The sequence below is a fragment of the Pristis pectinata genome, chromosome 2 (genome assembly GCF_009764475.1).
Source record: "Pristis pectinata isolate sPriPec2 chromosome 2, sPriPec2.1.pri, whole genome shotgun sequence".
Lineage (NCBI taxonomy): Eukaryota > Metazoa > Chordata > Chondrichthyes > Rhinopristiformes > Pristidae > Pristis > Pristis pectinata.
In genome coordinates, this window is record NC_067406.1 from 33,533,601 (window position 1) to 33,605,689 (window position 72,089).

The 72,089-nt window shown below is 40.8% G+C and overlaps 1 protein-coding gene across 1 annotated transcript; it reads right to left on the reverse strand.

Annotated features, from left to right (window-relative positions):
- Positions 1-9,141: 9,141 nt before the first annotated feature.
- LOC127580561 (complement C1q tumor necrosis factor-related protein 3-like) lies at positions 9,142-40,348 on the reverse strand. Its single transcript, XM_052034150.1, has 6 exons — positions 40,049-40,348; positions 34,106-34,220; positions 26,118-26,272; positions 24,890-25,019; positions 18,441-18,540; positions 9,142-9,301 (listed from the first exon to the last, which is right to left on the reverse strand). The coding sequence occupies exons 1-6, from the start codon at positions 40,346-40,348 to the stop codon at positions 9,142-9,144; spliced, it is 960 nt and encodes a 319-aa protein (XP_051890110.1).
- Positions 40,349-72,089: the final 31,741 nt, after the last annotated feature.

Consider the following 72,089-nt stretch of genomic DNA (forward strand, 5'->3'; position numbering starts at 1 on the left):
CTTTGATTATATTAGTTCTGATCACTTTAAGCCTCTATTCTCATCTGTATCCCACTCACCTCTTCCCCAGTGCTAATTTGAATGTTGTGATTAGGGACAGATTAAAATGTAGTGTGATCCTGGGCTAAAAGATGTCTTGAGGCCCTTCATACCCCATTAAAACATGAATGTATCAAAACACATTCATATATATAACCATTAAATGTTTTACATGTTGCATTAATGAATAAAGTGCAACTTACAATGTTGAAATTAGCCACACACAATCCAACTGAATAAAACAATTGTCTTCGTTCAATGATTCTGAAGCTTTGCCCTGGCCATGCAAATTGTCAAAGATGGATCATATTGACCACTTACTCCAAAGTCCCCCAGTAGATTCCATTATATAGTTATCCTAACTGCTCAAATGCTTCTGATATTCTAGGTTCCTATGCCTTCAGAGTATTTTCAGTTTTCAAATTCATCAATAAATTCATGTCCTATGTGGAAAAGAATTTGGAGGGAAGGTTATCAACACTTTTCATAGATGGTGAATAATTAAGCCAGTCCTGGAAAACAGATTCATCATTATGTAGCCAACAAGAAAACAAATCTTCAGACACCTAATGCATCTTCCCTCCAATCACCCAAGCAGAATGGAATATTTTGACCCATTTATTTTGACAAGTAGTTTAAAAAGTCCTCAAATTGTCATCAATGTTATTTAACAACTTAGTATTACTGCCAAATTGGCTTGCTTCAGTCATGTTTATTTCACCTGTATAACTTGGTCTCGGTATATTGGTTTCTCATTGTTTGTGGTCTGCTGCTTTGTTCTCATATTGAAGACTTAAATTGTCAGAAGCTGGACAAGCATGTAATCTTTTGGGCTTGCAACTTCTCATTAATATGTTGGAGATCTGTTGGTATCTTTTGAAGCAAGGAGGAGCCTTTATCATTCTTTATTCACTTATGCTTTCATTTCACACTCAGACTTCAATAACACTGCTCTATTTTGGGTGAAATTTGCACAAATATTAATAACTGTACAGATAGAATAGCATGTGCAATGAATATATATCATTAGCTAACCAAGTAGAGGGTTTCCAAAGATTAAAACTACTGGTGGAATGAAGCTGGATCAATTTGAGGATGCACAATTGCTCAAATCCTCAAGAGGTTTTACACAAGTGTTGCCCATGCCTGAGGTTCTGGAAGGCCAACTGCCAAATTTGCCTATTGTTTGTGATCCAGTTGCTCTTCTCCAATTTGCTGAGGCAGTGTGATGTAGGATGGTCCACGGTCAGTGGTGGATGCGCTCAGGTAAAGGCCTGGGGTGAGGCCATCCCCTCAGCAGCTCTGGTGTTGGATTTCTTTCCCTTCGGATGCTTCTTAACTAAATCTACTTCTCCTACAGTTTCCTCATTGGCCTGAGGATTCTGGGCTACGTGCAGTTATGTGTTCCTGTTATGTGTTCCTGCCAGCATTGTGTGGAAAACTGCCTTGGATAAAGATGTAAACTGGTCCCTCGGTAGCTGCCCTTTTGCAAGGTCCTCCTCATACTTCAGATGATGTGGCATTTTCCACTCACCAGGTTGTCACCTTGGTCAATTTGGGAATGTTGAGTCTGCTTTTCCCTAATTCTGAGTTGCCTTTGTCTTGTCAAGCTGAATCATGGGTGTGCTAAAAGTCACCACAACACAGCAGCCAATCAGGTATTGCCTTACACTTCTTCAATTTTTCATTGCCAATATATCTTTATACATCATCTTCGGCTTCCAAATTTCCTTTCAAATTTCAACCCAGGCTGTCTGCCCTCTTGAACTTTCAGAATCTGTTTTTTTTTCACTTCATCTTGCCCTGTATGTTAGAGTTAAGTTACAGATAAAACATGTTTTAAGGTGCGGAGAAAGAGGGAGGGTTGGAGAGAACACAAAGAGGTGTCTGAGATAGGGTAGAGGAGAAAGTAAATGACGAAAGGGTTGAACATGAACAGCAGCGTGAAAGTGGTATCAGAATCAAATTTATTATCACTGACTTATATGATGCGAAATTTGTTGTTTTGCAGCAGCAGAACAGTGCAAAGACATAAAATTACGATAGATTACAAAAATAAATAAATAACTAGTGCAAAAAAAGGAATAATGAGGTAGTGTTCATGGGTTCATGGACCATTCAGAAATCTGATGGCGGAGGGGAAGAAGCTGTTCCTGAATCATTGAGTGTGGGTCTTCAGGCTCCTGTACCTCCTCCCTGATGGTAATAATGAGAAGAGGGGATGTCCCGAATGGTGAGGGTCCTTAATGATGAATGCCGCCTTCTTGAGGCACCGCCTCTTGAAGATGTCCTCGATGGTGGGGAGAGTTGTGCCCGTGATGGAGCTGGCTGAGTCTACAAACCTCTGTAGTCTCTTGCAACCCTGTGCATTGGAGCCTCCATACCAGGCTGTGACACAACCAGTCAGAATGCTCTCCACCGTACATCTGTAGAAATTTGCAAGAGTTTTTGGTGACATACCTGTGCCAAATCTCTTCAAACTCCTAACAAAGTAGAGCCGCTGGTGTGCCTTCTTCATGATTATGTCAATGTGTTGGGCCCAGGATAGATCCTCTGAGATGTTGACGCCCAGGAAATTGAAGCTTCTCAGCCTTTCCACCGCTGACCCCTCAATGAGGACTGATGTATGTCCTCCTGACTTCCCCTTCCTGAACTCCACAACCAATTCCTTGGGCTTGCTGACATTGAGTACGAGGTTGTTTTTGCAACACCATTCAACTGGCTGATCTATCTCAACCCTGTACGGCTCCTCGTCACCATCTGAGATTCTATCTGAGATTGTCATCAGCAAGTTTAAAGATGGCATTTGAGCTGTGTTTAGCCACGCAGTCATGCCTAGCCATGCAGGATAAGGGAATAACAAAAGATAGATCTGGTGATGGTATAAATGGGAGAAGAAGAAAAAAATCTGCAAGCTGGAAATACGAGAAACAAAGGCTGGAAAAGGCTGGAAGTACTCAGCGAGTCGTGCAGAGTCTGTGGGGAGTGCAACAGAGTTAATGTTTCAAGCCAATGAACTTTTTTCTGAAAAACATCCGCTGTGTATTGCTTCCCGATTGCCAATTATCAAAGTATGTTGAATTTGTTGTCCAGATACCTATAATGTGCCTAGTCAAACTAGGAGGCGTCATTGCAATGATGCAGGAGGTTGGACAAAGAGTGGATGGAGATTTAAATTGACAGGCAACTGGAAACTTGGGATCACCCTTGTGGAATAAATGGAGGTGTTCTGCATTTCTGATTTCAATCTGCATGTGATTTCTCCAGAGAAGACCACATCATTAGCAGCAATGCAATATACCAATGTGGAAGAAGTACAAGTAAGCCATTGCTTCATCCGGAAAGAGTGCTTGGAGCCTTGGACAGAGGGAGGAGAGGAGGTAAAAAGACTTGTGTGGCATTTCCCACAGGGTTATCCCTGCTACCCTTCATGTTTAGGGGGGAGGGCCTCCCTGTCTTAGTTTGGGCCTGTTCTTGAAGGAATTTTGCATTTAGTTGGTGCCCAACTGCATTGAATAATCATTTATCTGCCATCATTCTATTGCACAAGTGCACATAAACATTGAAATAGAATTCCTAGGTCATAGTATAATACGTAGTAATGTATCTCTCTGTGCCCCTGAACATGGTTATTTTATCTTGCAATCGTTTCAATTCCTACTTCTGGCAGCTACACAATAATAGAAGTTCCAGAAAGTTTAGACAATACGTGAAAGAGAAAAAACAATTCATAAAAGCTCACATGGGAAACAAACATTTAGCAAACTTTCTCTTACAATCACAGATACACCTGCTTTGAATGTTAAATACATTTTATTTAATTTGCATGTCTTCAAACAAAGAAAGGGTTACATTTGATAACACTTGGTACATCCCTGAATTGTCTCAAACCACTTCTCATATATACTTTGAAGTGTAGTGTCATTATGCAGGCATGACATATAATGCACTTCAGCCCAGAGATCTATGAACGTTATTTTTTATCTGTTTCTTTCTTATGCCATGATGAATCAGCGAAGTTATAGTTTAAGACACTGATCCTTTCTAATGCATTCAGCATTCGTCTATCATTTCCTCAATGGATTGAGCAATGGCAGAGAAAATGTTCGATATCCACAATATTTCACAGGCACACTTAAGCATGTCTTTGATAGGTCAGCAACTGACTGACCACATCAACCCTTCTCAAATCTAATCTGGTAGATTGAATATCTTGTATAATTTCCCCTTTAGTCTGAGTTAATGATAAAAGAGTCAAAGGGGGAGTTGATGGGCACATGTGAGAAAAACAAGGGAGTGAGATCAATGGGCTTGTTTCCCTGGGAGCTGGCATGAGCCCAATGGGCCAAATTGCCTCCTAATGTGTCATTTTAAGGATACGGAGATAAAATAATCCGACTCAATTCCAAACATTCCTTTGCTTGATGTCAAAGCCTGGCAGTTCAAATGTAGGGCTGTGGATAAGGATGATGTACTGAGTCACATTGATCCAGGTACGTTCCCAATAATCAGAAGGTGTGTTTGGGGGAGTTAGAAGATTTTCAAGTAATTAATAAATGGGATTGCATAATCTTATCATGACTTCAGTGAATCTATTTATTCCTCAGTGAGTTACAGGCCAAGATTATCTGTAATCTTTTCCATGGTGAATTTAGTTTGGATATTTTAGGAGGAAGCAATGCGGCTCCAAACTGGAGCATTCAAAAGGATTTGTTTAAGTAACCTGGTGAAAAACCTTATGACTGAATTTGATTGCAGATCAAAGATTTCTGTTTGGTGGTTGGTAGCAGGGTGAATCAAGGCCAATATCTCCTTGGGCAAGACTTGGGCATACATAACGTAAAATAATTAAATAATAAAGAATCAGACCACATCTTCACAGTTGCTAGCAGTTTAATTCAGGTTAGGTAATTTTTCTTGGCATTTTTCTTGATTCTGTTCTGCTTCCTTTCATCAAATTGGAATTATGCTCTTCAGTCCGTAAATTTAGACTAATAAATAAATGAAATGTGTAACAGACTCTCAGAAAGGTTTGATATGTTGTTCTAAGCTCTAATCAAGGCTTCCTCTTCTCAGGTTTTACATAAAATTGAAAAAATTTGATCTCCCAAATAGAACATAGAACAGTACAGCACAGGAACAGACCCTTCAGCCCATGATGTTGTGCCAAACTAGTCAAGCCAATGTCACCTAATTAAACTAATCTCTTCTGCTTGTACATGGTCCATATCCATCCATTCTCTGCACATTCATGTGCCTTTCTAAGAGCTTTTTTAGCGCCTCTGTCATATCTGCCTCCACCACCACCCCTGGCAGTGCATTCCAGGTACTCACCACTCCCTGTGTTAAAAAACTTGCCCTGCACATCTCCTTTGAACTTTTCCCCTCTCACCTTAAATGCATGCCCTCTGGTATCAGACATTTCGACCCTGGGAAAAAGATGCAGGTTTTCTACTCTATCTATACCTCTCATAATCTTATAAACTTCTATCAGGTCCTCCCTCAGCCTCCGCCGCTCCAGAGAAAACAACCCAAGTTTGTCCGATCTCTCCTTATAGCACATGCCCTCTAATCCAGACAGCATCTTGGTAAACCTTTTCTGCACCTCTCCAAAGCCGCCATCTCATTCCTATAATGGGGCAACCAGAATTGAATGCAGTACTCCAGATCTGCCAAATGAGAGTTTTATAAAGCTGCAAATAACTTCCTGACTGTTGAATTTAATGCCTTGACTAATAAAGGCAAACATGCCATACACCTTCTTTACTGAATACTGAAAAAAAATCCCAGGATACAGAAGATTCGGTCACTATAATCCAGTGGCAGGTGCAGGTGCTGTTGTCTTCATGGTGTGAGCTCCACCATCAAGTTTCAGCATCTCACTGACTCCTCTGCAGAATTAACAAACACCTTATGATTATCCGGCTCACTCTGACATGGAACCAACAAACAACAGTCATCAGTGCATATGCCCCAGTACTGGAAATTACAGATGAGTCCAATGAGGAACTTCTACACTGACCTTGAAATAATTCCTAGTCTGCATAGTACAGGGATCCTCCTGTGTGACTTTAACACCAGAGTGGGAGATGACACCAGCCATTGTCAAAGTGTGATCAAGTGGGAAGGCTAACTCCAACAAGGTCCATCTCCTGACAAAACGCTTGGACTGGAGCCTCATTATAGTGAACAACTTCTATCATCAGAGAAAAACAAGCAAAGGATGTCATAGCAACACCCCTGGTCCAAGCACTGGTACCTGCTAGATTATATAATTGAACCAATCTCAGTGTCCTTTCCCAGGCCAATATCCTCAGCATGGATGTCCTAGTTACTCTACATTGACTACACTCTGGAGCCCATGTTGATTACATGCCTGACACCAGACTTCAGAAATGAGCACTCTATTCCAAGCCGTGCCATTAGAAGTGACAACCAGGTGGAGGGAAGAAACGTTTCAAGGATGCACTCACAGCCTCCTTGAAAAATACAACATCCACATTGATCTTTGGAATTTCTGGCCAGTGACCTCTCAAAGTGGAGAAGAAGCATTTGGAAAGATATTGAGAACTTTGGGATGATCGATGGAGAGAGTGCACCTCCTCACAAAATACCCAACCCCGCCCCTCCACCTCATTACCAACTGTGGAAGAGACTATGGTTTTGATATTCACCCTGTTAACCAATTCAGAAACCAACATGAAGAAGATGATAAGGAGGAGGAAGAGGAGAAGACAATGACGATTCCCTACTTGACAACAGTGTGACACAATGAAGAGCACAATTTTAATGTAAGTCTTTCTTTTCTCTTTAATAGAACTTTATGCTTTCAGTCACCAGTAAGAGAAGAAAGATTTGCATTTATATAGAGTCATATATAGAGCTTTTCATTATTTTGGAATGTCTGCAAATGCTTTGTATCCCCAGGAGTAATTTTGATGATTGGTCATTATTGTGAAATGGGAAATGCTGAAACCAATCATCTGTAGCAAGATCCCACTGTGATACAACAGGACACCTGCTTTATTATCATTATATAAAAGATTAATATGTGCTAAAACATTGGGGGAAATGTTCTGCTCTTCTTTGAAAATGTACCTTTTTTTGTTCCTCCCCTGAGGATAATCAAGGACTCAATTTTGAAACTTCATCCAAAAAATGTAAGCTCCAACATTGGAGGCATCCTTAGTACTGCACTGGACTGTCAGCCTAAACTTAGTCCCAAGACCCTGGACCCCCGGACCAACCTGAATATGGGATATATATATATATACTTGCATATATTGAAAGATTTATGAAAATAATCAAACAACTCCTAACAAAAAAAGATTTTTGTGTATTTATGAGGCAACTTTGCAAAGCAAAATTTTTTGCAGGCCCTCAATCCCAAACAGTATTTTGCTCCAATGTCAGGATTCCATGAACATATTATCACAAGTGATGAGTGAGTTTTCACTTGTGATTCTTCACACAGCAGAGTTGATATTAGGATAATGAAATCAGTGTTGAAGAGGTAGTAATGATTCAAAATGGACACAGTAGACTTACTAATCCTCCTACATGCTTAATGGGGCCTACACCTGGACAGCTAGATCTTTGACTGGTTCAAGTGGTAGGTCCCTTTTAATGCACAATTTAGGGTCATATGTCATCTACTCCCTGAAATTTGGCACATAATTCTGCCAATCACACCTCAGAACTTAATTTAAATAAGGTCTTCACCTCATAAAGGCCTGTTCTGGACCTCAGGTACTCACAGCTTACAGTCTAATCAAATGGATGCTTAACTCTTCTTCAAAGAAGGCAAAATACACAGGTTAATAAGTCATATCTAAACATATTATAACAATCCTGGAGTAATGGAATTTCTAAACAATGTTCTTTGCTGATTGGCAAAAGCAAGATATGTAAAAAAGCCATTTTATCCTGGCTGACACCTTGGCTGGAACTCCATGAATATAAACCCAAAACCACATGTCGGGCGCAAGTCTAACAGGCCAAGAGCATCAAGGAAAGCAGATTGTAATGTCACCAGATCATATAAGGGACAAGAAAGAATAAATAGAATATAACAAAACAACTAAATAAAAAAATGTCACTTGATAGAGGATAAAGAATACTACAAAATCAATGACAATGGTATAACACATCTGATAATTAATCAAAAGCCAATGGCATCTTGTCTATAGATTTATTGGCTGGCATGGTACAATACCTGTCTCAAAAGATGCAAAACTAAATGGACACTAGGATGTCACCAGCAGGTGTGCTTATCACTTGTTAGTTAAACCGCATTATGATGTTTTGATTCTTTTTTAATGTTGCCTCTGAAATAATCAAATCTCCAGACAAATCTTGGTATGAAGTAGCTAAATGGGCAATAACAATTTAACCTCAATTAAAATGTATATATTTTCTTTAATGCCAAATCTTAATAATCTGTCATTCTTAATTCAGGATTATCATTTTAGAAATGAAATATTCTAGGTCCCAACTCTTAATTTTTTAGAGACAGCACAGTAATAGACATGTTTCTGGATATACCCAACTTGTAGCCATGTTTAAAATAGCGGTGCTCTTGTTTGTTGCTAGGAATCACGACATTAATATGCAAATTTGTTGTAATATATTCCCTCAATATTTTGGTTGACCATGAAGGGACAATGGGAGCAGAAGGCAGCTGAGGAATAGATGTTTTCTTTTAGATATTACTTACTTTTTAACGTACAAATCATTGCAAAAAACAGCTCACAGACTGAGCTATTATGTAAGGCCACCTTCAAGCATGCCTTAACTGCACATATTCTTTTAAATTGCTTCTTGTCTGCTCCAGAAGGGAAAATTTTGAATCGAAATGTAAAAGAAAATTTTTGCCAGCATGAAGTAAGTAGACCAGACACAAATTTTCTAGTACCAGTGCCCACGGGATAAGAGAGGATTTGAACAAAAATACTAAAAACACTTGCTGCAAGGCCAAACACAGAAGGAAGAAATGAAGCAACTCTTCCCTCTCTGAGTGGGCCATAGCATAGCAACAGGTTCAGAATTTCTTTATTATATTCTGAGTATATTATTAAGGAACAACATTAATAATCAAGGTTTTTAGATACTCTCAAAGAGGAGGAAACCAGAAAATGTGCAGTATCTTTGGTGGTCTCCATGCAGTGCTCCATTCCCCATTCGTAGCCACACTTCATCTCCTGTATCGAGCTTAAGAACTCCACTGTTTCCTGCAGTATCATGTTTGCCTTTGGATTCAGAACTGAAAGGAACAAATAATGTATCAACAACGTTATAATTTACTTAAGAAGACCACCTTGCCAACCTTATCATCTGTTCAAATGACAAAGCCATTTGAATAATCCTGAACAAAAACTCCTTTAGTTGACTGACTTGGAAATGTTAGGCATGCATGGATTTGAGACCACAATGTTATACCAAAATTAGGAGATACCGTTCCATTTCAAAAGCTGTGGGAGGTCAAGACAAATTAAACGGAAGACGGTATCAGGGTCACCAAATCTGTACCATGAATTCGCAATAGCATATTCAAGCAGTTTGGAGGTGAACAGGAGTCTGGTAATGGAGCAAAATTTACAATATACAGAAGAAATAATGTACTATCAGAGCATCCCTCATGACCTCCTAAAATACTTTACCACCTTTGTTAATGTAAAGCTCTTTCTGTACTGTCTGGTTCTAAGTACAGAAGTGTGAAAATGACCAGGTAACTTGACATAGTGATGTGTTTGAAGCATAAATATTTGCTGGGACATGAGGGAGAATTCCACTACTCACCTTGGATATAGTGGAATCAGAGCTTTGACACCCATCTGAAAGGGGCCCTGCTATGGACAGCTCCTCCACTAACACAGAATTCCATCATTACTGCACTGGAATGTCAGCCTAGATTTTGGTTGTAGGCTAACGTTCCTCAGAACAGGAAGTGGATTGCATAGGTAAAGCAAGATTTTGGACTAAATGAAGGGAGAAAGGAAAAGTAATGGAGCCCCAACAGTAAAAAATCATTCCCATGGAAAGGCTTGTTGTAATTGGCAGTGTGGTGAAGCTCTCTCTCTCCTTGGTCCAAGCAATTCAAAGCAGACAACATTTCTGACAGCCGTTAGTTTAACTAGCCTTGTTTGACCAGTATCTGGAATAACTCTTTTCAAAGTGCACTGACTACAGGAGTGTCATGTAAACAGAAAAAAAGCATAATACAGCAGGTTGCAAAATAGAAAGAAAGAGAAAATGGTGGGGCTTTTAAAATTAGAAAACAAATCAAACAATCTTTTTTTTAAAATCTGGAAGTGCGAAAAGAAGCTTGAGGATCTTCTCAAATTATGGGAATAGTATTACTTAAGTGTGCCAGGATTTAAGGAAGTTAAATATAGTGCATGGAAAAAGATTAGTTAAATCCTTCTGCAATGCTAGAGCTCCTCAAACCACAGGGTTTTTTTTTCTGTTTACTGAATATTTTATTAACCTTGAATATAAAAGTATTAGTTTTCAGATAGTGCTTCTGCAACTGGAAATTGTTAATTAAATTAACATTCAAAAATCAATAAAAAGGGCATATGTGTGCCATTTAGCTGAAGTCGTATTGATATAAAATGGAACATGAAACAATTTTCAAAAGATCTGAGGTTGTTAGAAAATAGGGTAAGAAAATCTGAAGTTCAGAATGTGTACCTAAATTTACACTTTACTAAATCACCATTGAAAGAGAAGGAATATGCTATGTTCAGACTATTGTACAAATACAGTTATGATCTGAATGATGGACAAAGGCAATTATGATACACATTGAGAGCCTGTATATTCTGCAAAATATTTCAATGTAATAATTCTCTGTGATTATTGGAAGCCTTGATTAAATGCTTTCCTCAATTAAGTATTGTTCTAATGCAATTTGATATATTTAAACAGAGGGCTAAATAAATAAAATGAGCAGATCGTGGCATTACCTGTGTGGTTAATTAGGGGCCTTGTTGTCTCTAAACAATGCCATGTATATATCTATTATTTTGTAATTATTCTAGAATTATTATTCATATTTCTTCTGACAGGTCAACAGAAGCCTGTACCAGGTTGTTTCAGCGAACTTCGGACTTTGGAGTAGCTACGTTTCTTTTCTAATTGGGAATAGTGGGGCAAGACTGCGCAGGCATGTGACTTAAACGGATAGCACGAGAGCAGTTTGAAAAGAAGACCGACGTAACCGGCGGGCAGCTTTCGGAGCAGGCAGCGGAGTGAGAAGGAGCAGAGTGATTGGGTGTTGGCTCAATGGGCTTAGATGGTAACAGGGCGATGTGAGATCCAATTATCTATTATTCTCTTCGGCAGCAAGAGGCAGAGGCCATCTGCAACAGCACTGGTGAGTAGCTGGTAAGTAAGGGTAAGGTTTAACTGTTATTGTTCTAACTTTTAAGTAGACTACAGCTAGGTAGGGAAAAAGTAGTTTAGATGGAGGACATGGTGATGTGCTGCAGCTGCATGATGTGGGAGCTAGTGGACCCTGCTGTGGTGCACGGTGAACACATCTGCAGTAAGTGCTTGAGGCTGGAGGAACTTTGGTTCAGAATTAATGAGCTGGAGTCACAGCTTCAAACACTGAGGAGCATCAGGGAGGGAGAGAGATGTGTAGATGCTGTGCATCAGGAGGCAGTCACCCCCATTAGAGCAGGTACTTCTAGGGTCCAGGAGGCAGATACATGGGTGACTTTCAGGGGAGAGAAGAAGAAAGGGAACAGGCAGACAGTGCAGAGGACCCCAGAGTCTGTTCCCCTCAATAACAGGTTTTCCCCTTTGGATACTGTTGAGGGGGATGACCTACAGGGATCAAGCGGCAGCAGCCAGGTCTCTGGCACTGGGACTGGTCCTGCTGCTCAGAGGGGAAGGGAGATGAAGAGGAGTGCAATAGTGATAGGGGACTCGATTGTCAGGGGAACAGACAGGAGGTTCTGTGGACATGAGCGAGAATCCCAGATGGTATGTTGCCTTGCAGGTGCCAGGGTCCAGGACGTCTCTGATCAGGTCCACAGCATTCTTGAGCGGGAGGGGAAGCAGCCAGAAGTCGTGGTACATGTTGGTACCAACGACATAGGTAGAAAGGGGGATGAGGTCCTGCAGAGCGAGTTTAGGGAGCTAGGCAGAAGGCTGAAGAACAGGACCCCAAGGGTAGCAATCTCAGGATTTGCTACCAGTGCCCCTTGATAAGGAAGGTAAGAATAGGAGGAGATGGCAGATGAATGCATGGCAGAGGAGTTGGTGCAGGGGGCAAGGTTTTAGATTTTTGGATCATTGGGATCTCTTCTGGGGAAGGTGGGACCTGTACAGAGTGGATGGGTTACACCTGAACCCGAGAGGGGCCAATATCCTTGCAGGCAGGTTTGCTATGTGGTTCGGGAGGGTTTAAACTAGTTTGTGAGGGGGATGGGAACCGGAGGGGTAGGTCAGTGGAAGAAGTGCACGGGGTAAAGTCAGATCTAACATATAGAGAAGCTTTGAGGAAGGAGAAGCAGAGTATAGGGTATAAAAGTAGAAAGGTGGATGGACTAAAGTGCATTTACTTAAATGCAAGAAGTATCAGGAATAAGGGTGATGAACTGAGAGCTTGGATAAGTACATGGGACTATGATATTGTGGCTTTTGCAGGGACTTGGCTGTCACCAGGGCAGGAATGGATATTGAATATTCCTGGATTTCAGTGTTTTAAAAGGGATGGGGGGGGGGGGGGAAGAAGAGGAGGAGGGGTGTGGCTTTACTGGTCAGGGATACTATTACAGCTGCAGAAAGGGTGGATAATGTAGAAGGATCCTCTCTAGAGTCAGTATGGGTGCAAGTTAGGAACAAGAAAGGCACTGTTACTCTACTGGGAGTATTCTATAGGCCCCCCGGTAGCAGCAGGGATACTGAGAAGCAGATTGGGAGGCAGATTTTGGAAAGGTGCAAAAGTAACAGGTTTGTTATCAAGGGAGACTTCAACTTCCCAAATATTGATTGGCACCTGCTTAGTAACAAAGGTTTAGATGGGCAGAGTTTGTTAAGAGTGTCCAGGACGGATTCCTGTCACAGTATGTTGACAGGCCGACTGGAGGGAAGACCATATTAGATCTAGTATTAGGTAATGAACCAGGTCAGGTGACAGATCTCACAACAGGTGAGCATATGGGGGACAGTGACCAACGCTCCCTAACCTTTAGCATTGCCATGGACAAGGATTGGAGCAAAGAGGACAGGAAGGTATTTAATTGGGGAAGGGCAAATTATGAGGCTATAAGGCTAGAATTTGCGAGTGTAAATTGGGATGACATTTTTGAAGGGAAATGTACTATGGAGATGTGGTCGTTGTTCAGGGATCTCTTGCAGGATGTTCGGGATAAATTTGTCCCGGTGAGGCAGAGAAAGAATGGCAGGGTGAAGGAACCATGGGTGACAAGAGAGGTGGAACAACTAGTTAGGAGGAAGAAGGCAGCATACATAAGGTGTAGGCAGCAAGGATCAGATAGGGCTCATGAAGAATATAGGGTAGCAAGGAAGGAACTTAAGAAGGGGCTGAGGAGAGCAAGAAGGGGACATGAAATGGCCCTAGCAAGTAGGGTTAAGGTAAATTCCAAGGCTTTTTTCACTCATGTGAAGAGCAGAAGGATGACGAGAGTAAAGGTAGGACCGATGAGAGACAAGGTGGGGAGATGTGCCTGGAAGCTGTGGAAGTGGGTGAGGTTCTCAATGAATACTTCTCTTCAGTATTCACCAAGGAGAGGGGCCTTGATGACGCTGAGGACAGTGTTGGTAAGGTTAATGTTCTAGAGCATGTAGATATCAAGAGAGAGGATGTGTTGGAGCTGATAGAAAATATTAGGACAGATAAGTCCCCGGGGCCTGACAGAATATTCCCCAGGCTGCTCTGCAAAGTGAGGGAGGAGATTGTTGAGCCTTTGGCTAGGATCTTTGAGTCCTTGTTGTCCACGGGAATAGTACCGGAGGATTGGAGGGTGGCAAATGTTGTCCCCTTATTCAATAAAGGTAGTAGGGATAGTCCAGTGATTTGTCGACCAGAGAGCCTTACATTTGTGGTGGGCAAGGATTCTTAAAGATAGGATCTATGGGCATTTAGAGAATCATGGTCTGATCGGGGACAGTCAGCATGGCTTTGTGAAGGGCAGATCATGTCTCACAAGCCTGATAGGATTCTTTGAGGAGATTGATGAGGGTTGTGCAGTAAATGTGGTCTTCATGGATTTTAGTAAGGCATTTGACAAGGTTCCACATGGTAGGCTTCTTCAGAAGGTCAGAGGGTATGGGATCAAGGGAAGCTTGGCCGTATGGATTCAAAATTGGCTTGCATGTCGAAAGCAGAGGGTAGTGGTAGAGGGAGTGCATTCGGATTGGAGGGCTGTGACTAGCGGTGTCCCACAAGGATCATTTCTAGGACATCTACTTTTCGTGATTTTTATTAATGACTTGGATGAGGGGGTAGAAGGGTGGGTTAGCAAGTTTGCAGATGACACAAAGGTCAGTGGTGTTGTGGATAGTGTGGAGGGCTGTCGAAGCTTACAGAGGGATATTGATAGGATGCAGAGCTGGGCTGAGAAGTGGCAGATGGAGTTCAATCCAGAGAAGTGTAAAGTGGTACACTTTGGAAGGACAAACTCCGAGGCGGAGTACAAAGTTAATGGCAGGATTCTGGGTAGTGTGGAGGAACAGAGGGATCTGGGGGTTCATATCCACAGATTACTGAAAGTTGTCTCACAGGTGGATAGGGTAGTTAAGAAAGCTTATGGGATGCTAACTTTCATAAGTCGTGGGATCGAGTTTAAGAGCCGTGAGGTAATGATGTAGCTCTGCCAAACTCTGGTTAGATACTGTGTCCAGTTCTGGTCGCCTCATTATAGAAAGGATGTGGAAGCGTTGGAAAGGGTGCAGAGGAGATTTACCAGGATGCTGCCTGGTTTAGAGAGTATGCATTATGAGGAGAGACTAAGGAAGCTAGAGTTTTATTCTTTGGAGAGAAAGAGGATGAGGGGAGACATGATAGAAGTATACAAAATATTAAGAGGAATAGATAGGGTAGACAGCCAGCGCCTCTTTCCCAGGGCACCAATGCTCAATACAAGAGGGTATGGCCTTAAAGTAATGGGTGGGAAGTTCAAGGGAGATATCAGAGGAAGGTTTTTTACCCAGAGAGTGGTTGGTGCATGAAATGCACTGTCTGGGGCGGTGGTGGAGGCAGGTACATTGGTCAAATTCAAGAGATTGTTAGATAACATATGGAGGAATTTAAAATAGGGGGATATGTGGGAGGAAGGGGTTAGATAGTCTTAGGCGAGATTTAAAGGTCGGCACAACATTGTGGGCTGAAGGGCCTGTATTGTGCTGTACTGTTCTATGATTCTATGATAATAAGTGTTATTCAATATATTTCCTAAAGAAGCTGAGACCTATGGACTCTCATAGATAAACCTGAATGTTTCAATTCTATCAAGTTCACTCAAGGCAGATCTGAAACTCAGCAATGTCAGAGAATATCTACACTCATCTTATTTATTCTGAGCAGTGGATTTTGAGCACTATTGGCAGGATGGAACAGTTATGGACATACAGAATTGACCATTCTAGAAATGTATATTTGTAATTCTGACCATACACATTCCACAATGTCAATAAATGTTCCAAGTATGACAACAAGGCAAAATAATCTATTGCTAAGCTGTATGGATAGGGTAATGAATCATGTTTAAAATGCAATAAACACACTTAATTTTTATATAGAAAGTTACATTTTATATTTGCACAAGAGCATTAAATATGAAGGCAAATGTGAAGCAGTTTGTTCCTTTTGATTTCAATTCCTTTTAAGTTTACTAAATTTACTTTTGATCTGCCATCAAGAGAGTGATCTTTAAATGTCACATTATCATACGTATCCTATTTCGATTCCCATTACTTCCTACACGGACATTGACAGTCACTCTGACACACCTGTAAGAAGGATCATGATATAATGCATTACTCAAGGCAATGCATGGGGATAAAGGATAAAGTCTATGCTCGCAAATATCAAATAGAGTTTAATGTTAAGGAAGAAAAAAAATTCAGATGCCCCAACTATTTGAAATGTGTATCTAAGATAATATTTGTATCTGGATATTCACCTGATATCAGTGATTGTTGGCTTGCTGATCATATCGCATGCCATTTCTTAACTTATTCCAACTTCAGTAGCCGATTGAATTTCCATTTTTCAAGTGTGTTTTATAATAAACCAAACAAAACTGACATAATAAAGGGTAGGTTGAATGAGCTAGGGCTTTTCCCTTTGGAGAGAAGGAGGATGAGAGGTGACTTGATCGTGGTGTACAAGATGATAAGAGGCATAGATCGAGTGGACAGTCAGAGACTTTTTCCCAGGGTGAAAATTGCTCACACGAGGGGGTTTAATTTTAAGGAGATTGGAGGAAGGTATAAGGGGGATTTCAGAAGTTAGTTCCTTACACAGAGAGTAGTGGGTGTGTGGAACGCACTGCTGGCAGAGGTTGTGGGGGCAGATACATCAGGGACATCTAACAGACTCTTAGATAGTCACATGAATGACAGAAAAATGGAAGGCTATGTGCGAGGGAAGGGTTAGATAGATCTCAGAGCAGGATAACATGTTGGCACAACATTGTGGGCCGAAGGGCTTGTACTGTGCTGTAATGTTCTATGTTCTAAAACTGATGTTATGTGCTGTATACTGTAGATCTAGATATTACAGAACTGTCTAAAGATAGAAAAAATAAACAAAAGCATTTGCAATGCTAAGCAGATGTGAATATTGCATTCTAAATATTATGTAGCCTTTCCTCATGATGATCTATGGATGTTTTCTGCACTATTTACAATGGTAACATCAAAGAGATTACTGAATTCCAGTAAGATGGAATGAGAGATACTTAATAGCACGTAAGTGGGAAAATAAAATTTTAATGAGATATTTCAATTTAAGGAAAGCAGCAAACATGTACAAAAGAAAAAAAACAATGTGACACTTATTTAGAATAGTTTAGCCCTCCCCCACTGCAGATTTCTGAATATTCTGGGGGAATGCAATGACCTATTTTCTCCAGGTAAGCATTACTTTTAGCCCTACAGAATAAAGATGCAGTTATACATTTATCTACAATTTGTGGGGTTCAATTTATCAGCAATCACAAGATCACAAGATCACAAGATAAGGGAGCAGAAGCAGGCCATTCGGCCCATCGAGTCTGCTCCAAGGAAAAGGGAAAAAGAAATGGGGTGGGAAAAAAAGAAAAAAATATATATTCTAATCCCATTTGCCAGCCTTATCCCCATATCCCTTGATACCCTGACTATTTAGATATCTGTCTATCTCCTCCTTGAATACCCCCACTGATCTGGCCTCCACTGCTGTGCGTGGCAAGGAGTTCCACAATTTCACCACCCTCTGGGTAAAGAAACTTCTCCTCATCTCTGTCTTGAAACTGTACCCTCTAATTCTAAGATTGTGCCCTCTGGTCCTGGACACGCCCACCAAGGGAAACAGCCTAGCCACATCTACTCTATCCTTACCTGTCAACATTTTAAATGTCGCTACGAGGTCCCCTCTCATCCTTCTGTACTCCAGCGAGTACAGTCCAAGAGCCGACAAACGCTCATCGTACTTAAGCCCTTTCATTCCTGGAATCATTCTCGTAAATCTCCTCTGAACCCTCTCCAACGTCAGCACATCCTTCCTAAGATGCGGGGCCCAAAACTGCGCACAGTATTCCAAATGAGGCCTCACTAGCGCCCCGTAGAGCCTCATCAACACTTCCTTACTTTTATACACTATACCTCTCGAGATGAATGCCAACATAGCATTTTCTTTCTTAACCACCGATCCAACCTGGTGGTTAACTTTTAAGGTATCTTGTATGAGTACCCCCAAGTCCCTTTGTACTACCGCACTATCAATCTTCTCTCCTTCTAGATAATAATCTACCCACTTATTTCTACTTCCAAAGTGTACAACTGCACATTTCTCAACATTGAATCTCATCTGCCATTTCCTTGCCCATTCTCCTAAACTGTCTAGGTCCCTCTGCATTCTTTCTATTTCCTCTATGCTCCCTACTCCTCCACTTATCTTGGTGTCATCCGCAAACTTAGCCACACAACCATTTATTCCATCATCCAAATCATTGATGTACAAGGTAAAAAGGAGAGGCCCCAACACCGACCCCTGCGGCACACCACTAGTAACCGGTAACCAACCAGAACGAGATCCTTTTATTTCCACCCTTTGCTTCCTTACCTCATACAGATAGTCCCACAGATGACCTGGAATATGTACAAAATTTGGTTTAAAAATAGATTATTAAAATTAATTGGAATGGTGAGGTTTGGTTTCATACCTGTACATGGTAATGATGGCATTTCCATTGTGCATTAGGTAAACTGTTGTCTCTTCTACATCTTCATGCTTCATCATGTTGAATATAAAGAAATAAACTCCTGTAAAACAAATTGGTCTGCTTATATACTTCCATTTTTAATCATTTCTATTTGTTTGTCATTTTTGCAATTCTTTTTTTATTAAATGAAGAAATTCCAAATTTTAAATGATGATCTTTCTTAATTCTGGCTGTTTATTTTTATGTGTCAAGTTATCTTAACTAAACGGTAATGCAAGACTGAGTGATAGCCCACCAAATGGTGAAGAGTCCCATTATCTTCTAAATAATCATACTCAGTTACACTATCCCAGGAGCAGCTGCTCAGGTATCTAGATGAGACTGAAGCCCAAAGCTTTACTATTTTTTCTGTTAATAGATATCTCATCACTTCTCCTGATGAAGATAAATAAGTTCTGCATTGTTACACACTGCTTCAATCTGATCTCCAAAATGGTCTCCAGTTTATGAACTAGTTTGTGGTCATTTTAACTTTTAGCATTAGCCTTGAATAAATACTGCGGTAACTTCAGGCAGCAGGCAATTGTGCATTCAAATGCAATACTTAAACATTCCTATCTGAATTGTGTTGATTTGCCATTAGCTTCAAGGAAGTGGCACTTTGCTTCTTGGCGCCCCACCTTCCTCTTTCATTCTACAAGCCCGATGACTCTCAGCAAGCATGATCAAACAAACTTCTTCAGCCCCTTGAGCTACATTAATCCCGGTGCAAGAAATGTATTGACATGAACTCTACTGCACGTACTGTGAAATCAAAAGTTGCAAAGAGTTCATTAAATACATCACAAATAAGCATTTTTGAAGATTCAGGTAAAAATGATACACTTCGAGGACAAATAATAGAGATTGATAGAATAAGTAAAGGTGGGGACTCTGGATAGATCTACTGATAGATTGTTCAAATAACAGACAGGAGAGAATGAGGGAGACAAAAGTATCAATTAGTTATAGAAATAGACTGGATGCTCAGCAGCTTAGAAAGACTTGCAGTTTTCTAGCACCTCTTACAACTTCAGAACAACATATACCTTTACAGCCAATGAAGTATTTCTGGCATAGTTACTCATTCATGCAGAACAAGATCCCACAAACAGCAATGTGTTGATGACCAAAACACTATACATATTTTTTTCAGATGTTGATTAAGGGATAAATATTGGCCAGGATAAAATAGTGCCATGGGCTCTTTCATCATCTGAGCAACTAGCTAGGGCCTTGCTTTAAAGTTTCACATGAAGATGACACCTTCAAAAGTATATCATTCTTCTGGTATGGTGTTGCAGTATCTGTATTTTTTGTGGCTTGAACTGACAACCTTGGTGTTTCCAACTGAGACCCAGTTGACAACTTTGTCTTTTCCCAGATAATAAAAACATTTGGAATATAGCTCAAACTTGTGTGGTGGGTGCAGACACTCTGCATGCCGTTAAGAATGAGCTGGAGCAATTCCTAACTGAAGTTGTTACTGCATCATACAGTGGGTAAATATTTTTTTAGATAACAGTTGGTCAATATCTAGGCTGATTCTGATCACTTGAGGAAGTCAGTCCGAGCTTACAGGATCTTCTGTAGTTAAATTTGATTCATGTTACCATTGAACTGGAAAAATCAGAAGATTAAATGAGTTGGATGAAATGCATGAAAGGGCACATCTGAAAACCCAAATGCTAATTTCTTAGTTTATAATTACTGATCTCATTTTATAATTATGAATGTTAGTTCTCTTCTTCCTGTATTTTCAGATTTCTTTCTGTCACTTAATTCCAAGTCATTTGTTTCAATGGAATTTTAGTTAATAGATTTTGCATATTAGTTTCATGAACTTACTGACAGTCTGTGCCTAAAAATCTGATTATATCTGTTCTTTTTAACACACAGCATCATTGACTCCTCTCACATAATGGTTGGTTACTTATTTGTAATTTAACATGATCTTCATTGATGTTGAAAATGTGTCATTGCTAAACGCAAACAGACATCAAGGTAAATGAACCAAGTGTGAAAATTTCATCAACCTATTCACAATTTTAATTGGTAATGAAAAAAATGATTATTTGTTACATTGAAAAATTGATCTGCTAATCATTCAACAAAGAGGTATGGGATGCAAAAATTTCATAGCCAGGTGTGGCTCTTCAGAATGTGAAGTAAAAACTAAAGCATTTCTTTCTTTTGCAATTCATGATCAACTAAAAGAATCTTTGGAATTGTTTTGATTTCATTCACAACAATGAATAATAACAGTAAGGTATTTTTGATAATAATGCTATTAACCTCTCTCCAGCAGTCCATGTGACGTGTAATCAATAGAAATGTTATCGTTCGTTAACTCACCACTGGAGAGCACAATTATGAAGAACAATGCAACACAAATAAAAAAAATCTCTTTTAGATATATATGAGGAACGTGACAGATGTTTTGTAGACGAGATTACTTCCTAAGTATAAAGATGAGACATCAAACATCACTGGAAAATAAATATAGTGTGAATAATGTAGATGATGAGGCAAAAGGTTGAGAAGCTACATGACTTACTGAAGAGAACCAAATTAAAGCATGAAAAATGCAGAAACATGAAGGAAGCACAAGGATTTATACAAAAAAAGACATTATATTACACAGAGTGGACCTCACTCACAGTGGATTATCAGCAGGCAAATTAATTTCCAAGCAGAGAATGGGGTCATGGCAATTTAACTCCAAGTTTTATTAACATTACACTGCTTGCCTTCCCGTCTCCGAATCTGATACAACTCATTACAGCCAGTCAATTTCCAAACTGCCTTGGCTGAAATCAAATTCATCCCCCAAAATTTCTCAGACCAAAAAGTATTCAGTAGTTTGGAGATATGTCTGGGTCAAGTAAAGATTGAATGATAGTGCAAAGAATGTGGTATGAATCATTTTATTTAGCAATTCTATGATTTTCACATACATTCACCACTCCTCAGATCAAGGAGAAGCAAACACTAATTTGCAAGATTCTAATGGGATGATTCATTGGAGTACAGTTGTCATTACCCAACTCAAACAAGACAGCAATAAAGATGTATATTTTATATTGTTGGGAAGCCTGAGGAAGAAACATGGGGCACAGTTTCACACAGCAGAAGAGTCAGATAAAAGCAATATGTGAGAAGGGGTCAGCTGGTAGAGGAGAGCGATCCTTTATGTAAGTACAATCCAACCTCGATATAATGCAGCTGTCGGGGACAACATCAACACCCACATTATAAGCTAACCGTGTTGTAAATTAAACCAACTACTTCTGTAACACTCCTTTCTTAAGGTAATTCTTCTTACTCCTTCTTGTATTGCACACACAAAGTTTGAACAGGTTTCCGCAATGCCCACCTTCATTCTCTCCAGTCAATCTCCATTGTGCTCCCCACAGCTACAATTTACAAAACAGATCGCCAGCGCTTGATAGCCAATCCTTTTCCAGAATTTGTTGCTCCTTCCTGAGTACTGCCATCATCAGAGGCATTTTCACATGCAAAGACCTATTACATTCTGCTGGGAATATCACTACTTTCCTGTGACCTGAATATGGATCCCATGAGCAGTGACTCTCCCCGGGTATGGTTCCCATACACATTGACTCTCCCTGGGTATGGCTCCCATGCACATTGTCTCTCCCCATGTTACAGTTTCACAGACATTGACTCTCATTGGGTAACAGATCTGCAGATATTGACTCACTGGGGTATGGGCCCCACAGGCATTGATTCTCATAATTCCACATTATGTATGAATCATTTCACCATCACTCTGCCTAGTCATTTAATTCATTCATTTCTCTATGAATCCAACAAAAAACCTGTCTTGGAGAATGTAAAAATTCCTGTGGTATATCCTAAATACTGATATAATGAAGCATATTATCTGAGGCTTATTGATATCTGAATACTGACCTTTGTGAACCAGCTTTCCATGAAGGGTTGGTACAGCAGCATGGTAGCCCTTCTGAATGACTTCCAGACCCTTGTGAGTCTAGTCACCAGAAATCTCCTGCATATTTCCCACAGGAGTGATATTGTGCAGCATTCACCATCAAAAAATACACTTTGGCTTTGACAATTGCTAGAGCTTTATATAGAGACCAGTTGAACAATTTGAATATCTTTCATGACAGCTTCTTCGGGAATCTATAAATTATTAGTTCCAAGATCAAGTCATACAAGTGGCTTGGAGGATATTTATAATGAATCATGAGGGAGCACTCAGACAACCAATAATCACCCATCATTTATTCAGGACAAGCTGACAGGAATTATCTAGAGATGTTGTAAAGCAATAGATTGCTGTCACTCATGTCTGCAACAGTCTTTTGCCTTCAAACATTAATGCCCAAGTGACAGTAAGCAGTATCTCTGAAAATAAGCAATGCACAATAAATCAAAGTCCTTGGGACTCCTCCATGTGTGTCATGCTAAATTTTAGAAGTGATCTAGAAGCAAAAAAACTCTCCCAGGAATCTGGGCTACATTCTCAGATCCAACGAATTGCATCTGAGAACTCTCTTCTGTACCACTTTAGGGCCAGTTAGTCACCGATCTTGATGGGTTTCACTAAGGGTTCTTAGATCAGACATTGCAACACTTAATAGGGTTGATACGCAGCTAGAGGCACAAGAGACAGCAGATGCTGTAGTCTGGAGAAAAAAGCAAACTGTTGGAGGAACTCAGCAGGTCAAGCAGCTTCTGTGGAGGTAAAGGGATAGTTGATATTTCGGTCTAATGCAGGATCCCAACCCAATCTGTAATGTCGACTATCCCTTTGCCTCCACAGATGCTGCTTGACCCACTGTGTTACTCCAGCAGTTGGTATTTGATATGTAGCTGAGTGGGTAAGCTGCCAACAGATGATAACATTATTCCTTTAATTGGGATTTTCTACCTGGAATAGATGCCTGACATTTAGCCAGGAAATGCTATTAAAATGGTGGAGGGTTTGAGGAAAATGGTGGTGGTGGTAGTGGTGGGAATGATGCAGCATATATGCACAGCAAATTTACAAAGTGATTTCTAACCTCTGCCCATCTCTTTCCAGTCAGACTGCCTAGGGTTAAAACGGATCCTCAATTTTTAGGTTGAAGTTTTGCACAATACTAAAAGTGCCAAAGGTTTTAAAATCAGTACATGGAAAATGCCTGAAAGAACTGTCAGTGAAAATCAGTTGTCAACTGTTTGATGCTTTGGGTCTGAAGACTGTCTGAGCTAGCAGGAGATGTGCAGGGATAGACTCCAAAACCTGAATGACAACTGTCTGACATGTCCACCACCAAAAACCCTTGACCTGCTGAAGATTATCACCAGGCTTTTCTCCGCTTTCATTTTTAAATTTAGTGTTTGAATCCATTGTGATAATTAGCAATTTCTTGGGATTGGCTTTGGAAATAAACTTCAGCAGAGTTGGCCTAGCCCCTGAAATGGTGTCAGGGAAGGAGAGGAAGAGAAGGAAAGAATCAGTGATGGAGTATATGAAGATGAGGGCAGGGTAGAAATTAGCAGTAAGATTGATTAATCTTACTACTTCAAGTATTTAGTTAGGAAATTATTGCCTCTATAGGATTAAACATTGTTGACTGTCTGTGATATTTACAACATACTTGTTAAGAAATGAGTTAAATAATGCTGATAACTGCACAAACACATGCTTATTTACCAACGGCTGAGAGATCAATGTCGCTTCTTAATCTGAAAGGGAGCCCGAGAGGTTATTGGATCACAAGGTTCCAGCTTAGATTTTCCTGAAACAATAGCCCTTCATTCTTCCAGAACCTCAACCATCTTCCCATTAGATTTCCAGTCATTTTATGAATGTGGCCTGGCACAGTTGTGCAGTTCCTCAGCTAGGGCATATTACTGACAGAAAGTAGCAGTGTACACTTAACAATGTGGTATCTGCCAGAAGAGTATTTGATGAATTCACTGCCTTCCTGCAATGAACAGATCCCCATTTCACGGCTTTACTGTTAAGCATCTTCATGAACAGATACAAAGTTAATAGATATAGCTTCCTCAACAATATATGTGTCATTACACCATGTTCCATCATTCCATTGCCAATCAAAAATCTCCCCCAGACATAAAAACTGCAATTGTCTAAATATCTGCAGCTTTTTAGGGAAGGTGGTTCATTTGAAAAAGTAAAACTACATATTCAATTTCAAATCAATCAGTAAGGATTGAGGTAGTGGTGAAGGCAGGTATTCTCGCAACATCTAAGAATTCTCTCAATGACCATTCGAATTGCCAAGGCATAGAAGGCTACAGATTAAGTGCTGCTAAATGGGATTGATATAGATGCGTAGCTGATGATCAGCATGGACATTTTGTGCATTAGATCCTGTTTCTGTGTTGTATGACTCTATACTTCAACTTACCTGCTATAGGTGCACTAAATCTTCCAGTCATAACATCAAAATAGCTCCCAACATTGGTCTCCACGCTGCTGAAAATGATACCACTGTTCTGGTTTGTGAAATGAGTTGCCATAGAAGCCATAAAAGCAACCTATGAAAACTCAAAGGAATTAGTTAAAGTGAGAAAGGCATATCAACTAAGATTGCACTGAGTTTTATAAAACAGCTAAGGCTGAGGGTTGCCAGTTACTCTCAGCCCAGTGATAACGAATCTCCAAGCATGAACGGGTAGAGCTCTATAAGCAAGGACATAAAAACTCTTGTTTATATTATAATAGAACAGTGAAACATTGTGAATGCCAGAATAAAAACAGAAAATGCTGGAAAAACTCAGCAGGTCAACAGTGAGAAGAAAAGAAAACGTTACTGTTTCATTTCAATGATTCTTCATCAGAATTGGGACTAGTTAGGGGTAACCAAGTTTTAAGATGCAGAGAAAAGAGGAAGGGAGGAGAGAACAAAAGAGAAAGTATCTAATAGGGTGAGTCTCACTGTGGCAGTGAAAGAAGCTACAGACAGACAGCTCAGAATGGTGATGGGATTAAGAAGTAAAGTGTCATGCAACAGAAAGCTCAAGATCCTTGCAAACTGAGCCCAGGTGCACTGCAAAGCAATCACCCAATCTGCACTTGGTTTCTCCAGCGTAGGGAAGGCCATATTGAAACACCAAAAACAGTACACCAGATTGAAAGAAGTGCAAGTAATCTCTGCTTCACCTGGATGGACTGTTTGTGCCCCTGGATGGTGGGAAGGGAAGAGGTGAATAGACAGGTGTTACATCTCCTCTGGTTGCAGAGGAAAGTGCTGTGGGAGGGGGAGTGGTAGTTTGGGGATGAAAGTGCTGCCCGGGGAGTTATGAAGTGAGCATTCCCTGAGAAATGCAATGAGGGGATATGACTGATGGTGGGATCATATTGAAGAATATAACAAGTAACGTAATAAATGTGGCTATGTAAAAGAGATATAACAAATTAATGTGGCAATTACACATATGGGCTAATTGCATATTAGCACAGTAATACACAAAAACATACTGAAGAAAAGCTTAATTGTTATTGTTTGTCATTGTTATGTCATTGTTTGACCTCTAAATTTGTAATTTTTGTATATGGACATTTACTCTGCATTTGTTTTACTCTACACACTGTAAAATAGTGTGCTATTGCAAACAGAATATTATTATTCTTACCTTGAGTTCTGAAGGAATTCCAGCTTGCCCCTTTTCTCCTTTAATTCCTTGAATTCCACGCTCTCCCCGGGGTCCCATGTCACCTTTATTTCCTTGGTCACCTTTTATCCCCTCGCGTCCTGGGAGCCCATTATTTCCATTGTTTCCATGGTTTCCTATTAATTCAGAAATCTGTATTCCAGTAATCAAATTTTACTTGATTTTAACAAGTGCATTTACAGAATAATAAAGAAAAATGATATTTGGACAAATAACCCTCAAGGATAGAAATACAAAACTGAATGTGATTTAATTGATAATGGCACAAGTTGTGGAAATGAGCCATTAGAACCAAGAAAAGTTAGTCAGCATGACTTGGTGTATGGGAAATCGTGTCTCATGAATTTGACTGAGTTTTTTGAAGAGGTGACCAAGAGGTGCATTTTGGGAAGTTAGACCTGAGTAGGATGTTGTCTACATGGACTTTCGCAAGGCCTTTGACCTTGCTTCATGGTAGACTGGTCCAGAAGGTTAGATCACATGGGATCGAGGGTGACCTAGCCAATTGGATGCAAGATTGCCTTGGTGGGAGGAGTCAGAAGGTAATAGTGGAGGGTTGATTTCCGTTTGGAAGCTTATGACCAATGGTGTGCCATGGGGACAAACACAGGGATTAGTGCTGGGTTCCCTGCTGCTTGTCATATACATTGATTTGGATAAGGATGTAGTTAGCATGATTAGTAAGTATGCAGATGACACCAGTGGTGTGGTGGACAGCGAAGTAGGCTATCTAAGGTTACAGCAGGATATCGATCAACTGTGAAAGTGGGCAAAGGAGTGACAGATGGAATTTAATTTAGACAAATGCAAAGTGATGCAATTTAGAAGGTTAAACCTGGGTAGGACATACATAGTAAATGGTGGGGCCCAGGGAAGTGTTGTAGAACAGGAAGGTCTTGGGGTACAAGTACGTAGTTTCCTGAAAATGGCGACACAGATAGGGTGGTGAAGAAGGAGTATGACATTCTTGCCTTTATTGTAAGGGGCATTAAGTACAAAAGTTGGAACGTCATGTTACAGTTGTACAAGATGTTGGTGAGACCACACCTTAAGTATTTTGTGCAGTTCTGGTCGCCATCCTGTAGGAAGGATATGATTAAGCTACAGACAGTTCACAAAGATGTTGCCCGGACTGGAGGGCTTGAGTTATAAGGGAAAATTGGATAGGCTGGGACTTTTTTCCTTGGAACAAAGGAGGTTGAGGGGTGAACTTAGAGGTTTACAAAATCATGAGGGGCACAGATAGGGTAGATAGTCACAGTTTCTTGTTTCCCGGGTAGGGGAGTCTAAAACTGTAGGGCATGGGTTGATGTTGAGAGCAGAAAGATTGAAAGGGGAACTGTAAGGAAAGTTTTTTTCACACAGTGGGAGGTGGGTATATGGAATGAGCTGTTGGAGGAAGTGTGTTACGGACTCAGTGAAAGTCCCTTTAAGATAGAGAGTGTGTGTGTATGTGTGTGTGGGACGTGCTTACGTCAATAGAAGATAAAGGATGTAATGACGTGGTTGAAGAAGCAGAAGAAGAAGAGGAAAGAGGGAGAGAGAGAGAGAGAAGGGAGAGAGACACCAGCCTGCTAGTTTTCTCTATCGATGGATGAGAAACTATAACTGTGTCTGCCACTGAAATCCATGTATGGAAGTTGGAAGTAATCCGGTGGAGTTCACTTTGTTGCTGACCTGTAGAAGGAAACAGGTATATTTGTGTGGACGACCACGATTCGGATGCTTTTCGGGGTGAGGAAGTCACTACCGAGTAAACACTGGAGTGTCGTTTGGGTTCCATTGTGGAACATTTGGATTTCGTATTTACTCTCTCTATGTTTCTCTACGTCTACGTCTTATCTTCAGACAACGGTGGTTGTTGAAGAAGCCCTTGCTCATGTTTCACCTTATGGCTTGCGGAACTGAACTTTAAGAACCATTCCGGAACTGGGAGTTTTGGACTTTGTCACACACACACACGACGAGTTTAGTTTTGGGGTTAACGTTCAAGGTTTAACATTTTTGAATTCTAACATACTAACATTTTTACTTTTATTTTACGTATTATCATAAGTAGTGATTAATAAAATAGTTTTTAACACTGAATCATGCTCAGTGTGGTTCTTTTGTTGCTGGTTCGTGACAAGTGGTAGAGGCAGATACAATTGCAAAGTTTAACAGACATTTGAACATGTATGTGTACAGGAAAGGTTTCAAGGTATATGAGCCAAATGCAAGCAAACGTAGACACCTTTGTTGGCATGGACGAGTTGGGCTGAAGGTTCTGTTTCTGTGCTGTATAATGCAATGACTCTATGAATCTATTAATTGAAAGGACACTGCCACTGGATTCACTACCTCCTTGTGTTTTTTTATGTTGTATATAACTTAATAAAATACTGGTTAAGTCACAGCTCGCATATTGCCTACAGCTCTGGTCATCACACTTTAAAGCTATAGTCAGAAAGAAAAATAGAAAATTCATTAGCAAGTGTCCATGGATGAGAGATTTCAGCTTTTAGCTTAGACTGGAATATGTGTGGTTGTCCTCCTTGGAGAAGATTTGACAGGAGAGTACAGGATCATGATGAGCTTAGATGGGGAGATAGAGAGCAGTGACTTTTATCAGCAGATGTGGACCATAGGACCAAATTTAAACCAACAAAAGGCTCAGGGGGTATTTGAGGAAAAGCATTTTTATCCATAGAGTTCTGTAAGAACATAAGAAATAAAAGTAGGACTAGTTCATTGGTTCCCTAAGTCTGCTCTGCCATTCGATAGGATTATGGTTGGTCTTTTAACTCAGCACCAATTTCCCCCATTATCTTATATCACTTGGTATCTAAAAAAATCACATTTTATTTGGGGTGAGGGGAGGGAAATAATGATTGAGAATTGTTTAACAGACAGTAATCAGAGAATAGGAATAAAAAGACCATTTTCAGGTTGTGAGGCTGTGACTTGTGGGTGCCACAGGGATTGTTGCTGGTGATTTTAACATCTAAAGCTCTGTTCATCTCTTTCTTGGGTGGATGGCCTCATAATTTTCTGTATTATATTCCATTTGGTATATCCGTACCATTCACTTTGTCTAATTATATTCCTCTAGAGCCTCTGTACATCCACCACATGGCCCACATGGCTTTGTATCATCAGCAAACTTGGATATATTATACTTGATCAGAATGCTGCAGCACTAAACAGAAATGCTGAGTAATTTGTTAAATAGTGAGAGATTGGGAGATGTTGATGTTTAAAGGGACATAAGTCAGTGCAAGCTAACAAACAGATGCTGCACTCTATTAGGAAGATAAATAGTACTGTACGTTGCCAGAGGATTTGAGTACAGGCACCTTTCCACCCTTATCTAGGGTCTAGATGAGACCATATCTGAAGTATTATGTACAATTTTGGTCACCATCCCAAACAGTGATTTGCTTGCTATAGAAGTGAAGCAAAGATTCTTTTCCACCTGGAAATTTAAAAAAAACAAACTAAGATGCTGGAAATCAGAAAGAAAAACAGAAAAGGTTAGGAAAAACTCAGCAAGTCAGGCAGCATCAAAGGCAAGAGAATCAGTGATCATTTTGGATCAGTGACCCCCTCAGTGACTATTGACTGTTACACCTTCCAGGGATGCTGCCTGACTTGCTGAATTTTTCCTGTTTTTATTTCTTTTCCTCCTGCTTTGCACATTGTTTTCCCTCAAGTGCTCAACTAAATCATTTTTGGACAGTGGTTTACAGATCATGCCTCAAAATGCCGGAATCTATAATTAAGGAATTGTGAATAGAAAACTGCAAAGTAATTTCTTGATCAGTAGTCTTTAAAATTGCTTTTAAAATGTGCCTTGGGGTTCCAGCTCTGCTTCTGTCAGATCTTCCTCAAAACCTTCCTGTTCACTGTAACTTACTCCAGAGCATCTGTGTCTGGGTAATCACAAACAAAGGAGAATATATGGGAGGCTGTAAATGGCTCTTCCTATGTTATTAATTTAGTTTATTCATTACAGCATGCAGAAATCACTGGCCATTTCAGCTTTTATTATCTATCCCTAATAGGTCCCAGAACAAAGTGGCTTTCCAGGCCATTTCACAGGTCAATTAAGAGTGAGTCTGTGAGTCACATTCAGGCCAGACAAGAAGCGGATTGCAGGTTTCCTTCTCAGACCTCTAGCCACACTTTGTGCTGACTCTGCATCAGCTCCCAACCCAACACTGGCTGCTAAAGGGTCTTTTCACTGCTTCCAATGTTTTGGTAGATTAGAATACTTAAAACCATTAAAAAAATACTTAATGTTAAAATCAATTTTTTACATTATATATTTACTTAAAATCACACAAAACTGATGGTAATTAAATCAAGTCATAACTCACATTGAAATGAAAACTTTCATGTTTATCTTTTAATTAAAGATTGGCCACCCTTTTCAAATTAATGGGGCCTTGTTTAGACATGCCAGCTGTGGCTGGTGTAAAGCTGAAGAGGTCCACGGCTCAGTAAACTGCTGAATGTGTTTGGACCCAGTGGTAAGTCCAGGAGAAGAGCAAGTGGTCAGACTTATACACATCTCCAGTGTGTTCCTGACTTCTGTGTTGCAGTATACAGGCACAGAAGCCCAGAGCATGCTGCTCTTAGTTCTCTGCAGGTAGCTGAATTCTTGTAACAATCTGGTAGCTTCTTGGCCATCTTCAATGCCCTTTCATTAGAACTTAACTTACCTGAAACAATTACCTCTGTTTTTCTCTCTCTACTGATGCTGCCTGTCATGCTGAGTATTTCTAGCACATTTCCTATTTACTACATGTTTCTAGCCTTTATAGGATTTTGCTTCTGTGTCGTGATCATCTTTACTATCACTTTACTTCAATTGCTTGAATTTAAGTTCCTAAGTTTCAGTGGGGGGATTCAGACTCAATTTTTAAATCTTTTTTTAGGATCTAGGTATCACCAGCAAGGTCCACTTTTAGTCCCCATCCCTACAAGCCTTGAGAAAGTGGTAGTGACCGACCTTCTTGTAGTGTTTCTAGTGAAGGTCCTCCCACAGTGCTGTTGAGCAAGAAGTTCCCACATATACAGGGATGATGAGTGAATGCCTCCCCTCCTTGGACTCTCGTTGTCTTGGTGCTGCACCCAGCATAATCAAAGACCCCACCCACCCGGGACATTCTCTCTTCTCTCCTCTTCCATCGGGTAGAAGATACAGGAGCCTGAGGGCACGAACCACCAGACTTAAGGACAGCTTCTACCCCACTGTGATAAGACTATGGAACAGTTCCCTTATACAATGAGATGGACTATGACCTCACGATCTACCTTGTTGTGACCTTGCACCTTATTGCACTGCACTTTCTCTGTAGCTGTGACACTTTAATCTGTACTGTTATTGTTTTTACCTGTACTACATCAATGTACTCTGTACTAACTCAATGTAACTGCACTGTGTAATGAATTGACCTGTATGATAGGTTTGTAAGACAAGCTTTTCACTGTACCTCAGTGCAAGTGACAATAATAAACCAATACCAATAATAAACTAATACCAGAATGACAATCTACTTTCAAGTCAGGAAGGCACGTGACCGAGCGGCAGTGTTCCCATGCTCCTCTTGCCCATGACTTTCTTGGTGGTAGAGGTTGCAGGTTTGGCTGGTGCAGTCCGAGAAGCTCTGATGAGCAACTGCAGGGCAATTTTCTAGGCACTCACCCCAAACGTTATGTGTTGACTCCGGATCAATAGCTTAGATCTCTATACTAGTTCAGATACCATTCATTATCCTTCCTCACATCCCACCCATTCCCAAAGGAATTTTACTTTTACATGGAGTAACTTCTTCTCGGTATTATCCTTGGCAGATTCAGCTCTTCCTCACTCCAGACCTGCACAGAAGATTGGAATGCGATATTGTAGCTATCCAACCCTTTTTCTCGAGTTTTGCACCAGAGTATGCAATATTTCTCAAAACATCCCAGTGTTTTGAAGTATTGAAGAAGAACACATACTGTAAGTTTTCCTTGTGCAATATGACACGCAAAATGCAGAAACATTGACCTCTAGTATCTGTTAAAAGGCCATACAATTATTGAACTGTGTATTCTTTTGGTTAAGAAAACAGACCATTCCAATCAGTTTTGATAATCAGAGACCAGATTACTTGAGATTACTGCTGTCAAGCACTTTCAGCTTGTACATTTTAAGATAAAAGTTGATTCGAACAGGATATGTTGGTGATAATTAAAGTAGAAATTCAATTCTTGGACCAATGTTGCTGACAGGGCTGGGATTTCATACCCATCCATGGTTGAGAACATTTTCCTTCTGCATCTAATGGACCTACTAAGCCATTTCAGAAGGCAGTTAAAACTCAGCCAGATTTGGTATGTAAGTGGCTTCACATACAATACAGAGTGGATAAAGCTGGCAGGTTACCTTCCTAATTAATTTTGGTAATCCAATAGGATTTCACAAACTATTTGACAGCTTTGTAGTTACTTTTACTTGTACTAGCTTTTCTTCCAGGTTTTGTAAATTAAATTCAACTCCTCAATTTGCCATTGCAAACACTGCAAGATTCAATTTCATGTTATATCAAGACTATTAGCCCAGGCTCTTGGATTGCCTGTCTAGTCACATAACTACTACACTGCTCAAGATACAGTCTCTGCTTTTTATAACTGTCAGAGGAGCTTGTGCATGTTTTCTATACTTTTTCCATTCTGTAAGTGAAATGAATCTGTCAATATTGTTAAAAATATATGGTTAACTGCAGTGCCACTGCTCTGTTTCTTTAACTTGCTCAAAAACACTATCAGAATGAATATTGCCTTGGAAACGTTTGTTAAAATAATTTGCAGATATTATAATAAAAATAGAAAATGCTGGAAATCCTCAATGGGTCAGATAGCATATGTATGTTGGAGAAACACTTAACCTCATAGGTCAATGACAGTTCGTCAAAGGACCTTTCTAATGACCTGAAACATTAACTTTGTTTCTCTCTCCACAGATGCTGCCTGACCTGCTGAGGATTTCCAGCATTTTCTGTTTTATTTCAGATTTCCAATGCTCCAGTATTTTTTTTTGTTTTTCAGCTTCGGGTGTTGTAGTGAAAAGGCACAATGGCCAACTGGACTACTTCAGTGATGTGTAATCTTATAATATGAAATATAAGGAAGTGTGGAAAAGAGAAAACAAGAATGTCAGACTCTCCATGTTGTCAAAAGAAAGAAATGAAGTACGATTCTTACTTCACATTATTGAACTTCCCACAAGATAAAAAATGCAATCAAATTCTCACAGTCAAATATTGTACTGATAATGTGGAGCTTCATTTTTAAAAAATTTCTCTCTGAGGTTGTGGGCATTGCTGGGAAGACCAGTGTTTGTTGTCCATTCCTAAATGCCTATGAGAATATGATGGTGAACCACCTTCTTAAACCACTGCAGGCTTTCAACATAGAACATAGAATAAAATAGAAGAGCATAGGAAAAGGCTCTTCAGTCCATGATGTTGTACCAAACTAATTAAACTAGTAATTAAAAACCTAACTAAACTAGTCCCTTCTGCCTACACGTCCAGGTTCCTCCATTCTCTGCATATTCTTGTGCCTATCTAAGAGCCTCTTAACCACCTCTATTGTATTTCCCTCCACTACCACCCCGGCAGCTAATTCCAGACACTCACCACTCACTGTGTAAAAATTAGCTTTCTGGTGAAGGTACTCCATAAGTGCTATTGGGGAGGGAGTTTCAGTATTTGGATCCAGTAATGATGAAAGAACAATGATGTATTTCCAAGTCTGACTGGTGTTTAACCTAAAGAATGATCACTTAGTTTAAAACTGCAGGTCAATTGTCTCCAGTGTGATGATGCCCAACCCATACCCCCAAGAATAACTAACTTCAAAAGAAAAGTAAATCATAGAACTGGAAGTAAACATTGAACAAATCAGAATGAATAACTCACCTGGAATACCAGATTGTCCAGGGGGTCCAGGCCAACCCCGAGGACCAGGCTCTCCTCTGTAACAGCAATGGCTACAATCCAAATGAGAAGGCCTATCCACAACCTCGTGTTGTTCCTCAAAGAAAAGAAAATTCATTCTTAATTTGCAAGTTTACTTCAGCAACAATTTAAATTAACCTGATACAAAGTCACTTAAGGCAACTGATCTGATTTTAGGATAACAAGTTTCTTCATTATGATTTTTTCCCTTTGTTTCTCAAGAAGAGAATGGAGCATATCTCTTGGTAACTGATTTATTGTGGTGAGTTACATCAACGTTATATTACACTGACAATGATCAAGTCGAGAATTAGATGTCACAGTTCAAAATACAGGGTGGCTCTTTTAAGACAGATGAGGAGAATTGTTTTCTCTCAGAAGACTGTGACTTTTGGAACTCTCTTCATCAAAGGGCAGTGGAAGCAGTCTTTGAATATTTTTAGGGCAAAGCTGACAAATTCTTGACAAGCAAAGGGGAAAAAGATTATTGGGAGTAGGCAGGAATGCAGAGCTGAGGTTTCACGCAGATCAGCCATAGTTTTGGTAAATGGTACAGCAAGCTTGAGTGGCCTCGTCCTGCTCCTAGTTTGTATGTATGTTGGTACGTAAATAACTAATGCCAGAATTTGCTGCAGAAACTAACAGTTTTTCTGAACAATACATACTGCTGTGAATGAATAAATTGGCCAGCAACGTAACAAGTAAAAGGTGCCCTTCCTGCTGATGAAAAAGTTGTATTGCTTTGTTGTTGGTGTTACAGTAATGACAAGTTGCCCTTATACCTTCCCATGAGTTTCAAAGGTCATTGACATGAAACATCGACTCTATTTCTCTAAGAAGCTGTCTGATCTCCTTAGTGGTTCCATTGTTTGCTGATTTTATTTATGTTTCAGGAAGTTGCTATGTTTACACTGTAAACTTACCACAAAAAAGTAATTCTGTAAGTGCTCTTTCAATATTGTGTCAATGTTCAATCAACCATAATGTCCCAGAAAGCAGACAATTCAAAGTGTGGATTCTCATTCATGTTGTGAACTTCCTTTCCCTCTGTTTCCCTTTCTGTACTTGATTTGACATTTAATTCATCCACACTACCTCATTTCCCTTCACAATCCTTAATATGCTTGTTTCTTAATTTTTTAACTTTATCAGTGATTTACTATTGGCAGTTGCCCAGAACTAATGGTCAGCAAGCTCCCGATGATGCACTGTTCTCTGGGCACAGTCAGCAATTCACATTTACAAAACATAAATTTTAAAACTTATTTTTCTAATCATTCCCAGGATGTGGAGCTGATTAGCAAGGCCAACACTTATTATTCATCCCTAATTGCCCTCTCGACAGAACAACTCACTTGGCCATTTCAGAGTGCAGTGAAGACTCAAGATCTTTGCAGGGTCTGGAGTCACATATATGACATCCAGGTAAGAATCGTGGGTTTCCTTCCCTGAAAAACATTAATGAACCTGATGAGGTTTAAAACACTCCAGTATTTTTATGAGCACCATTCGTGATTTTGTTTTATTTTAAAGTCAAACTTAAATCACCAGCTAAATAGATTAGGCCTTGCTATTCTGTATACAAGTCCAGTAACTCAAACACAAAGCTACTGTAATCCTTTTAGTAGAAGGGCTTCAGGAAGAAAAAAAAAACTGGACAAGATATCAACATATCAACTCCAGCAAATTCTGGTCCATTATTACAAAAATTTGAATGAAGAACAACTTGCTGACACCTGTCAAAAATCACCTCCCCATAAACCTCCTCACAAATTCGCTTCTCAAATAATATAACATGCTGGGAATACAAAGTAGATCAGGTAGAGTTTGTGGGGCAAGGAACAGAGTTAAGTTTTGAATCAATGATCTTTCATGAAAACAAGAGTCAGTACTTCAGGTTCTTATTTATTTGTAAATTTGAAAATTATTCCTTTTTTCTTACATTTAATTGCTTAGTTTCTGCTATTTTAGAACATAGAACAGTACAGCACAATACAGGTCCTTCAGTGCACAGTGTTGTGCCAACCTTTAAACCTTTTCGTTTTCATTGCATGACCTTTTCATTGCATGATTCAATGTTTATCAGAATGTGCTTATATCATGAAGAGGGAGGTAATAGCAAACAGATTAGAGAAATAACCAATGAATTTCAGTGCATCATAATTCAGTTTTTAAAATATGTAAGATTAATTATCTATCAAAATGGACATATCATGACTGATGTATAAAATAATATTTAAAGAATAATCAAAATATTAAAGTAATAGATTTCAAAGTATAGATTCAATACAATCAGAGCATTATAGAGCAAGAGACGATCAAGAGGAGTGACAAGGGCAGGGCGGTAGGTATTGACTACATGGATTTTCGCAAAGCCTTTGACAAGGTCTAACATGGTAGGCTGGTCCAGATGGGATCCAGGGTGAGTTAACAAACTGGATACAAAATAGGCATGGTGGTAGGAGGCAGAGGGTGGTAGTGGAGGGTTGTTCCTCAGATTATGAGGCCTGTGGTCAGTGGTGTGCCACAGGGATCTGTTCTGGGCCCTCTATTGTTTGTCATATATATTAATGATTTGGATGGGAATGCAGGTGACTTGATTAGTAAAACTAAGGTGACACTAAAATTGGTGGCATAGTGGACATTGAAGAAGGTTGTTTAAGGTTACCACAAGGTATAGATCAACTGGGAAAGTGGGCAAGGGAATAGCAGATGGAATTTTACTCAGACAAGTACAGCAGTTCTGGGACCTCTGCTTTTTGTGATTTTTATTAATGACTTGGATGAAGGGGTAGAAGGGTGGGTTGGCAAGTTTGCGGATGACACAAAGGTTGGTGGTGTTGTGGATAGTGTAGAGGATTGTTGAAGGTTGCAGAGGGACATTGATAGGATGCAGAGCTGGGCTGAGAAGTGGCAGATGGAGTTCAATCCGGAGAAGTGTGAGGTGGTACACTTTGGAAGAACAAACTCCAAAGCAGAGTACAAAGTTAATGGCAGGATTCTGGGTATTGTGGAGGAGCAGAGGGATCTGGGGGTTCATATCCAGAGAGCCCTGAAAGTTACCTCACATGTGGATAGGGTAGTTAAGAAAGCTTATAGGATGTTAACATTCATAAGTCATGGGATCGAGTTTAAGAGCCGCGAGGTAATGATGCAGCTCTACAAAACTCTGGTTAGACCACATTTTGAGTACTGTGTCCAGTTCTGGTCACCTCATTATAGGAAGGATGTGGAAGCATTGGAAAGGGTGCAGAGGAGATTTACCAGTATACTGCCTGGTTTAGAGAGTATGGATTATGAGGAGAGACTAAGGGAGCTAGAGCTTTACTCTTTGTAGAGAAGGAGGATGAGAGGAGACATGATAGAGGTGTAAAAAATATTAAGAGGAATAGATAGAGTGGACAGCCAGCGCCTCTTTCCCAGGGCACCAATGCTCAATACAAGAGGGCATGACTTTAAAGTAATGGGTGGGAAGTTCAAGGGAGATATCAGAGGAAGGTTTTTTACCCAAAGAGTGGTTCGAGCATGGAATGCGCTGCCTGGGGTGGTGGAGGCAGGTACATTGGTCGAATTCAAGAGATTACTAGATAAACATATGGAGGAATTTAAAATAGAGGGATATGTGGGAGGAAGGGGTTAGATAGTCTTAGGCGAGGTTTAAAGGTCGGCACAACATGGTGGGCCGAAGGGCCTTTATTGTGTTGTACTGTTCTATGTTCTATGTTCTAAGTGTTAAGTGATGCATTTTGGGAAGTTAAACCAGAGCAGGACATGCACAGGCAATGACAAGGTTCTGGGGAGTGTTGTTGAACGGATAGATCTTGGGATATGAGTACATAGTTCCCTGAAAATAGGAACACAGGCAGACTGGGTGGTGAAGAAAGTATCTGGCATGCTTGCCTTCATTGACTGAGGCATTGAGTATAAGAATTGGGACGTCATGCTACAGTAGTATAAAACATTGGTTAGGCCGCACTTGGGGTATTGTGTGTAATTCTGGTCACCACACTAAAGAAGTGACATGAAGAAGCTAGAGAGGGTACAGAAAAGATTTACAAGGATGTTGCCTGGATTGGAGGGCTTGACTTATCAAGAGAGATGGATAGGCTAGTTCTGTTTTCCCTTGAGGAAAGGAGGCTGAGAGATGACATGATAGAGGTATATAAAACTATGAGTTGCATAGATTGGGTAGATAGCCAGATTCTGATTCCCACGATAGGGGTGTCTAAAACTACAGGGCATAGGTTTAAGGTGAGAGGAAGATGATTTAAAGGGGATCAGAGGGGTAAATATTTCACACAAAGTGTAGTTAGTATCTGGAATGAGCTGCCAGAAGGGGTGGTGGAGGCAGGAATGGTAAAAACATTTAAGAGGTATATGGATCGGTACTTAAATGAGCAGGGCATAGAGGGATATAGAATTAATGTAGGCAAGTGGGATTACTATAGTTAGGCGTGGTGGTCAGCAACTTCGTGATGGGCCAAAATGGCCTGATTTTGTGCCGTACAACTCTATGACTCTATAAATATATTTATAAGTGTAATAGACATCTGAAAAATCAACTGCATTGCATAAAGGTTTCCTAATTATATCAGTTTCTCTTCACTACAACTTCATGTTGGACAAGCTTACGGCAGATTTTTGACCCAACTTTTATTTACAAATAAGACAACACTAGGGAGATCACATTTACTGTTATCCTCATTGCATTGAGGGAGTAGTTACTAACTGAACTCTGCAGTCATTGTGACAATAGTACTCAAAGGCAAAATATTGCCCTGGTTAATTGATACAGCCAATTGAATTACAACATCTAAAAGGGAATTATATTGACCTTCAAGAAGATGAAGGTTAAAGAATGCAAGGTAAGACTGGGAAGTTACATTGTAATAGATGGTTCTGAAACAGAACTAACTTCAATTAGTTAGAATGTGGTAGAAGAACAAGTGGCAGAATGACCTTTCTCAGCAATTTTTGACATGCTTGAGCAAAACAAGTCATTGTATTCTAATCAATGTTTTATTTATGGGATCATGTTTAAAACTGGGATTTATATAATATTCTATTTAATGAGGTACAATCATATTTTAATAATATTGGCTAATGGGAGTATATCTGTATAATACAAATTGCATGAGATATTTTACTTTTTAACGGTTAAGCATAGTTTGCAGGAATAACTGCATTTACATCAAAGCTCAACAGAGATCTTTGCGTGCTAAAACATAGTAGTACTATCATTTAAAAGTGCCATTAAAATAACTTAAGCAGAGAAAAAATTAGACTGCAGCATAGCTGAAACCTTTGAGAATTGATACAGTACCCTTTGAAGTCTTTATCATTTTTTCTCAATATTCATTGTCTGATTTTTTGATTTGATATAACAAATGTTGCACCTCATCATATTACCAATAAATCTTTTCAAACTGAGGTTAAGAATAGACAATCATTTTTAATTCAAACATTTAGCAAAATTTCAGCAACTGACATCATTAGCAAGCGTAATAAATTTAACAGGATAATTAAGAGGAAAAATAACATTAAAATCTTCCTGCCCCAAATAGAAAAGGTATGTACTCAAATTGTGCTTCTATAATGAATTCATGAAAATTCATTAAACATTTAATTGACTCTTCAATTTGATCAGTGTTTTTATTTCATTAATTGGTTTCATTTGATTTTACAAGCAATCTGCCAATTCAAGAAGCCAGCTTGCAATATAGAAAGATGATGCTTCTCAGCAAAAGCCTTCTCGGAATTTCAGGATACAAGAATTGCAAGCGTTAACAAAATTTGGACTAAAATTTGTTATCCTAAAATTCAATTTGTTTCAGTTTAAGCCAGGCAAAGCCAAACTGCCTCAGGATTAATACTATCTTTGCATATAAAATTAGTTCTGAGTACCTGGATGCTAATAGAAGTTGGCTGTTCTATCACCTTAGTTTCAATTTTTTTTCTTTTCGGCTTTTTTTGTACTTTTTCTGTCTTGTCAGCTGCGGTTGGTCTGGAATTTACCCCACTTGTATGGTTTGCAGCTTCAGTCTGTCCGCTCTTTAAATACCTGGAAGCTTCATGGTTTTCAACTACTTTTGTCAAGTTTGCAATAACGTTCACGCTCACCTCCGAGTATTCTTCCTGACAGAGGCAAAATGGAAGGAAGAGGAAAAAGAACAGGGACCAGCATTCAAAAGACTTCAGCGCCATATTCTATGGGTTGGAGCCAGCAGCAAGATGCCAGTCCTATCCTCCAGACAAATACAATCCCTATGAGTTCTGCAGCAGGCATACAGCTTTATAGTACTGTCAGCTCCTGGTACAGGAAGCTGAGACAGGCTAGTGATATAATCTTTCAGCTGTGATCAGTCAAAACTATGAAGAAAAATGGTTCACATTACTTAAATGAAGTGTGACTTCTTCATTAGTTTAACAGATTCAAACAAGGAGGTGGATTTTCATGGATTATGTCTACCCATAATTGATAGCTCCCTTGTCTCCTTTTTTTTGGTATTAGTTTTTCATATAACACTTGGAATAGGTCTGTTTCTGTTCAAGTATGAAAAACTCAGTTAAGAGTGAGAAGTTGTGACTAATGCAAAACTTTCCTAAATGGAACCATGTGGTAATCTCATTATACAATTCCCAAAGTGGGTAAGTGCATGGTTGATATTTTAGCAGGTATTAAATGTAGAGAAAATTTATCAACCAAAATATTTCAAAGGTAAGAGATGAAGTTTATAATAGCATAATATATAATTCTGTTAATAGTTGTTTGAGATCTTGACTTTTCTTAAAATTTGTTGAAAAAGTGGCTTGTATAACAGAGAGAAGCAATAGACAAACTGTGCTTTCATTTCAGTTAATGTAATTAATGGCATTGCACTGGTGTGGAATTCAGAGATCTTTGCCAGTCGGTGACTCATTACAAAACCAGACATTATGTTATATATAAAAATGGACAGAAAATTTTTAGTCAATGAGAACTAAATTGCAATTTGAATTCCTTATGCCTATGAATTAATTTTTGGAAATGTCAGGGAGCAATATTGGGACATGTCTGCTCCTCAATAAGGATATGAAATCTGCATTCAGGTACAGCCACAAGTACAACCTCACAATAGAAGGAGGAGCATATTTCTAGTGGCTTTTGAGGTGACGATTGCTCTAAATATTTATGTATCCGAATCCCAGCAGGCTAGAACTGAAGATATTTTCATCTTCTGATTTGCTGCCCATTGTTTGTACAAGGGAGGCCTTGTTTTTATTTATTAGAGTCATTGTGTCATGGAGTTATACAGCATGGAAACAGGCCCTTTGACCTCACTTGTACATGCTGACTACCTGAGCTAGTCCAATTTGCTGGCCTTTCACCTATATACCTCTACACATTTCCCATCCGTGTACCTGTCCAAATGTATTTTAAATGTTGTAATTCTACCTGCCTCTACCACTTCCTCTAGCAGCTCTTTGGGTCCTCTTTAAATCTTTCCCATCTCACCTTAAATCTATGCTCTTTACTTTTAGACTCCCTTACCCTTCAACTTATCCACATGCCTTATGATCTTATAAAGGTCACCCCTTCAGTCTCCTACACTCCAGGGAAAAAATCCCAGCCTGTCCAGTCTCTCTTTCTAACTCAAGCCCTCCAGTCCCAGTAACATCCTCATGAATCTTTTCTGCACCCTTTCCGATTTTTTTCGAATGTGGATAACACTGGCAAAGTTGGGATTTATTGCCCAATCCCATTGCAATTGAGAAGATTTTGGTGAGCCACCATCTGGAACCCTCTTGTTCACTCCCAGGAGGGCATTCCCAGAATTCTGTTCAGGAGAGAGTGCCAGGATTTTAGTCCCTGTGATGATGAAGGAATGGTGATATATTTCCAAGTAGGGATAGGATGCAAATTAGAGGACAACCTGTGGGGAGTGGTGTTGCTGTGAACCTCTGTCCTTGCCTTCCTGGTAGTAGAGCTCACAGATTTGGGAAGTGCTATTAGAGCTGCCAATGTGAGTAACTGCAGTGATATTTGGAGATGGTATACACTGCACCAATATTGTGCTGGTGGGGAAGGATGTCAACGTTCAGTGTGATGGATGGAGGTACCAGTCAAATGGACTACCTTGTTCGAGGACAACTGAACTTATTGAGCATCGAATTTTCCAATTTCAGGTAACCCACACCTCCTGTGCTCCTTTCCCACTTCTACCAGTTTACTTAAATTCTCCCTCCCTTTGTTCACCTTTTCCATCCCCCTCCCCTCCATTACCTGAATCCATTACCTCCCCCACCTGGTTCCAGCTGCCCATCATCCCTCCCTTATTAGGTTCCACTTATCACCTTCAAATCTCTGTCTGTACCTTCCCCCTCCCCTCCCACTACCTGCTCTGTCTGCTCAATTTATTTTGTCCTTTTCTGTTTCCACCTATCACCCACCAGCTTCTGTCTTAAAATTTAACCCTCCCCTACCTAGCTCCATCTGCCCAACAACGCCCACCTCACTTGCTTCTATCATATACCGGTCTCCATCTATCTCTGGCTATCCTCCCTCTCTACTTTCAGACCTGATGCATGGTCTTGATCTGAAATGCCGGCCATCCTTTTGCCTCCACAGATACTGCTTGGCCCACTGAGTTCCACCAGCAGTAAGGAGACGCAAAAGTCTGCAGATGCTGGAATCTGAAGCACCAATCTCCTGGAGGAACTCAGCATCTGTGGGGGAAAAGGAATTGTCAATATCTTGGGTTGAAACCCTGCATCAGGACTGAGTTCCTGCAGCAGATTGTTTGTTGCTCCTCCTGTGGTGTATATTTCACTCCAGATCCCAGCATCGCAGCCTCTCGCACTCCATTGCTCATAACAACAACTGATTTTTCTTGTCAAGTAGCTGAACACAAAATAGCAGATGATGCAAGAAATGTACCAATGTCTTATCTGACCTAGGTTCTTTGTGCCTTTTTAGCTTATTACATAACTTATTTAGAAATTACAGCTTGGTGTACAGAACATTGCTCAAGGGGCCTGGTTCCAACTATTTATAGCCTTAGCAATTGCTTTTTCCTAGCGCTGCTCCAATTCAGGAAAACACTTGTAGCTTAACTCTGTGAGGTATCTGCCAAGATACTCATGGCATCTTGCAAGCTGATCATTAGCACTTATTGATCACATGTTATTTTCTGAAAAGATTCAGGTGAGACCCAAAAGGTTTGGCATCATTTTGATAGCACTGGGTGGGTGTCACGATCATTCTACCAAACTCCCAACTAACAGTTATCAAAATTTGTCCCCCACTGTCCTATTTACATTGTCACATACCATGCAAAAGATGTTTCCTGAATACATTTTGATGAGTAGGAATTGGTATGTTTGTATTTGCTTTCCATCTTTTATGAGTTCTCTCCTTTTGAATCCCACAGCCAATAATTGATGCGAGATTTGTTCATTGGGAGCTGCCAGTTTCTCCTCTGAACAGCTGTTAGGGTCTACCAGAAACTGTGGAATTATTTCACTTCTCTCCAAGTATCTATCCCTCCTGTTGGGATTTGCCAAGTTTCAATTCCATATTTCTTTGCCAGGCCTGGCTCAGATTAGGAACAGAATGGACAAGGGCTTCTATTTTTTACTCTATTTGATTTCATCTTGCTTACTGTCTTCTTTAGCCTGTGTGGGGTTCTCCAGAAGGATGGGAATATTGCACATGAGCAGTTGCATATTCTTCAAGAATGGAGCAATTGTGCACATCAGCAGGTTATTCCCCTCCATGCACAGAGAAATGACATTTGTGAGCAAATTGCTCTCCCACCCAACGAGAAATATGGCAAGCATGAACTCAACAGTGAGAACAGTGACATGCAAACACCTCCCAAGCACCCATCCCCCCGATACATACACACACACACAAACATACACACAAGTTGTGAAAAGAGTGAAGTTCAGATTGCACAGAGAGCTCACTTCCAGGCAACAAGTGAAGACAGGAGTGACCCTCCCCCTGTGTTTGTGGGGGTGGGGAGGAGGTTTCTATTGGCTGGTTCAGCTCTGGATCTGGAGCTTGAAAGAATGATTGACTGGTCTGATTGTCAGCTGATTGATGGACATCAAGGGGTCCTTCAAGGGGTAGCCTAGCATGCTATGAGGCAATCAATTCATCTCCCACTGTGGCTTCTCAGGCAGCATGTTTATCTAAGGCCCATGGCCAGCCATCCCATACCGCTTCTTCCATAAGCCCTGAGTCAGAGGGTAAGGCAGGCACATCCAGGGCATGTTCTCAATAAGTGTTGAAATATTAGCCACCCAATACGCTTCCTTACATTTCATGACAATCTGATTGATATATTATGATGTGCATTACTCTCTTCTGTGTTGGCTACTTTAGTGTACAGTCACCATTAATATGGAATAGTAGGCAAAGTGTGAACACTCTAGGCCACTGTTGACACTTGTACAGGAGTTCATCCATGTTGTGCTGAGCTCAAAGTGCTTTAAGCAAAGTGTCTTTTATCTGGAAATGCAGAGATGCTGCAGTAAGCCATTTAAGTAATTGGAGGAGTGAATCATTTATTGATGTATTATAAAAAGTACAGGTAGACCTGCAAAGCAACATGAAGGGTGATTATGCATCACCTTGGACCTCCTGGATACTTATTGGTGGAGCAAAGTGGTGGTAATGAATGGAGAGTGCAGAGGGTCACTCACTTTTTAGGACAATGACTGAGCTGGCTCTTTAGGAGAAATGCCTTTCTTTAAGACAATGCCTTATTGCTCTGTCCTCTGCTCAGCTGGGCGGCTAAACTGCTGATGCTGGTGATGCACATCCTCTTGGCAAGTTTCATCATACTGTTGCTGCTGCTGGCCCTCTGCATCTGCTTCTCAGCGCTGAGGTTCCAGGTCTCCCACCTGCTCGTCCTGAGGCACCGACTACTACCTTATGCAGAATGCAGGAGTCTCCACATCTGGTGGGACCATCCTGCAGTGCTCCCCCACTGGTGATTCTCAACTTCACCTGACTAGTGATCTTCTTCACAACCTCATACTTCTGTGGCTGTCATCATATCCATGCTCAATTGTTGGAGTGTGTACAGATGTGAGAAGTTTTGAAAATAGTTGGCTTCCTTATCCCCCAGGGTCCATCCATCAGCCTAGAGTTGGCTGCTGAAAAATATCAGCTAGTCTCTGGAAAAAGGAGTTGTGAGAGCTTCCGGGAAAAGTGGTAGTCACCATCAAAAAATTCTTCCCACAAGTCACGAAGACCTGAATATATAGGAAATGAAAACTCTTCTTTTAATGAAGAAATCCAGGTCATTCAAGGGAGCCTTTGTGGCTAGATGAGGCAGCTGATTGCTTCTTGATGGCAGCAGGAGGAGAGATGTGAGAATGAGCCTTCACAAAATCAGCAGCTTAATCTCCCAGCAGAGCAGGAGGATTGAGGCATGGTCCTGAGGGGTAATGCTGGCAAATCCATGTGCCTAGGATGCCACTTTTTCCTCAATGAAATTTGAGGAATTTTGGGCCTTTGTGAAACTATACCTTCCCCACCCACCTACGTTCCCCCTCTCACCTGGACTCGCCTATCACCTGAACTCACCTATCACCTGCCTGCCTGTGCTCCTCCCTCTCCCCCCACCTTCTTATTCTGGCTTCTACCCGCTTCCTTTCCAGTCCTGATGAAGGGTCTCGGCCCGAAACATCGACTGTTTATTTTCTTCCATAGATGCTGCCTGACCCGCCGAGTTCCTCCAGCGTTTTGTGTGTGTTGCTTCAGATTCCAGCACCTGCAGAATTTCTTGTTGTCTCCTTGAATATTATGTGCAGTTTTGGTCTCCTTATCTGAGGAAGGGTGCTTTTGCTATGGATGTGGTGCAGTAAAGGTCTGCCACACTGATTCTTGGGATCGCAAGACTGATGTTTGAAGAGAGTTTGGGATGTTTGGGTTTAACTTTGCTATAGTATAGAAGATGAGAAGAGACCTCAATGAAATGTATAAAATCCTGATGGTACTGAACAGGCAAGATGCAGAAAGGATGTTCCTAATGGTGGAGAAGTTCAGAACCAGAGAATGCCAAGGATACAAAGCAGGTTATTTAGATGAGCAGAAAGTTCTTCACCAAAAAAACTGATGAATCATTGGACTTCTCTACCACAGAAGACCAAATCATTACATATGCTCTAAAATGATTTAGACATAGTACTAATGGCTAGAGAGACCCAGAGATATGAGAGGAAAGTACTGAAATTGGATGATCAATCATGATCAAAATGAACACTACAGTGGGCTTGATTGGTCAAATAGTGTAGCCTTACCCTTAATTTCTCTGTTTCTATGAAATAAAAAAAGTGAGGTCATTCCTCAGTGAGTCCTAGGGACTCTCTAACTCTGTGGTGAGCAATGAGATGTCACGAAAAAAGCAACAGAATGATCCAGTGCCCAAGGAGTTGAGAGATACCATGACCTTCATCTCTACAGAGGGAGCAGTCCATTTATGAGAATGTGACCGAGGGACATAGTAGGTCATATATTTCTGTTATTACAGCCTTAACAATCTAAAGCCTGTGAAGACGTTGCTCGTGAGAGACGTCCAGATATGATATGGTGTCTCTGAAGACTTTCTATGCAGACTCTTCATATATGGACATTCCTATGCATTGCTATCCACGGTCCCACACTGCCCCAAATGCCTATCCTTAGATCTTCAGAATGAATAGCTGAGCAGCCTGATGTTGCGAGAGCCCCATACTAGTTTAAGCGCACTCTATGGACGTTGGGAGGTGTTTGATCAGTCTTCAGTCAATTCTGAAGCCACCCTGTAAACCCTTAAATCATGAGTAAAGCAAAATGTGGCACACTGTGCTCCTGATACTGTTTTCTGGAGATTTGAACTCCACTTTATGTCAATATGGCTGCGATGTGCATTAAACAATAATTAACATCATCAGGGGCACATTTGACACCAGGTAAATCATTGAGTAGACTGACATGGATTGTTGCTGGAAGGATTGGGCTAATCTCATGATTGTTGTGATTCTACCTCAGAATGATCACTAATGTGACTTACTGTGTAACTGAAGGGCAGGCAATGTCTGTGGGAAGAGAAACAGAGGTAAAATTTCAAGTTTGAGACTCTTCGTTAGAAATCCCGATTCTGACGTAGGGCCTTGGACTTGAAACGTTAACTTTGCTCCTCTTTCCATAGATGCTGTCTGATCTGCTGAGTGTTTCCAGCATTTTCTGTTGTCTGTTTTTTCTTTGACTTTCATTGACTGTAAGTGATTCCTTTGCTCCCCAACAATTTTACAATGTTTATTCAGCTTTTGTCAGTATGTTCAAAATACTGGCTCAGATTTGGCACTTAAAATAACAGTGCAGCTAACAGTAATTACCTTAATTAAACAGTAAATCCAACAGTGTTTCCCAGCAAGCACTGTGTGCGTATGAAGACAGAAATCAGAAACTACTGCCTGGACTGCCTGGCTCTTCTAGGTTTGCTTTATCTGAGGCTTGTGGAGAAACAATAAATTAAAACACAGTAAAGGGCGTGAAGTTTCAGAACTTGCAGATGGATAGACACCAAGCACTTCAAAATTCATTACAGCTTGTCTATTTAAGCTAAAGTAAATACTTAACAACACAATAAGTCTTAATTACTGCCAAACAAATTGTCCAGCAGTGAATATGTACATTTTTATTTATATGTAGGCACTGGTTGCTAATGACAAGGTGAGCACTAAGTGCCCACTTAGCGTATACTTAATGTGCTGACCTCTTTTACCATTGCAGTCAATGTGGTGAAAGTAATAATTAAGACTTATTATGCTGTTAGGCTGGAAGTTCCAGAATTTTGACTCAGCAATGATGAAGGAATGGTGAAACGTTTCCAAGTCAGGATGCTGTGAGAGCTGAAGGCAAATTTCCAGTTAGTCACATTCTTTTCCACTTTGTTGAAGAAGCTTTGTTGAATTACAGTATCAAATTTATAGAATTAGCTCCAGAATTATGGAGCAACTTGCCAAGGCTTCTTCAATGGCACGTCTCAAATTGATGATCACAACTTTCAAAAAGAGCTTGGAAGCAGGCTTGTAGAAATGGCACTACCTGCAAATTCCTCTTTGAACCTCAGACCATTCAGTCCAGAAAGTATTTACTACTGTTCCTTCTTCGTCACTGTGGCAAAATCTTGAAACTCGCTAGAAAGCAGCTCATTGCCACCCTCTCAAAAGCAATCAGGAAATAATCGTAAATTCTGTCTTTTCCAGTTATATCTTGGAAGAATAAATGCATATAAACATCCGCCTGGTGATCATGGGTCTGCTTTGAAGTGGGTAAAAAGCTATTTACTCCATTTATTCAGGTTTCCACTGATTTTCACAGCTTTTTGCTTCACTAAACCAAGGAAAATGATAACAAACATGAGAAGAGTTTGGCATTTGACCATGGGGTTGTTTACAAATTAATTAGTGTGCAGCCTGATTGCTACACCACAGGAAGGATGTGATTGCTCTGGAGCAGGAGCAGAGGAGATTCGCCAAGTGATAGAGCATTTCAGATAGGACAGGCATGGTTTGTTTTCCTTTGGAGAAGGCTGAGGAGAATCTGATAGAGGTATACAAAATCAGGTGGGACATAGATAAGATGGAAAGTGAAAAACCTTTTCTCTTAGCAGAAAATCTACCATCAGAGGGCATATGTTTAAGTTAAGGAGTAGGAGATTTATAGGGGATTTGAGAGGGAAAAAATTCACAGAGGGTAGTTGCAATCTGGAATGCACTGCCTGAAGGGGTGGTGGAGGCAGGTTCTCCCAAGACGTTTAAGAAGTATTTAGATGTACATTTGAAATGCTGTGGCATAGAAGAGTTCAGGCTGAGTGCTGGAAGATGGAATTAGTAGTTACTTGATGGCCAGCATAGACAAAGTAGGCCAATGGGTCTGTTTCTGTGCTGTGACTTTATGTCATTGATAATTACTGTCCAATTATTAATCAAATTAATAATCCTTTAGCTGTGGTGACTGTATGATGAACAATACATGTAGAGCTCAAGTACCTTCACAAAGAGATGGACAGGCAATTCAAAAATAAGTCACTGTCTAGGACATTGCAAAATAGACATATAGGTCTGGACAAGTTCATTGCCTAATTTAAAGATATCAGATGTCCAATGTTTAAACTAAAAGAACAAAATCTATTTGAGAAGGGAATAAAGAAAACAATAGTGGAATGGTTCCTACATATTGAAAGTGCATTAAAGGTTTTGATGGATCACCGGAAAAGAAAGAATTTCAGTAGGAGAATGGTAGAACAAATTTCCTCACTATCTGTGGCAACGACATGTCATAATTTTATTATGGGCATTAAATTATGGACGTCACAGGGTCATTTATAATAACTAGATCTAAGCTCTAAGGGCAACCTGCAAGACATTGTTAAAAGACAGACTCTCATGCTTCCAAAAGAAACAACATAGTTGAAATTTCTAACCACATTAATTTCAAGCATGTAGATGAACAATGGAACCTTTGAGTTATTTTCAACCAGCTCATTGTGGAGATACTCAAGCTAAAAGCAGAAATCAGGCAGAAATAATAAACCCAGAAGTTAGTTTTCCATTGTCATTTTATTTACATTTAACAAAACTGTTCACTACCTTGCAATAGAAGAAAGGAGAATTGGATCACTGTTAGAAATACATTCTAAAAGAATTATTCAATGGGCCATATTGATTACAACTACTTTCATGTTAAATTCTCTGTACCGTACCCATGATCCATTAACATCTTCTGGTCCTCTAAACATTATAATGAAGACTTCATTAGAGCTAAACGTTGGGGGGGGGCTGTTTGGGGGTGGTCCAGCCAAATGCAAGTAATTTGCTATTGGAAACAGAATGCTCATCTTCTGTAACTATCAGGAAATCAATCAAATTAGATAACTGTGTTAAATAAGAAAAAAATAAATTTCCATTTATGTGCCCCAGGAACACAAAACTTCAAATCCAATGAAGGTTATTTTGAAGTGCAATTACAGTATTAATGTAGGAAATATATCAGTAGAGTCACCTGCATTGGGATCTCTTCAACAAAGGTGATGTTGGCTGAGGGATATTGTGAGGTATTGATACTTCACCATGTCAATATCTCACATCTTCAGGAAGTTTCATTTCCACAGACAACAGACAGGAGCTTGGTTTACCACCTCATTGGTTAGATAAGATATTTCCTACAGGGAGGTTTATTTTTTTTGCTCAAATCTCTGGATAACATTTGAACTGACAACTGTCTGGGAGTGCTACAACCATCAGCCTACAAACAAGCTACAGCTGATGCCTAAAGGATGTACAGGTCCTCCCCTGGTTATGAATGCCCGGCTATGTTGGCGCCGGAAGCGTGGCGACACTTGCGGGCTGCCCCCAGAACACTCTATGCAAAAGATGTATTTCACTGTGTGTTTTGACGTACATGTGACAAATAAAGATACCTTATCTTATCTTGTCTTATCTTATGTACAGCCCATACATATGAACAAGCGTTTGGAAGACCAGTGAGATAGATTTGCCAGCAGCTGCTGGGCTGCAGGTATCTTCTGCTGTCTGGGAACTCAATTCGTAGCCACATTTCCAACATGTGAACTGTCCGGGTTATGAACAGTTCAAAGGAATGGAACTCTCTGCTGTAACCTGGGGAGGACCTGTAAGTGGGTTCATTAATGGGGGTACAAGATGTTTATTTTAATGAGCAGACTGCACTTTGTCCTCACAGTGAGCATTTTTACTCTTCAGTTAATATTTAAAATGTTACAATTAATTTATTTTCTATCCCAATTGCTACTGCCTTCTTCAGGAATAAAAGGACTGATATTAGAAGTGATAATATATCCTAAGACCAGCATATGAATTCGATCAGGCTGCAGTTTAGCAACAACAAATTGTGTACTTTTTTTCCCCTTATCGAAAGTGGCAAGGGCTGAAATTATTTGTGTAGAGAAACAAAATTGCAGTGAGAAAGTTATCAGCCTATGGCAACAATGGCAATTGATTTGCTGTTCTTTACTTTCAAAGATGCACACTAAACATTGAAAATCTTTATTAGGAGTTATATACTGATCTCTCGGGGTTTGCAGTGCCCTGAGAGATCAGTGTCTTTTCATCGTATTCTGAGACAAGACTGTTTGCTTTAAATGAAAATCAAAAAGCTGCAGATGCTGTAAACTTCAAATAAAAGAAGAAAATGATGGGAACACGCAGCAGATCAGGCAACATCAGTGAAAAGAGAAACAAAGTCAAAGATCTGAATATATGCCCTCTGAGCCTATACTGTCTTGAGTTTGGATGAATAAGAGATGATCTCATTGAAGCACACAGAATTTTTATGGACTTTCACAGGGTAGAAGCAGGAATGATGTTTCTCCTGTCTGACCTGTCTGGAACAGGGGGCACAGTCCCAAAATAAGGGGTTGGTCATTCAGGGCAAAGATAAGAAGAGATTTCACCCTGAGAATAGTAAATCTTTGAAATTCTCAACCCATAAGGGCTGTGGACAATCAGTCACTGAGTATGGTTTTATGGCACATGATCAATTGATTTTTGTGCACAACTTATTTCATTCCTCAACTTGCATGTTATAACTATTACACTGATTTTCTGTCAAAATAATTTATACCTGCTGAAATCCATTCAGAAAAGGCCAGAGTTAAATCTGACATGCAGCTTATATGCAGTTAAAAAATAGGACCTTTAGATAAATATTTGGAAAAACCAGGAAGAATAGGATTTGTAAAAGATTAACAGTTGTTATGATTTCTACTGAAGAAATCCTTACAAAATTGTGTTAAACAGGTATTCATCACCTTCTCTTATACCACAGTAATGTGTACCCGATCTTCACTCTGTCACAGACATTGCCTTTGTTTTTTTTTCTGCCCTTCCCCTTCTCTGCAATTTAAAAGACACTCATTTTCTTACTTCTCCAGTTCATATGAAAGTTTGTCAACGTGAAACCGATGGCACTTGGCTGCTGAGTATTTCTAATATTGTCTGTTTTCATTTCAGATTTCCAGCATCTGTTTTTAAATTCATTGACAAGACCTCTAGTAATGTCTTTACATTCTTTCATTTATTTCACCTTTACTTTACCTCCATTGTCCAGGAAATAGAGAGCTCTTCTCTTAAACTGCAAAAGTAGTAATGACAAGCTCATTTGTGAGGTGAGGCTTAGTCTTTAACCAGTCACTGATATTTTATGTTGGCACAACAACAGATGCTGGAATCTGGAACAAAAAAAACCTGCTGAAGGAACACAGCAGAACGAGCAGCATTTGTGGAGCAAAAGCAATTGTCAACATTTCAGGTTGAGACTCTGCATCAGGACTGAGGAGAGGGAAGGTAGCCAGTTTAAAGGGGAGAGTGGGAGGGGTGAGACAGGGGCCAGTAGGTGATAGGTGGACCGAGGAATGGTAAAGGATGATGGGCACGTGGATCCAGGTGGGAGAAGGGGAGGGATGGAATTGGGAGGCAGAGTAGGTGATAGCATGTGGAAGACAAAGAAGGGAAAAAAGGGTCAGATGGAACATTTTTTTGTTGTTGTGAAGATCCTTGGGAAAATCCAAGACTGAAATGCCTTTATTTTCCGATACATTGACAATGTGGGGAACTGGTGGGAAGTGGACAGGAGACATAGAATCAGCTGTGACTTTACACTGGGTGATACACTGATTCAAAGTCAGATGGCCAACTGCAGGATATAGATCAGTTGAAATTGTGGGTGGAGAAATGGCAGATGGAGTTTAATCTGGACAAGTGTGAGATTTTGCACTTTGGGAGGTCAAATGTAAGAGTATACATTAAATGACAGGATCCTTAGGAGCATTGAAGTACAGAGGGATCTTGGGATGCAACTCCATAGCTCCCTGGAAGTGGGAACACAAGCAGATAGGTTGGTAAAGAAGGCATATGCATACTTACCTTCATTGGTCAGGCACTGAACATAAAAATTAGGAAGTCACGTTGCAGCTGACTAACACTTTGGTTAGGCCACATTTGGAGTATTGTGTACAGTTCTGGTCACCAAAATACAGGAAAGATGTGGAGGTTTTGGAGAGGGTGCAGAAGAGGTTTGCCTGGATTAGAGAGCATTAGCTCTAATGAAAGGTTAGACAAGCTTTGATTGTGTTCTCTGGAGTGTTGGAGGCTGAGGGGTGACTTGATAGAAGTATATAAAATGTTGAGAGGTATAGATAGGTTAGATACTCAGAGTTTTTTTCCCAGAGTGGAAATGTAAAATACTAGAGGACAAAGATTTAGGGTAAGATGGAGAAAGTTTAAGGGAGATTGGTGGGGCAAGTTTTTCACACCGAGAGTGATAGGTAAATTGGTAAAATAGCTAAACTGGTTTATTATTGTCACATGTACTGAGGTACAGTAAAAAACTTTGTTTTGCATGCCATCCACACAGATCATTTCATTACAACAGTGCATTGAGGTAGTACAAGGGAAAGCGATAACAGAATGCAGAATAAAGTGTTATAATTACAGAGAAAGTGCAGTGCAGGCAGACCATAAGGTCCAAGGCCATAACAAGTTAGATTGTGAGGTCAAGGGTACATTTTATTGTACTAGGGGAACATTCAATCATCTCACAACAGTGGGATAGAAGCTGTCCTTGAGTATGGTGGTACATGCTTTCAGGTTTTTTTTATCTTCTGCCCAATGGGAGGGGGGAGAAGAGAAAATGTCCAGGGTGGGTGCACAAAAAGTGTAGGCAAAGTCTATGGGGGGGAGGCTGGTTTCCGTGTTGTGCTGAGTTGTGTTCACAACCCTCTGCAGTTTCTTGCAGTCTCAGGCAGAGCAGTTGTCATACCAAACCATGATGCATACAGATAGGATGCTTTCTATGGTGCATCGATAAAAGTTGGTGAGTGTCAAAGGGGACATGCCGAATTTCTTTAACATCCTAAGATAGTAGAGGTGCTGGTGCACTTTCTTGGCTGTGGCATCTACATGTTGGACCACGACAGGCAATTGGTGACGTCCACTCCTTGGAACTTGAAGCTTTCAACCCTCTCGACCTCAGTACCGTTGATATAGACAGGAGGGTGTGCACCACTCCTCTTCCTGAAGTCAATGACCAGCTCTTTTGTTTTGCTGATATTGAGGGAAAGGTTGTTGTCATGACACCATGCCACTAGGCTATCTCCTTCCGGTACTCCGACTCATCGTTATTTGAGATTAGGCCTACTACGGTGGTATCATCTGCAAACTTGCAGATGGAGTTAGAGCAGAATCTGGCCACACAGTCATGAGTGTATAGGGAGTAAAGCAGGGGACTGAGGACTTAACCTTATAGGGCACTAGTGTTAAGGATAGTCGTGGTGGAGATGTTGCTGCCTACCCTTACTGATTGCGGTCTGTTGGTCAGGAAGTCAAGGATCGAGTTGCAAAGGGAGGTGTTGAGTCTCAGGTCTAGAAGTTTGGAGATGAGTTTGCTTGGAATTATCATTTTGAAGGCAGAGTTGTAGTCAATAAACAATAGTCTAACTGTCTTTACTTCCAAATGCTCCAGAGATGAGTGTAGAGCCAGGGAGATGGCATCTGCAGTCTACCTGTTTCAGCAGTAGGCGAATTGCAGTGGGTCGAGGTTGTCTGGGAGGCTGGAGTTACTGTGTGCCGTGACCAACGTCTCTAAGCATTTCACGATGTTGGATGTCAGAACCACCAGGCGGTAGTCATTAAGGCAGTTTACCTTATTTTTCTTAGGCCTTGGGATGATAGCAGTCTTCTTAAAGCAGGTGGGAACCTCAGATTGAAGTAGTGAGAAGTTAAAAATGTCTGTAAACACCCCCGCCAGCTGATCTATGCAGGATCTAAGGGCCCGGATGGTGTTCCCGGCAGTGAATGCTTTTCACGGATTCACTCTCCGGAAGACTGATCTGATGTCTGTAACAGTGAATGTGGGTTCCAGTGTATTGGAGACTGTAGGGGTGAGTGGTGACATTCCATTTCCCTCCTGTTCAAAATGTGTGTAGAATGTATTAAACTCATCAGTAAGGGATGCGCTGTTGTCAGCAATCTGCCCGATTTTGTTTTGTTGTCCATTATAGCATGTAAGCCCTGCCATAACTGACGGCTGGTCTGGGACTCAATTTTGCACTGGTACTGTCTCTTGGCATCCCAGACAGCTTTACAAAGGTCGTATCTCAATTTCTTGTATAGGTCAGGGTTACTTGCTTTGAATGCCACAGTCCTGAACTTTAGTAGGGACCTGGTTCGTCATGGTTTCTGGTTTGGGAACACCCAAATTGACCTCTTTGGTACACAGTCCTCAACACACTTGCTGATAAAGTCCATGATGGTGGTGGCATACTTGTCTTGGTTGGCTGCTGAGTCTTTGAACATGGACCAGTTTACCGACTCAAAGCAGTTATGTAGAAGCTCACCTATTTCACTGTACAAATTTCTGTACTGGATCTTCACGTTTCAGCTTCTGTTTGCACACAGGGTGAAGGAGCACAGCCGGTTGATCTGATTTACCGAAGTGTGGGTGCAGAATGGCTCGGTAGACCTCTTTGATGGTTGTGTAGCAATGGTCAAGAGTGCTTGGGCCCCTGGTGGGGCAGGAGATCTGCTGGGAACACACTCTTGAAGTTGGCCTGGTTGAAGTCACCTGCAGTGATGAAGTGGGCCTCAAGGTGTCCTGTTTCAAGGCTGTTGATGATGGAGCATAGTTCATTGAATGCAGGCTTCATGTCTGCTTGGGGTGGAATGTAGACTGCCGTCAGGATAGCTGAACTGAACTCCAGTGGCAAGTAGTATGTTGCCTGCAACACGCTGCCAGAGGTGGTGGTGGAAGCAGATATGATGGTGGTGTTTAAGAGGCATTTAGAACAGGCAGGTTCTGGGGAGATATGGTCCATGTGCAGGCAGTGGGATTAGTTTATATTGGCATCATGGCTGGCACAAACATCGTGGGCTGAAGGGCCTGTTCCTGTGCTGTACTGTTCTATGGTCTATATTCCATGTTCTGTGTTCTATGTTCTATGCTTGAAGGATTAGGTGGCAATAAATGTTATAATATCCTCGTGTGTTTTGAGCAGACAGGCTTACAAATTAACAGCAGGAGGAGACAGTCAGTCCCAAAGGCCTGCTCAGCTACGCAATAAGATCATGGCTAATCTGCCTGTAGCTACAACTCTGCATTCCTGCCCACTCACGGTAACCCATCAACACCTTGCTTATCAAGAAGCCATCTACCTTGTCCTAAAAATACCCAAAGACTGATTCCAATGCCCTTTGAGGATGAGAGGTCCAAAGATTCATGATCATGAGAGAAAACTTTTCGCATCTTCTCTGTCTTAAGCTGACAATCCTTTCCTTTGAACAATGACCCTCCAGCTTTCAAGGTTTCACTGCTCCAGCCTTGAAATAGTTGATCTTCAGCATATCATTTCTTTATAATGTGTCTTTTTATCATCAGTACTCAGAGACTAATCAGTGCTCTGATTACTCTCCAGGCATACGATCAATGCATTTTTATGATCAACATAATTCATTACTCGACTTGCATGGCACAACTATTAGATTGATTTTCTGTCAAAACAATGTAAATCCATTCAGAAAATTCCACAATTAAAATCTGACATGCAGCATATGTTTCCATAGGTTTAAAAGATCACACTTGACAAAGTGTTAAGATTTGTAAAAGATTTGCAGTTGTTATGATTGCTGCAGAAGAAATCCTTACAAAATTGAAGCTGCACATGTAATAAAATTAAAAATTTTGTCAAACTATAAGCTAACACCATTGTCCATCAGTTATTTTAGTTTCAGCAATGTGTATACGGAATTTCATTCGGGCATATCAATAAACTGCTAGTCAATTGAAATCTGTGCATCAAAAAAGAACCAGTTAGGAGACTGCACTAAAGGAACTGCTGGAGGAACTCAGGGGTCGAGCAGCATCTGTTCGGGGGAGGGGGGGGCGGGGGCAAAGGAATTGTTGACAATGGATGTCCAAACCTGCATCTTTCAGATTGAGTCCCTGCATGAGAGTGGAGAGGGAAGATAGCCAGCATAAAGAGGAGAAGGGATGGGTGAGACAGGGGCCAGTAGGCAGACTGAGGAGGGGTGAGGGATGACAGGCAGATGGAGCAAGATGGGAGAGGAGGAGCGTTGGAGTTTGGAGACAGACAGGTGGATGATATGCAGAAGCAGACAAAGAAGGAGGCAGATGGATCTAGGTGGAGGGAGGGGAGAGTGAAGGTGGAGACAGCTGCTGCTGAGTGAAAAGTAGGTAAACAAAGACTACCGGTGCTGGAATCTGATAAGTAATAAATGTGATGAGGGGAGAGGTGAAGGGAGGTGGGACCAGATGCAAGAGGGGATCCAATAAGTGAAATATGTGTGTAGTAGGTAGTAGGTGGATAGAACCAGGAGGGGGATGGAAATGAGTGAACGGGGTCTGGAGGGGGGTTATAGGGAAGGACATGAAAATGGAAGGACCCAAGGTGGGTCGGAAGGAGAGAAAGAGGGGTATATAGGAGGTAAGTGTTACCTGAAATTGGAAAAGTCAGTATTTGTACCATTGGGTTGTAGACTACCCAGGGTGAAAACGAGGTGTTGTTCCTCTAGTTTGCATTGGGCCTCACCCTGGCAGTGGAGAAGGTCAAGGATGGGCAGGCCAGTGTGGAGATGGTAAGGGGTGTTGAAATGGCTTGCAACTGGGAGCTCAGAATGGCCATTGCGGACTGAGCGCAGGCGCTCTGCGAATCAGTCGCCCAGTCTGCGCTTGGTCTCACCACTGCAGAGGACACCACATCCAGAGCACCAAATGAGGTAGATGAGGTTGGAGGAGGTGCCTCACCTAGAAGGACTGTTTGGACCCCCGGTTGGTGGTGAGAGAGGTGCAGGAACATGTGTGGCACCTCCTGCGACTGCAAGGAAAAATTCCAGGAGTCAGGGAGGGGTGGGTGGACCAGGGAGTCATGAGGAGAAGGGAATATGTTGCTAGTGGTGGGAACCCGTTGAAGGATGAAGGGTGACGTGCTGGATGTGGAGGCCAGTAGCGTGAAAGTTGAGGACTCTACCTCTGTTCTGTTTGGAGGAAGAGGGTCCGAGAACAAAAGGAAATACAAGAGAGTTCTCCATAAACCGCAGTAGAAGGGAAGACACATTTCTTGAAAAAGAGAACTTTTCAGATATCCTGGATTGGAAGGCCTCATCCTGAGAGCAGATGAGGAGGAGACAGAGAAACTGGGAGAAAGTGAAGGCAGCCTTACAAGAGACTGGGTGGGAAGAAATGCAATCTGAGTAGCCATGGGAGTTAGTCAGTTTATAGTAAATGTCAGTGGATAGTATAAGATAAGATATCTTTATTAGTCACAAGTACATTGAAACACACAGTGAAATGCACCTTTTGAGTAGAATATTTTGGGGGTAGCCCGCAAGTGTCACCACACTTCCGGCACCAACATAGCTTGCCCACAACTTCCTAACCCGTACATGTTTGGAATGTGGAAGGAAACCCACGCAGACCCAGGGAGAACGTACAGACTCCTTACAGACAACGGCACTGTAGTAGCATTGCGCTAACCACTATGCCACCGTGCCGCCTCAGTTTGTCTCCTGAGATGGAGACAGAAAGATCCAGAAAAGGGAGAGAAGTGTCAGAAATAGTCCAAGTGAATTTGAGAGCAGGGTTGAAGTTACCAGTGAAGGTGATAAAATTGACGATTTCCACACAGGTGCAAGAAGTAGCACCGATGCAGTCATCAATGTCGTGAAGAAAAAAGTTGGAATGTGGTACAAGAGAAGGTTTGAAGCAAGGAATGTTCCAAGTAGTCAACAAAAAGACAAGCGTTGCTTGGACCCATGTGAGTGCCCATGACTACACCTTTGACTTGTAGGCAGTGAGAAGAATCAAAAGAGAAGTTGTTTACGGTAAGAAGAAGTTCACCAAGGCGGATGAGAAAGTTGGTGGGGGGGAACAGTTGGGATCTTTGCTGCAGCAAGAAGTGGAGGGCTTTCAGACCTGCCTGATGGAGGATGGAAGTGTATAAAGTCTATACATCCATAGTGAACATGAGGAACTGGAGGTCAGGGAATTAGAAGTTGTCTAAATGGTGGAGGGCTTGCAAGGTGTCCTAGATGTGGGTGGGAAGGGCTTGGACAAGAGGTGACAGGAATGAGTGGAGGTATAAGGAAAGAGATGAGCAGGCAGAAACAATAGCCCTACCAGCACTATTTGTGGATCTTGGGTTCAAGATAGAAGCGGGAATTGTGGGGTTGGGGCATTATCAGGTTGGATGCTGGGGAGGGGAGATCTACTGATGTGATGAGCCGTTCCAAGATTTTAATTGGAATAAAGTAGATGACAGTGCAGAATTGAAGGATCATGTGGTCTCCACAGAATGCTTCACTATTTGTAAATGTGAGGGTGGGACTGAACACAGTGGAATTATCAGCAACTATTCCCCCACGTAGCAATTGAAGAGGGATTGTTGATGAGTCTGTTGAAGACAATTGGCTTTTGACACAAACCCTGAAGAGTTCTCGCAGCAATGTCCTATTATTGAGATGAATCATCTCCAAGGACAAAAAGACTCCTTCCTTAGAATATAGTATGCCTCCAGCAAATGGAAAACTTTTCATGATTCCCATTGACTTTAGTCTTACCAAAGATCTCGGGTTATCCACTCTGTTTAGCTTGTTGTCAAGGCAAGTCATTTATAAGAAAGAACATCAGAAATAGGAGTATGAATAGGTCACATGGTCCCATCAGCTGCTCTACCGTTCAATAAGATTGTGCCTGTCCACTCACTTAACCTCTCAATATTCCTTTCCAAATTCTATGTGCCCTCTTCATGACTTACTTTCCCATCAGACATTTTATTATCAACGACTTTGGCTATGATTCAATCAGCCCCTTCATCTAAGTTGTTAACATTGGTTGTAAATAGTTGAGCACTAATCCCTGTGGCAGTTGATTAGTAATAGCTTACCAGCCTGAGAAGTACCCATGACTCTCTGTTTTCTATTAATTAGTCCATCCTTTAGCCCAGTGACATAAGCTGCTAACCTGTGCAGTAAACTTTTATGTGGAACTAAACCGAATGTTTTCTAGAAACCCAATTACATTGAATTTCCTGATTTATCTTTATTCATGTGGCTTGTTACATGCTAATAAATTTTTCACATGATTTCTCTTTCATAAAACCATATTGATTCTGCTTGATTGTATCCTAAATGTCCTGCTGTAAGTTCTTTACCACTGAATTTTAACATTTTACCAATGAGAGATGTCAGGCTAATTTCTCCATAGCTTTCTGCTTTCTGTCTTCCTCCTTTCTTGAAAAGTGATATTATATCTGCAACTTTTCAATTCACTGGGATCTTTCCAGAATCTAGAGAAGTTTGGAAAATCAGAACCAAAGCATCGACTATCTCTCCACGCATCATTTCTAAGACCCTAGCATGCAAGCCATTAGGTCCAGGGTATTTTTTAGCCTTTAGTCCCACTATTTTCTCTATTGACAGTGTATGTTCTAAGTTCATCCCATTCTTTTGATACTTGATTTTCTATTATTATGCAAATACTTCCAGTGATTCATGCCATGAAGATGAATAAAAGGCACTTGTTCAATGTTTTTCCATTTCCTTGTTTGCCATTATTAATTCCCCAGTCTCATCCTCTAAGGGCCCAACATTTATTTTGGCTATTCTCTTCCATTATCTCATCCCTGGAAGTCAGCACTTTTATCTTTGTTTTGTTCAATGGTGAGCAAAGTAGCCACAGAAAAACCCAATCTAAATATCAGCATGCACAATCTTGACAAACAAGTACCATTAGATTGCACTATTGATAAACTCTTCCATCATTTCTCTGCTGATTAAGTATAGGCTGGTGGGAAGAAGTTGGGTGGATTGAATTTGTTGTGTTCTTAATGGGCAGGACTAGGCAACCTTTCACGTTGCTGGATGGATGCCAGTTTTGCAGCCGTACTGGATTTGGAGTCCTTGCTTCCATCTAAAGGAGGTGAACCAGATTCATGACAGAAGGAGACATAAGAGACTGCAGATGCTGGAATGTGGAGCAACAAACAAAATGCTGGAGGAACTCAGCAGGTCAGGGAGCATCTGTGGAGGGAAATGGACAGTCGACATTTTGGGTCAAAGAAGGGTCTTGATTTGAAGATTCAACTGTCCGCTTGCCTCTGTAGATGCCGAATCCATTGAGTTCCTCCAACACTTTGTTTGTTGCTCATGATGGAAAGAGGTGGGGTTAACCCTTTGTTGTATAATACTTAGAGAAAATTTGCAGAGTGGCGGAAGAAGTACTTTCATCTGAATTGAAACTTATTTTACAAAACTGACAAAGAATCATCAAGCAAAGATTCAGTGCTAACTGGCAATTATTTGCTAAGTAGTTGGAAAATTACTAGCCTTGAGAAAATATAATCCATTATGAGCCTTTTCAAACCTAAAAAGTATACAAAGTTTTATGAATGTATTAGTCTACCACAAACCAGTCCAAGATAGTGCCTGCTCCTGCTGAGATTTTAAAAAAGTACATATAACTAACAGAAATTGTAAGTGAAATACAAAACAGATGTTCTTTAATTGAATCCACATGCCATGCTTCAAACACAATCCAGCGGCATTCCATGATGTAATTAGCCAGCCTGTGGAAATCTGGAAATCAACACGCTGGGAGAAAGATTGGATTTCCATCGTAAGATAGGAAAAACATTTTATTCTTTCCTTTTTTGACTGTGAGGCAGCAGAACAGCTGCGAAAACAAGGCATCATTACAGCAATGTCAATGACACCAATGCTTGGTGAGAATTTGTCGAAAATCACCTTGGAGTTTATCCACAATGTTCATCCAACTTATAGTAGACAACTGGGAGAAACCCTAAGGAAATTACTGGTAATTAAGACTTGGACACGTTTTGCTGAAGTACAGTACCTGTTTCTTGTATTATACAATGTATCTCAACAATTATGTTAAATCTCGAATCCGAATTTCAAAATACACTGGGCAAGAAATTTAGGCAATTATATTGTCCAGAAGGCAGGTCAGTAGCAGCAAGAAATTGTTTATTAAACTGTAGAATTCAGAGTACTTTTGTCTTCAGACTTTGCTAAATAGAACAATGAATATGTTAATGCCACAAATATGCTTCAGTTCTCTTAATGATTCACATCTTACACTAGTTTTTTTACACATGATCACTTTTTGTTTGCTTTTTATTGATTAGTATTGAATGCTGATATTGCTGTAAATCAGAAGCATTTTGACTATTACAACATAAGAAATGGAAGCAAGAGCAGACCACTCGGCAAGTGATGATGATGCTGCACCATTCAATAAGATTGTGCTAATATTCTACCAAGTGCCACTTCGTACACTGACACTATGCCTCTTGATTCCATTTGTATCCAAGAATCTACCAATCTCTGATTTGTATATAGAGACACAAGAGGCTGCAGATGCTGGAATGCAGGTGCCTGATGCAGGGTCTCAACCCAAAATGTTGACAATTCCTATCCCCCCCCACCCATATGTTGCTCAACTCACTGAGTTCCTCCAGCAGTTTGTTTTTGCTCTGTTTTGTACATACTCGGTGTCTGACCCTCTGTAGCCCTACTAGTTGGAGATTTCCAAAGATTCATTACCTTCTGATAAAGAAATCTTCTCTCCTTTCTGTCCTGAAAGGCCAAACCCTTATTCTTAGGCTGTCATCCTCTGGTTTGGGACAGGCCAGATGGGGGAGCATCATTCTTGCCAAGACTCATAAAAATTTAGTATGTTTCAATATGAGCACCTTCATTTCATCACATTTCTCAGGAGTGTGGGCTTAATATACTTAATCCTTCCTCATAGCACAATCTCACTAGCCCAGGAATCAATCTGTTGAATCTTTGTTGTACTCCTTTTCCTACAAGTGTTTCCACCTTAGACAGGAAGATCAGACCTATACAGTATGCTCCAGGTGCAGACTCACCAGGGCCCTATCAAATTACAGAAGGGCATCTTTACTCTTATACTCAAGTTTTTGCAGTAACAACTAATTTTTGCAATATTTGATCATTCCTTGTGTACCTGCATGTTAACTTTCAGTGATTCATTTATAATTATTTCACTTTAATTCATTCATTTATGTCTCTCTAATGCATCAATACTTTTCAATCTTGCAATATTGAAAAAAAACTTCTCTGCTTTTTGACTGAAGTGATTACCTCATTTTCCCACTTTGTATCCAGGTATCATGTCCTCACTCATTCACTTAGCCTGCCTGTATTCCCCAAAACTTTTCTGCATCCTCCTCACAAATCATTTTTTAAAATCATTTTCAGGATCTAGGCAAGGGCAGCATTTATTGGCTGGTCCTAATTGCCCTTGGGTAAGCCAGCTTTTTAAACTTCTGCAGAATTTCTAGGGAAGTATTCCCACACAGTTCTTAGGTGGGCAGTTCCAGGATTTAGACCCAGTAACAATGAAGCATTGGCACAGTCAGGAAGGGGTGGGATTTTGAGTGGAACTTGCAGGCGGTGGTGTTCCCACACATCTATTGCCCTTTGTTCTTCTTGACAGTAGAGATTGCTGGCTTGGTGGGTGCAGTCAGAGTAGCCTGGGTGACCTTACAACAATGACCCATACAGTCGGTACACAGTGCAGCATTGTAAAGGAGGGAATGAATATTTATGATGCCAATTAAATGGAGTGCTTTGTTGTGGCCGGTGACAAATTTCTTTAAAGTTATTGATATTGCACTCACCCAGGTGAGTGGAGAGTATTTCATCATATTCCTCACTTGTGCTTTGCAGATAGTGGAGATGCCTTGGGCCATCAAGAAATGAGTCACCCACCACATGATACCTAGCCTTTGATCTGCTCTTATAGCAACAGTATTTAAATAGCTGGTCCAAGTGAATTTCTGCTCCATAAAGTATTAATGACTTGGAGCTCGGTGATGGTTATACCATTAAATGTTGCAGATTAGTGGTCATACCCTGCCTTAGTAGTCATTGCTTTGCCATTTGGTGGTGTAAATGTTAATTCCCATTTAGCAGCTCATGTCTGGATGTTGTCTATGTCCTGCTGCAGTTGTGCAGTTTTCAGTGAATATCAGCATATTTGACCTTGTGATGAAGGAAGGTCATTGAAGAAGCAGCTGAAGGTGGTCAGTGCCCAGGACATCCTTCAGTGATGTCCTGGAATGTGGTTGATTTACCTCCAATCACCACAGCTATCTTCTTCATGCATGATAAGATTCCAATTACTGGAGAATTTTCTCAGCACATCCCCAAAGACCCTCACCAATTTTTATAGATGCACCACAGAAAGCATCCTATCTGGACGTATCACAGCTTGGTATGTCAACTGCTCTGCCCCAGAACACAAGATAAGATAAGATATCTTTATTAGTCACATGTACATCGAAATACACAGCGAAATGCATCTTTTGCGTAGAGTGTTCTGGGGGCAGCCTGCAAGTGTCGCCACACTTTCGGCGCCAACATAGCATGCCCACAACTTCCTAACCCGTACGTCTTTGGAATGTGGGAGGAAACCGGAGCACCTGGAGGAAACCCATGCAGACATAGGGAGAATGCACAAACTCCTTACAGACAGCAGCGGGAATTGAACCTGGGTCGCTGGTGCTGTAATAGTGTTACACTAACCGCTACACTACCGTGCCTGCCCACAAGAAATTGCAGAGTTGTGAACACAGCCCAGTCTATCACAGAAACTAGCGTCCCTTCCATTGACTCTGCCTACACTTCACACTGCCTTGGGAAAGTAGCCAACGTAATCAAGGACCAGTCCCACCATGGACATCCTCTCTTCTCCCCCATTGTATTGGGCAGAAGATATAAAAGCTTGAAAGCACGCACCACCAGGCTCAAAAATAGCTTCCATCCCACTGTTATAAGACTCGAACTGGCCTCTTATACGATAAAGACTCTTGAACTGGTTTCTTGATCTTTCAATCATGTATCATTGTCAATCATTGTCATGGTATTTGCACCTTATTTGTCTACTCTGTGACTGCCTTCTCTGTGACTGTAACGTTATATTCTACGTTCTGTTTTGCTTTTCCCTTTGTACTACATCGATGTACTAATGTTTGGAATTATCTATCTGGGTGGCACGCAAAACAAAGTTTTTAACTGTATCTTGGTGCATGTGACAATAATAAACCAATTACCAATTACTTTTGATACTTTACCAGGTCATGTTGATGCTGCCTTGATGTCATTCACATCGGCCTCTGAAATTCAGTTCTTTGGTCTATGCTTGGACCAAGACTATGATGAAGTCTGGAGCAAACTAGCCCTGGCAAACCCACACTAAGTAGTAGTGACTAGGTTAGTAGTGAGTCAGCACTGCTTGATACCACTGTCAATGACAGCTTCCACCACTTCAGTGATGACTGAGAGTGGACCGACTGGGCAATGATTAATTGGATTGGATTTATCCTGCTTTTTGTGAACAACGCATACATGCCCGGTAATTTTCCACATTGTTAGGTAGATGTCATTGCTGTAATTGTATGGAATAACTTGACTAGAGGCACAGTTAGCTCTGGAATGCAGATCTTCAGTTCTATAGCTACCACCAAGCATTGTATCACGAATAAATTTGCATTTATTACTCTTGGCCACATCCTCCAAATCATTGATATAGTTTGTAAACCACAGGAGCCCCAGCACTGATCCCACTGGCACCCAAAAGTCACAGCCTTCCACCCCAAAAATAACCTCCATATTCTCACTCTCTCTCTCCTGTCCATTGACCATCCTCAATACATGCCAGCACATAAGAACATATGAAGTGAAAGCAAGAGTAGGCATTTGGCCCCTTAAGCCAGCTCCACCATTCAACTGGATCGTGACTGATCTTTTACTTCAACATCATTCTCTTGCCCCTCAGTGCTAATCCCTTGATTCCTCTAATATCCATCTTTTTCAACTCAGTTTTGAGTGAAATCTATGGCAAAGCTTCCACAGATAGAAAATTTGGTGGATTTGCCACCCTTCGACCATCTCTGTCATATGAATTCAGGACAGGCACGAACCACTTAGCGCCTCGAGCCTGCTCACCACTTAATAAGATCGTAGCTTATGTGATTGTAACCTCAACTCCACTTTTGCAGTAACTTTTCATCCCATTGCTTATCAAAACTTTATTTCAGGTAAGTAGTTAGTCATTGTATAGAGTGTCAAAGTGTACTTGAATTGTCAAGGCATAGAAGGCTATGGGCCTAATGTGGATAAATGGGATTACTGTAGGTAGGTACAATGGGCAACATGGACATGGTGAGCTGAAGGGCTTATTTCTTTGACTATTATAGCAACATATTACAATGTTTCTTCCCGTATTAAAGGTGAGAAACAAAAAGGAGTCAAAGCCATTCCCAAATGGGACGATTGCGTGGAAACTTTAAGTTAGCCACTGATGAAATTGCATTTTGTTGCCATATTGACATGAAGCTGGTGGTTGGTGTTGCAATGGCCAAATGGTTACCTGTTAACTGGTGCAATTTTAGCTTAAATGTGCAGGTAAATGTCATTGTCCAGAAATTTAGGCTCAATTCAGCATTTACATAGTTGTAGAGACAATTTTTCAAGTTTGGCTCCTTACAGGAAGCACAAATCATTAAATTTATCATTTGTCATTTTTTGTACTCCAGTTGGCCTGTGGCATTCATGGAAGATAACACAAGTAGCAGCCGATCAATCTACAATGTTGGGATTTCATTTATTTTCATCTGCTCATAGAATTATCCAAGCAAAGATTTTGCAGAGCTACAGAAAAATACCAAAGAAAAACTTTATAAAGGTGATCAGATGGGAAAGAGAGAACCAGAAGAAAGGAAAATAGCCAAATCTAAATATAGTAATGCAATAATTCTTACAGTAACCTGGTGACGTGGAGGCTGTCAGAGATCACTTTCTTTATCTGCACCAGAAAATGCCATTTTTGCTGTTATTCATCTCGCTGTCATATTGGCTCAGTTTTTCTCTCTCCATTAATACAACCTGACCTGCTGGGCATGTCCTGCAGCAATGCAATTTGAAACTTTTTACTTTCTGTTTGTACTCTTGCTGTCTAACTTTTCTTATTTCACAGCTTTTGTTCATTCTCTCTCTCTCTCTTTCTTTCTCTCCCTCCCTCCCTCTCTCTCTCTCTCTCTCTCTCTCTCTCTCTCTCTCTCTCGCTCTCTCTCTCTCTCTGTAACTCCGAATGACTTCCACAACTCATCCCCACAGCAGCCCTGGCCTCAGAGATATTCAATTTGCATTTGCATCCCTCAACCACAACTCTGAAACTTCTCTCTCCCCCAGTCCTGATGAGGAATCTTTAATGTTAACACTGTTTCTGTCTCTCTTTCCATGGTTGCTGCCTACTTGCTAAGTGTTTCCAGTATTTTCTGATTTTATTTCAGATCGCAAGCATTTACACACTTTTGATTTTCACAGACCAATTAGTCTTATTTTTATTCCAGATAAAATATTAAAATCAATTGCAGTAGTAAGCATGGATTAGCTGCACAACATCAATATAGTAAACAGTAATCTATATTGATTCAGAAAGGGAAGATTTTGCCTGACTAACTTTATATCTTTGAAATATTGCTTAGCCCAATGTAGTTTCATAAGCCATAGGATGTGATGCACTGTGGCTTCAAAAAAACTTCAGATGTTCTTCCACAAGAAAGTCTGTTGTGTAAACTTAAAGATGTAAAGAGTCAGGGTAAGTCTGGAAATAGAAAATAAACTGATTGAAAGCTAAGAAATAACTAGTACTCATTAGCAGAGCAGTAGCAGGCAATATTGATTTCAATGTTTTAGATCACTGTGTTGGATTCTAATTTACCTAAATGTCCCAAGGATCGATTTTCACTTTGTGTATGCTGCAAGGATGTGATAGCCAGATGATGAAATTGACAGCCATCATCTCGACTGTAATGATATTTTATTTAAGGTGCCTTCACATATATATGGGGTTGAATTAAAATGTAGGTGTCACTGTCTGATTTCATCATCCAGACTCAACATAATTTTAATTAAACATTGTTGAGGTGGCCTTTCTTCCAGTCTCTGTCTAACTAATCTCTCTAATTTGCATACCAAAAGACACTCATCTGAACCCTGTGGTGCTTAATATAGTTTTACTCAATGATTTTTTTGCCGGGAGAGTTTCAAACATCCCAGTCACTTCTTTTATACATAGCTGGCTTTATCCTGGCTCAATGTTTATTGTGCTTGCAATCACATCTTCATTCCAGATATAGTAGCAAGGGACAGCACAGTGGTGCAGCTAGTAGAGCCTTTGCCTTACAGCACCAGTGAGCTGGATTCAATCCTGATCTCTGGTGCTATCTGTGTGGAGTTTGCTCATTCTCTGTGTGGCCTCATGTGTTCCCTCCCATGTCACAGATAAGTGCAGGTTAGTAAGTTAATTGGTCACTGTAAATTGCCCCAAGTGTGGAAATGAGTGGTAGAATCTGTGGGGAGCTGATGAAGATGTGCAAAGAATAAAACGGCATCAGTGTAGAATTAGTGTAAATTGGTGCTTGATGGTAGGCCCAGATTCGACAGGACAAGAGCCTGCTTCCATGCTGAATGATTGTCCAACTCGATAACTTGGAGGAATCAGAGTAGCAGCAGTCTCGGCGACCAGCACAAGCAGGAGCTGCAGCTCTCAGAACAAATAGGAATGAGGAAAGTGACTGCTAATAGGAGGCAATTCATAGCACATGTACCCTCAACTCTGGCCTCTATTGTATCCCAGATTTTCACTGCCCTGCTTTTGGAACCAGGCCGTCAGGTGCTGAGACCTTAAGCTTCAGATTTCCCTTTCTAAACTTTTCTTCCTCTCTACTTTTTTAAAATTTTTAAAAAAATTTTATTTACAGCATGGTAACAGGCCCTTCCGGCCCAACGAGTCCGCGCCGCCCATTTTAAACCCCCAAATTAACCTACCCGTACGTCTTTAGAATGTGGGAAGAAACCGGAGCACCCGGAGGAAACCCACGCAGACACGGGAGAACGCACAAACTCCCTTCAGACAGCGATGGGAATTGAACCCTGATCGCTGGCGCTGTAATAGCGTTGCGCTAACCGCTATGCTACCGTGCCGCCCCTTTTCTCCCTAAGATATTTCTTAATGCCTACCTCTTTCAACAAGCTTTTGGACACTTGTCCTAACATCTCATTTGTGGCCATGTCAAATGTTATTACAATGGAAGAATACTGGATAATTTAAGCCTTTTAAGGATTTGATAAACATAAACTGTTCTTGTTTGTCTTGTTGCTTTCTGTTGTGTGCTGGAATTCATGTTATTGCTAGTTGTGCATGCCAGTTGTGAGTGAAGGGTGTACAGTAGCAGTTTGAAGTGTTATGATAACCTTGGGGCACAGTTGTTACTAATGTGCTCCCATCGTATGGACAGCTAATGATATTCTTTCAGAAAATCATGGCTAGAAACTGGATTTTAGGTATGGAGACATGAGAGACTTGCAGATACAAGAATCTGGAGCAGAAAACAAACTACTGTAGGAACTCAACAAGTCAGGCAACATCTGGACTGCATCTGTAGAGGGAATGGACAGTCAATGTTTCAGGTCGAGAACCTTTATAGACTAAGTCCAGATAAAGGGTCTCGAACCAGTGATCACAATATGATTGAGTTCAGTTTCAAGTTTGAGAAGGAGAAGCTGATAACTGGTGTATCGATATTTCAGTGGAACAAAGGAAATTACAATGGTATGAGAGAAGAGTTGGCCCAAATTGATTGGAAGAGTAAGCTAGCTGGAGGGACGGCAGAGGAGAAATGGAAGGAATTTCTACAGGAAATAAGGAAAATGCAGGGTAGATATATTCCAAGGAAAAAGGTTTTGAATGGAAAAAAGGCACAAATGTGGATAACGAGAGAGGTGAAGGCTAAAATAAAAGCAAAAGGGGCGGCGTACAAAGAAGCAAAAATTAGTGGGAAAACAGAAGACTGGGAAGCTTTTAAAAACCTGCAGAGAGAAACTAAGAAGGTCATTAGGAAAGAAAAGATGAATTATGAAAGGAAGTTGGCAGATAACATTCGAAAGAATACTAAGAGTTTTTTAAAATACATAAGGAGTAAAAGAGAGACACGGGTTGATATAGGACCAATTGATAACGGTGCAGGAGATGTTATAATGGACGATAGAGAGATGGCAGAGGAATTGAATGAATATTTTGCATCGGTCTTCACCGTGGAGGACATCAGCAGTGAGCCGGTTAGTCAGGAGTCTCACGAAATGGAACTGAGTTCAGTTAAGATTACTAGGGAGAAGGTGCTAGGAAAACTAAATGGGCTAAAGACTGATAAGTCTCCCGGACCGGATGAGGTGCATCCCTGGGTTCTGAAGGAGGTGGCTTTAGAGATAGCGGAGGCATTGGTGATAATTTTCCAGGAATCGATAGATTCCGGCATGGTTCTGGAGGACTGGAGGGTCGCAAATATAGTTCCGTTGTATAAGAAAGGTGGGAGGAGGCATAAAGGAAATTACAGACCTATTAGTTTGACGTCAGTGGTGGGAAAATTATTGGAATCTATCCTCAAGGATGGGGTTACGGAATACCTAGAGGCACAAGGCAAGATAGGTCCTAGCCAACATGGTTTTGTGAAGGGAAGATCCTGCCTGACCAACATATTGGAGTTTTTTGAAGAAATCACAGGTAGGGTGGATAAGGGAGAGGCGGTAGATGTTGTGTATTTAGACTTTCAAAAGGCCTTCAATAAGGTGCCTCACAAGAGACTGATTAATAAGATGAGAGGTCATGGAATTATGGGTAGGATAACAGAATGGGTGGAGCATTGGCTGGTTGGCAGGAAGCAAAGGGTGGAAATAAAAGGATCTCGTTCTGGTTGGCTACTGGTTACTAGTGGTGTGCAGCAGGGGTCAGTGTTGGGGCCGCTCCTTTTTACCTTGTACATTAACAATTTGGATGATGGAATAAATGGTTTCGTGGCTAAGTTTGCGGATGACACCAAGATAGGTGGAGGAGTAGGGAGTATTGAGGAGATAGGAAGGTTGCAGAGAGACCTAGACAGTTTAGGAAAATAGGCAAGGAAATGGCAGATGAGATTCAATGTTGAGAAATGTGCAGTTGTACACTTTGGAAGCAGAAATAAGTGGGCAGATTATTATCTAGAAGGAGAGAAAATTCAAAGTATGGAAGTACAAAGGGACTTGGGGGTACTCATGCAGGATACCTTAAAGGTTAACCACCAGGTCGGATCGGTGGTAAAGAAAGCGAATGCTATGTTGGCATTCAATTCGAGAGGTGTAGCATATAAAAGTAAGGAAGTGTTGATGAGGCTCTACGGGGCACTGGTGAGGCCTCATTTGGAATATTGTGTGCAGTTTTGGGCCCCACATCTTAGGAAGGACGTTGGAGAGGGTTCAGAGGAGATTTACAAGGATGATTCCAGGAATGAAAGGGCTTACGTATGAGGAGCGTTTGTTGGCTCTTGGACTGTACTCACTGGAGTACAGAAGAACGAGAGGGGACCTCATAGCGACATTTAAAATGTTGATAGGAAAGGACAGAGTAGATGTGGCTAGGCTGTTTCCCTTGGTGGGTGAGTCCAGGACCAGAGGGCACAATCTTAGAATTAGGGGGTACCGGTTTAATACAGAGATGAGGAGAAATTTCTTTAGCCAGAGGGTGGTGAATTTGTGGAACTCCTTGCCACGTACAGCAGTGGAGGCCAGATCAGTGGAAGTGTTCAAGGAGGAGATAGATAGATATCTAAATAGTCAGGGTATCAAGGGATATGGGGATAAGGCCGGAAATTGGGATTAGAATAGGTTTTTTTGTTTCCCCCCTCCATTCCCCAGTTCTCATTTCTTTTTTCCCCTTTCCTTGGAGCAGACTCGATGGGCCGAATGGCCTGCTTCTGCTCCCTTGTCTTGTGAT

Excerpts from the sequence above, each read along its gene's own strand:
- LOC127580561 (XM_052034150.1), bottom strand. The coding sequence starts at position 40,348 with ATGGCGCTGAAGTCTTTTGAATGCTGGTCCCTGTTCTTTTTCCTCTTC. Across the intron at positions 26,273-34,105 it reads TGGACAATCTGGTATTCCAG|GAAACCATGGAAACAATGGA; the intron begins GTGAGTTATTCA and ends CTGAATTAATAG. Across the intron at positions 9,302-18,440 it reads GCCATCATTACCATGTACAG|TTCTGAATCCAAAGGCAAAC; the intron begins GTATGAAACCAA and ends TGTTCCTTTCAG.